The sequence below is a fragment of the Crocuta crocuta genome, unplaced genomic scaffold, assembly GCF_008692635.1.
Source record: "Crocuta crocuta isolate KB4526 unplaced genomic scaffold, BGI_CrCroc_1.0 scaffold619, whole genome shotgun sequence".
NCBI classification, from domain to species: Eukaryota; Metazoa; Chordata; class Mammalia; order Carnivora; family Hyaenidae; genus Crocuta; species Crocuta crocuta.
In genome coordinates, this window is record NW_027533395.1 from 1 (window position 1) to 58,432 (window position 58,432).

General features: G+C 42.8%; 2 protein-coding genes across 3 annotated transcripts; both read right to left on the bottom strand.

Annotated features, from left to right (window-relative positions):
- Nucleotides 1-9: 9 nt before the first annotated feature.
- On the bottom strand, nucleotides 10-4,626 carry BLOC1S2 (biogenesis of lysosomal organelles complex 1 subunit 2). Its single transcript, XM_077748447.1, has 4 exons — nucleotides 4,557-4,626; nucleotides 4,114-4,230; nucleotides 841-960; nucleotides 10-149 (listed from the first exon to the last, which is right to left on the bottom strand). Exons 1-4 carry the CDS (start codon nucleotides 4,615-4,617, stop codon nucleotides 13-15), a joined length of 435 nt encoding a protein of 144 aa, XP_077604573.1. The 5' UTR covers nucleotides 4,618-4,626; the 3' UTR covers nucleotides 10-12.
- Nucleotides 4,627-6,882: 2,256 nt separating this feature from the next.
- On the bottom strand, nucleotides 6,883-35,905 carry PKD2L1 (polycystin 2 like 1, transient receptor potential cation channel). Of its 2 annotated transcripts, none has more exons than XM_077748444.1 (15): nucleotides 35,680-35,905; nucleotides 35,026-35,139; nucleotides 15,121-15,248; nucleotides 14,411-14,664; nucleotides 13,190-13,414; nucleotides 12,797-13,025; nucleotides 11,976-12,146; nucleotides 11,613-11,794; nucleotides 11,176-11,296; nucleotides 10,245-10,343; nucleotides 9,914-10,035; nucleotides 8,533-8,659; nucleotides 7,642-7,760; nucleotides 7,259-7,382; nucleotides 6,883-6,942 (listed from the first exon to the last, which is right to left on the bottom strand). In XM_077748444.1, exons 1-15 carry the CDS (start codon nucleotides 35,903-35,905, stop codon nucleotides 6,883-6,885), a joined length of 2,301 nt encoding a protein of 766 aa, XP_077604570.1. The 2 variants fall into 2 exon arrangements, with proteins under 2 accessions (XP_077604570.1, XP_077604571.1); XM_077748445.1 differs by having other exon boundaries at nucleotides 35,026-35,161; nucleotides 35,680-35,751.
- Between the last annotated feature and the right edge of the window lie 22,527 nt (nucleotides 35,906-58,432).

Consider the following 58,432-nt stretch of genomic DNA (forward strand, 5'->3'; position numbering starts at 1 on the left):
AGAATAAGTTTTTCATCGCTTCTCCAGCTTCTTGTACTTGGCTTCCAGTTTTTTTGAATATGCATCCAACTTGTAGGCTGCCTGCTCAAGAGCTGCTACCTGTTCTTCAATTACATTGATCTGATCCAGGTAAGGCTGCAGTCCAGCATCTTTGAAAACAAAGACAGGCCACAAGTTCATACAGCCTCAACGAGGAGCATAAAAAAGACTGGAAAAGTAAGAATGCTAGTGTCCCTCCAACTCTGCCCAAGACACACTAGGTGGAGTGACACGTTTCTGATCACTCATAGCAGACAGCAGCTAGCTGATCAGGCAGAACTGTGACCTGGACAAAGCAAGTCTCTCTCATCTACTAATTTTCCTCTCTCTTAAATTCCTTGCTCCTCAAGCAATCTTTCTGTAACTGATTCAGTTTCTTGGGTCATCCCATAGCAAGAAAGAATGCCCTAGAGATAGGGAACATACATGTAAGTCAATGGAAAAATATATTCTACCAGTCTCTAAATTATCATTTTCCATTATAGATGTTCTGGTTTTCTGCTTATAAAGTAGTCCTTTATGGATTGCATTGTTAAATAAATTCACTAGAATCTGGCCACTGTTTTTTCTCCCTTCTCCCTTTCAAGGAATAAACTGACCAAATCAAGACTCAGAGGCAGAAATAACCATATTGAAACACGCTAATCTTCAAAATGGAAGAAATTCACCTTAACTTTGTAATTTACTTTTGGAGAATGAGCTCCCTCAGGACAGGGGCCATGTTCCCTCCACTTCTCCGCAACCACAAGCACAAAAGAATATTAACTACAAACATGTTTAATTATAAATATTATTACTTACACTTCTGGTTTAAGTCCTTTAAGTTTCTACTAATGTTTATAGCAATATCTTTCATTTCAAGATACTTCAGGCTGGTTAGTTTATTCATATTTTCCAGGAGCTTATAGTCTTCGCTGGTGGCTTTAAAATAAACAGAAGATGTGATGCCTTTAAGAATTGTCATAGATCACTGCAATGTGGAATTATAGGCCAAATGTTAGTTCAAGGCAGGACCCAGAGAATGTCAAAGGAGCAGCCCACTATCGATTTATGACATTTGTACTCAGCCTGTGTCCTTTGAATGTTTAGGTAGAAACTCAGGTAATAATCGGCAAACTATTAAACCAATTAAGATCCACAGACTTCAGAATCTCGGTTAGAAAGGGAAATACCAAATTCATGCCCTAAGAAAAGAGAAGTGACATAGTCTTCGTATTTCTATGGTATGAAGACATGTAATTTCAGGGACTGCACCATAAATATACATAAAATCAACCAGGACCTCACCACTTCTTAGTAACGCATTGATTACTATTTGATTCTATACTGTATTTTATGCACTGATGTTTCCAAACCATTTGTCTGCTTCTCATATCCTCAGTTCCCTTCCCCATCCCTACTCAAAACAAATGGCTTCTACTCCAATTTTCCTGAAAAGTGGAAAATTCCACTACCATAGCTCCCTCAACCTTTCTGCCTTACTTCAAAACTTTTCTGTACCCTGATATCTTCCCAAGAGGCACGGGGGCTCCTGTTCTTATCAAGACAACTTCTCCTGTGTTCTTGCTTCCAACCCTTCAGGGCTTCTCTTCAATCATATCTTTTCCCTGACATTTCCAAATCTCTCTCTAGCCTGGCAGCTTCCTCTCTAACTAGAAATATATTCAGGTTTCCTCCAGCCCAAAAGCACTTTCTCTTCTGCTACACCTACATCATTCACTCAAAAGCAAAGGAGCTTCACTGTTAATCCTTTTGAAATAGTAACTTATATTCACTGCTTCCTCTTCCTCCACATTCGTTCATGTAAACCCTTACAGCCTGGCCTCTGCCCCCACTATCCAGGGAAATTACATGGTCCAAGGTCATTGGTGCTTTCTTTTTTTTTTTTCATTGGTGCTTTCTTAACCACCAAATCCACAGTGTCTTCTCTGTTATTACACTCCTGAAGCTCTCATAGTACCTGACCCTGTGATCTCCCTCTTTTCACAAAATGCTCATTTCCCTTGTCTGCTATATCATCATCCTGATTTTCTAATCTCTTTCAACCTGCTCTTTGTATTTTTCTATGCCAGATGCTTTCTCATTCATCCTTAACTATCACTTCCCAATTTTTACTCAGCTGTGACACAAGACTGATGTTTACATGGGCAGCACCTTTCTATGGGCATCCCCAGGGTGATGCTAGCTTCCTTCCAAATTCAAAAAAGCATTTGTACAAGTAAGAATGACAATCACAGGAAAAGTACAATCTGTTTAAAATTAATTTTTAAGCAAATCATGTGTAATCCATCTTAGGTACTTTAAGTGCTGTTGTTAGAAAAAATTATTTGCCCTATACAGGCATTCAATGAGACTGTAGTTGAGGCCCTCAGGTACCTCTAAGTGCATCCTTGCCAATCTCATCCTGCAGAGGCTCAACTCACACCCTGGTAGAAGTGACTCCCAAATCTGTTTCTCCTGCTTTGATCACTCTCTGAGCTCAGGACCCATGTGTGCAAGTCACCTGACTATCCTGTAATATCTAAAATCAGCCAAGCCCAAACCAAAAATATTTTTACACTAAACATGGTTCTGCTTTCCCACTTCCCTATTTCAGATGATGGTACCGCCAGTTTAAAATCTCAAAAATGTCTTAAGCTGCTCCCATCCCTCCACAGACACTTCAACAAGTCCTATAAATTCCACTTCTGTGATATTCTTGCACCCAGACTCTCCTTTCTATTCCCTTTACCATTACCCTGTCACTGACCATGATCATTTCTTTTCATCTGAAATCTTTCTCATATGTCTCTGAGCTCTACCCTCCATATTCATACCCTCAGTATGAATTAGTGCTAGCAAATCAGTCTTTCTAAAACAAGGGTCACACAGTCTAATACCTAGAAGCCAGTAAGATCATATAAATGACTGAAGCAAGTCAGATGTTTGCATGTTAAACACATAAGATTATTCACTTCCATAAAGAAATATGTTCTCTCCCACTTCTTGGAACATGGAGTCTTCTTATCTATCATTTACTTTACCAGCTTGGATAGAAACATTGGTACAGAAAATTGTTTCTCTACCGCTACTAAAAAAAACAACACTATAAGAACAGTGATAAATGGCAACTGACCAGGTCTCAGTAAAAGGGAGAAACAGTGTGGTGGGGTCACATTGCATGGCCCTAATCCATTCAGAGGAGACAGCTGCTCGGCTCTAGTCAATCACAGCATCGCAAGGCGGAACTAGTATTGCCAAAATCTTTGCAATTTTTAAAGAGAATCCAAAAATCTAGATTTTGTTACTTGGTTTCTCTTGCTTAGAAATAGCTAAGTAACTAATCAGACTGATAGAGCTTCATAAGCCCTCCCATTCTGCATCAAGCCTTTTCTCATTAATTCTGGTTCCCAAATTTAGCTCACAGCAATTGCCTGGGGAAGTGAAACTATATAAGAAATGCTTATGAGAGGCCACACAGGACCAGACTTCACTTTATGGACGTTTCTTCACACATAGGTCATGTGTTGACCTGGAAATACACAATGAACCACAAAATTAATCATGTCCCAAAGGGTGGATCACCAAATTCTCAGACCAACTTAGCAGGTCCCTAAATCTGCAGATCACTCCCTGTTCCCCAAGTTCATTTTTCTTTGCCCCAGTAAATACAGCTGCTTTAAGCAAACAGACTGTTTGCTTCTACCACCTCACTCATTAATCCTTCCCCACCTTTTGGTCAATCATTCCCTTCACGGTCCTGCTCAAAATGCACCTCCCCCAAGTAAGCACTTCTTGATGAATTCGCTTTATGTCTTCTTACAGTTAGTCTACACTTACGGAGGCTTGCAGAGTTGTATTTTTATGTATTCCCGAAATTAGCTAGTGAATTTCTATAGGGAAGGAACAGACCTTTTTCTTTCCCATTCATGACTTTCCCAAATTTCCAACAGGCATATTTCAGGGCACGAGGAGTGTTGGGGAGGGAAGGACAGACTGATGCTGCTAAAGCACCTCACAGGTCTCCCAGAGCCAAACCACAGCTCCATAGAGTGGTATAGGGCACTACCCGAATCAGCCCACACCCCGCCTTACCCGTCAGTTCCCCAGTCAGGTAAGTTGCCATTTTGGAAAACATGTCCCGGCAGAGCTCAGTGATGTCAGCTTCAGCCGGCTCCTTTGCTTCCTCAGCTGTCTCCACGGCGGCATCGTCTGGATCAAAGCAGAACGAGTAAGTGTCCCACCGTACAATGGGTCCTAATCCAGCGATGACATCTTCTCCCCACACCCCTTCATCTGCCCTCATTCGATCAAGTCGGCTCCATTCTCCATGTGCCATAATTTTAAGTCCCTCACTTTGTCCTTGCCCCACCTGACACCCCAACTCTGCTCCCTAGCACCCGCCCTTGGCTCACACCCGATCCCGTGGCCAAACCGCCTCAGTCGCCCGGTCAGTTGCTCCCCTCCGACCTGCTTGCTCCTGCCAGGCGAGCCCCCGACCTCCTGCTGGACACTTCGTCCCCAACCACCCTGCGTACCTCGAACTGGATCCTCTTTTTGGGTCGCGGGGACACCCTCGGCAGCTGCCGCCGCCGCCATGCCTGGCCCCGCGCTACTTCCGGTTGTGGGATATCTGCGCAGGCGCGCCGGGCGTGTCCCGCCCTCCCCGACCCGGGGTTCACATCCCTGGGATTCTGCAAGTCTCCGCTAAGTCTTGCCGGACGGGTTGAGTAATAGAGTGTAAGCATGAAGCTGACATTGAAGCTAAGATAAGTTATTGTGAGTCCATGCGTTGCCAAGAGTCGCGACGCCTGGAACTGAGAATGCGCGCATCCCTGTCACTAGTAAGACTGACGACCTGTCTGGGGTTGGTTGAGCTCAGGTGACCTGCTGACCAAAGCCACAGAGCCCAGTTACCCTTCCCCAGAGATTCCCCACCCAGGCTGGTATTAGTCGCCAAAGACGGCTCAGGAAATCCTTTTGAAGGTAGTGTCATCCAACCTTTAGGAAATCTTCACTCATTGATTTCTGAACCCAAATACTCGCCCTTCAATGTCTTGGATAAACAACTCATTGCCCCTTTTTCTTTTTTTAAAGTTTATTTATTTATTTTGAGAGAGAGAGAGAGAGAGAGAGGGATAAAGAGAGAGAATGAGCAAGGGAGGGGCAGAGAGATGGAGGGAGAGAGAGAGAGAGAGAGAGAGAATCCCAAGCAGGCTCTGCACTGGCATCGTGGAGCCAGAACTCGCAAACTGAGAGATCACCACCTAAGGGGAAACCAAGAGTCTGACTCTTAACCTACTGAGCCCTCCAGGTGCCTCAGTCTCCTTTTCCTTAGGCACCTACTTCTCTTCAGCTGATACAGCCTTTCTGGAAGAAAGCTTTGTAACTCTTTTATGGCTGAGGATACACTCTGGTTATTTGATTGCATTTAGCTGTTTCACAAGTCTCCTAGGTGTATTAGAATGTATGCGATGGATGGCGAAACAGGCGGGAGAAGGGAATGGATGAGAAAAAGCAACTGGGGAGCATGGTGCAAGATGAGGCCGAGGTAAAGATCACAGGGCAAGGAAAAAGGGATATATAGCAGGTCTTGGGATGCAAACCTATACACCCCCAAATATTGTTGAAGTTTTAGTCTTATCCCCGGTTATCCTGCATCTGCACCCTCTCACCTCCCACACTCTACACCACACACACACACACACACACACACACACACACACACACACCAGCTACCCCTTATGCCAGAGTAAAGGCTACCTTATTCTCTTGATCCTGAGGAACATGTTTCCCTAGGTCACTGTCTCCATTCTCTCTAATAGTACAGTCATAGTGATGGCCATTTCAAATCATTGCTACAAGCTGGAAGTTCGTTTCGGGACTTCTCGGGGAGTCCAGCCCCTTCACATTGTCACTGCTCCCACTCTACACTTCCCAGGAGGGATGAGTGCCCCCAGCCCAAGTATAAGAATGGCTCACAGCTCCAGCCTCTCTTCTCCCTACAATCCCAAAAGCAAATGCAAAATCCTGATTTTCCTAAGGATTTTTATTGATAGCCACCAGAGAAACCCATATGTTCTTTACAAGAATAGAGTAAGAGCCCACCACATTTTAGTCCAAAGATCTCTGAATCCGGGAGTCATTTCTTTGTCTATTTCTCCTTAGGCTCCATCTTTGTTCCGGTTTACAGCCCCCTCAGTTCCCAGTTTTTAGTGGAATGTTGGGAGCAGGCGCCTTCATGGACTTTTCCCTGAGTGGAGGGGTCACTCCAACTCCTCTGTAACATTGTAATCTCTGCACCTAAGAAAGTGTCCTCTCTTCCAAGGCTTCCCTTTCTTTTTCACCTGGAAACTCTATGGGGAAGACGAGAATCCCGTGGGTGCTAGCCTCAGGTCTCTAGATGCACAAAGGATAAGATTCACTGGCAAATACGAAGACATTCAGATAATGCTGCTCTCTTCTACTTTTTTCCCAAATTGTGGCTATCCGGGGGCCAGGTGCTTAGGGACTACCACCCTGCCTTCCTTTATTTGGTTTATTATTGCCTTCTTTTCCCCATCACAGCAGAGCTAGGAGAACAGGAAGTGAGAGGCCCAGTGGGAAATGTTATTTCACAGAGTTACATGGCTGCACAGAGAAACACTGAATCACAAGCCTAGGCATGATGATATTCTACACATAGAAACACTGGTTCAAAAGGCCAGACACAGGGTCGACTCGACAGTAGCAGTGGTGGGAGCTGCTGCCCTAGGAACTGAGGGCATGTCCTGAGGAGGTCTCTGCAGAGGCAGTGAGAGAAGAGCCTGCTGTCTGATGCTTTAGAACCCCTGCCCCACCACTCTCCTGCCCACCCTGGACTCCTCAGAGGGCTGGAGTCACAGCTGGGGCTGGCTGCAGGTGTTCCCAAATGCCTTGATCCCCCTGTTGGAAGAAAAAGGGACAGGTCATTTGAAGGAGGAATTTGTGTCCCACTTTCTTTTATCTAGAAAATCTGGAACTGATTCTTCAACCTCAGACCATCTCCTGGAGGCCAAGGCAGCACTCAGGCCAGAGCTACCAACTTCAGGCCTTCCCTCCACCCCTTACTCCCACTGATATAAGGACTACTATGAACATGTTGCCCCAGGAGCCTGAAAATAGGCTCTTTCCAAAATGTTTTGCCTCTACCCACTGAGTGGAAAAGATGGCAGAGTTCAAATGTGGGGAGCCGAGAAGACCCAGGTGAAGGGCCACTCACCATGCCTGGGGAGGGAGCTAGCTGCCCCTTCCTTTCCAGCGTCTTCAGCTTTGAGCCCACAGCATCCACCTGGGACATGACTCCTTCCAGGACAGTCTCCAACTGCAGAACTCTCCTTGTGAGTCTGTGTAGGATTTGAGAGAGACAGAGGGAGCAGAAATATGTGCCTGGGAGCTAAGTGTCTATGGGGGTGGGGGCAGGGGGACAGAATGGTCTGTGTCTGGATGAGAGCAAAGAAAGTAGTAAGGCCCAGCCTTGTAGGGAGAGTTAAAGCGAGGCAGAAGTTATTCCGGGGTCAGGACAGAGAATTAGAAAGTTGTGGAAAGAAGCTCAGGGTAGAACATTATCAACACACTCAGCTCTGGGACCCTTGCTGCACATACGTGTAGAATTCTTCTCCCGAAACCCAGCCACCTGCTCTGGTAGCCTCTGGACCCGACTCGCCTGGTGGACTACTCACAATGGACCGGCCCAGGTTCTCAATCTCAGCGTTGAGGGCCACCTGATCAGGAAGTCAGAGAGGAGAAGATGACTCTGGGAACCCATCAGCTCCTATTTCATCACCTGCTCTAATGGGACCTCAGGACCAGGCCCTTTGGGCTCCAGTTCATGCTAATCCCCTTCCTCTCAAACTCTAGAGACAACAGGATCAGTGTGGTGGTACTGGACACAAAGCTGGACCAACCTCTGGGAGGGAATCACTTCCCAAAGAAACAAAACATGAGCTCTTGGAAGCCTTGATTAATGAGACCCTCACTAGAATCCAACTGAATTTGGTGAAGGAAGAACAGTACCAGGATTCCTGCCACTTTCTCTCCTGCCCTTGAATTTTTGGTCTACAATGGATGGGGATGAAGCAGGCACAGCTGGGGGAGCTGAGGATCTGAGTTTGAAAATCACAAGGAGAAGGCAAATCCTCAGAAGATTTTTGGGCAGAGGTTCTTGGGCAACTGATCCTTTCCCCCTAAGACTGTCTTGTAGCAGTGGTTCTCAACTTTGGCTGTGCATTGGAATCACCTAGGGAGTCTTTTTAAAGTCCTGATGTCTGGGGCCCCCACTCTCTCAGAGATTCTGTCTAGGATGTATGGCCTGAGTATGAGGATTATTTGACTCCCCACCCCCACCCCACCAGGGTATGCTAATGTGCAGCAGTTTGAGGACCACTATTCTAGAGAGTACTTTCCTGCCCATCTATCAGAAGATTTTCAGTTTGCATTTGTGTTCTGGGTATGTTCTCAGGGAGGGGAAAGTGAACACCAACCAGCTGGGCTCACCCTCTTCTTCTCCAGGTCTTGTTGCATTTGTTCCTGTTCTTTCTTGTCCAGGATGTGATTCCCGTCTTGGTCAAATCTAGTGAAGGCAGCTGTGAGCTCAGTGATCTCATGCTCTGCATGCCCCAGTCTGAGGAGAACAGCATGATAAAATGTCTTCTGACCTTCTGTGGCTGTGATCTCTCAATTATGGACTCCCTACTTTTTTCTAGACTCTATGACTCTTACTCTCTGGGGAAGAAGGGGACCATGTGGGAAAGCCAGGATCTCCAAGGTCTAGCAGTTTTACTCCCAAGAAATTGTTTTAAAATATTTCTTCCTTCTCTGATTCCTGCTGACTAGATTCAGGCCCTCCTCGTGTTCTGTAGGAATTATTGCAAAATCTCTTTGCCTCTAAACAATCTGTCCCTCCACCCCTACCCTGCTGGCTTCTTCTTTACTCCCTACCCCTGAAATCCATCCTGTATAATGCAACTAGAGTAATTAATCTTTCTAAAGTGCAGGTCTAAATGTACCCCTTCCCTGCTTAAGATCTGTCCTGGGCATCCTGTTTTTTGGATAGAATGGTGGTATTCAAGGCCTTTCCCAGGGTGGTCCTGGCTCATTCCCCTGGCTTCATTTACTGCTATGCCATACTTTTATTTGGTACCTTAGGAACTTGTTATCCCTGTATATGTTGTTCAACTTAAAACATCTGTGCCTTTGTACATGCTTTCATCTCTTCTTGGAGTGGACTTCCCCTGCTTGTCTACATGTAAGCTATTCATCCTCTAAAACCCTATTCATATATCACCTCTTCCAGGAGGCCTTCCCTTAAGCTCAAAAATAGAACTGAATACTCTCTTTCTTTGTGCTCCCTCTCTTCTAGTCACTTCTGTTGTTGAACTTGTTCTGTGATTCAGTTTATTCGCTTATATGTGTATGAGCTCCTGGAGGACAAAGACTTTGTCTCATTTAATTGTGTGCCCTACTCAGTACCTAGCCCACAGCTGGTGCTCACAATACATTTGTTCAGTGTTTGTTAATATGTTTAACTGGGAGGCAAGGAGTCTAAAGGAATAGGCCATTGTTTATGGCAGAGCGAAGAAGCAACTGCAGTTTTATGGGAGTGAGAAATGCATGTACCGATTAGGAAATTATATTATTACATTAGTCCTAAGAATTTTTCAACAAGGTCCAGAATGTTACAGAACATGGTCAAAGTAAACCAAGGGCACAATTCTGAAGGTCAGAATCAGAGGCCTATAGGTCAAAGTCAAAGGCCAAAAGTCAAATTCAGAGGCCCCTAGGCCAAGATCAGAGGTTTTTAGGCGAAGGGTATATGGTTGAGGGTCAAGGACTTAATAGACCAACGTCAGAGAAGGTTGAATCTCTGGTTGCTCACTCCCTCAAGGTGTTGGTGAAATCCTCAAATTGGATCTCCTGCTCCCCACCCTGCAGGACCTTCTGTACGTCTGAAACTCGCTCCTTCCTCAAACGCAGCCTCAGCAGGGTCTTGTTGTAGCCCTGGAAGGGAAAAGGGAAGAGGTACAGTTCCTACAGCCTTCTCATCATCCCTTGCCCCCTCCCCCACCCACTAGATGCCGGGCTTCCAGGGATAAGTCAAAGACAAACAAGGGCACAGGGCCCCACACCAGTCAGGAACAGACCAGGACACAGTGCCTTGGACCTGGGCCCTGACATAGATATATCGCTCAAGGAGAATAAGTGGTTACCTGTTTTAGGAGGTCAGAAAGTTGCAGCTCATCCTTCTGTCCAGCTAACTCTTCCTTGACCTCTGAGTATGTATCATTGATGATGGCCAGGAACATGTTCTGGAGATAAAGTGGGGACTTGGGTCCTCACCCCCAGATTCACTAGCAGCATTGAACCCACTAACCCTATTAATGTCCCAGACACATATTCTAAAGGGACCAATGCTTTCAATCTCAACTCTGCAGGCCACTACCCCCTGCATCTCAGGGTTCCAGAGATCCCCATTTAGCACAATCCCGTAAGGGATAGATCAGGCTCCCCTCATCCACCTGCTATCCTCACTCAGTTGCTATAGTAACCTGACTGCAAAGATAGCCCGTCATATGCCAGAGTTCACCTCCATATAAGGGCCTACCAATCACTGAGAGTACAGTTTTGTTGTCTTTACCATCTAACCCCAGTCCAACCCATCTATCCCTAACCATGATCAAATAAAGAAGCTTGCTGGCTTTGTTAATAAAAATTAAACCCAGATCTTTCATAGTTGGCAGAGAGAAAGAGAATATAGAGCAATGGTAATAGAAATAGGCAGAAATTCCTAAAGGAAGGGGTGAATAGATGTAGAAGATTTTAGGTTCAACTACTTCTCTTCATGGGGCACTTTTCTCTCCCTCTCCATTCTTGGAGAATAAGGGTTTGGTTTTACTGAGAGAGCCTGCAGATTACCTTATATTCTGCAAACTGCCTGCCAATGCTGGCCATGCTGAGCACATGAGCCAATTCTCAGGAGATCCAGAAGCTCTCCCACTTCACTCTCCATCCCTGATTTGGGACACCCATCTTAATACTGAGCACAGAATATGGGGGGGGGGTGTCAAAACCTCATCCTGTATGTCCTTTACGTCTCCACCCCTCAGGCTCCCAATTCCCACCTCCCAGAGGGACCCTCACCAAGAGCACGAAGAAGACAAAGAAGACATAGGTGACAAAGTAGGCAGGTCCCAGGATGCGGTTGGCATTGTCAATAGCGTTGTAGTCAAAGTCCCCAAGGATGATCCGGAACTGAGTGAAACTGAGAGACCAGGGTCTGGGCTTCACCTAGAGCCTAACCATAACCCTGACACCTATTCACACCCCCAACCACTTTCCTAATTACCATTTTTCAGTGATTTCAGACAGACCTCTCTCGTATCTCTAACTCAACCTGATAGAGACATAGTGAGGTGCATAGATACTTGAGTATATCCACCAGGGCTTCTGGAGATTCTCACACAGATGCTTTAAGCACAGACACACCTGCACACATACACTCAGCTTCCCCAAGGACACATACACCCACAGCTGGAGGGTGAGGGGCCAGGGAAGAGTGAGGGGGGCAGGACACACACATGCACTTGATGAAAGTGCTGAAGTTTTCCACTTGGGTCCCAAAAAGCAGGTAGCCGAGTTGGGCATAGGCGAAGAAAACAATGAAGAACATGACAGCAAAACCCAGGATGTCCTTGGCACAGCGGGCCAGCGTGGAGGAGAGCTGAGTCATGGTTTTGTTGAAGCTGATGTACTTGAATATCTGGAAAGGCCATTTTGAACCAAACAGTGAAGGAAAAAAAAGAAAAGCTTTGAATAGTGCACTCCAGGGGGCCATGGAAGCCACTGGAGCTGCCAAACCAGGCAAGGAAAATGAGACAAACACTGAACAAGGGGGAATGAGTGCCTTGAGGTGTTGCTGGGGATGAGGAGTCCCAAAGTACCTTGATCCAGGCAAAGAAGAGGTTCACAGCATTCATGTTGTTGTACTGTGTCTGCCAGAAGGCGAGGAACTCGAAGTCAGCATACGTGTTTGGCTGCTGCAGGAGCTTCCCCATCAGTCGGTTCACCTCAAGGGTTCGGAATATGTGGAAGCCCACAGCCACAATAGAGAGCTGTCATCACAGGGGTCAGAGGTGTCAGAGAAGTCAGGTTTTTAAGGGAAGTTCAATGATAAGGTCCTAGGGAAGAGCTGGGGTAGGTAAGTCAGGTGGGGAAAAAATTCTTCTCTTCTGAGCTGTTGATTATCTAAGGTTCAAATGAAATGGAATAGGATAATTGGAGAATATCTTAAATCCCAAGAGAAGGCTTTGGGGCCAGTGGTAAATCGGTAGGTTTTAAAGGACCACAGAGAATTGGAGCAAACTAATTTTATTTCTCCCATCACTTCCTATTATTGGTCAAGAAATTGTGTCCTGTTAACAGGAAGAAGATGAAGATGAAGAGGCAGACTATTTTAATAGAAGAGAAGAGAAAAGGTGGGAGTTTCAAAGGGACAGATCATAAAGGCAAAAGAAAGAAGAGGAACAGAATAGCAAGTGAATCTCTCACAGGCCAGAGTGAGAGGGCATGTGGGAGACAGAGTTTTCCCAGGGGCTGAACCAGGGGAACATGAGCCTCTGGCTTTGGGAGCTGTTACACAGTGATTTGACTGGAGGTCATAAGGAGGACTTGAGACTCCAAAAGGAAGAACTTGGAGCCCCTATCAGGGTAGATCCCCTTCCTCCTCCTAATATATCCCAACTATAAGATATCTGTCCCTCACCAAGATGACCACCAGGTCCAGAATGTTCCAGATGCTGCTGAGGTAATGAAACCGGTGGATGTGGAGCTCCAGGATCTCCTCTACCACATAGTAGAAGATGAAGATGCAGAAGATGATTTCACAGCCAATGATAAAGAAGTCCCAGTTACTGACATAGCGGATCAGCTTAACCGTGCGGATTTGCCAAGATGGGATGGCACCTCCTGTAGCTGGAAACTCCACCACCAGTCTGTAGAGGAAGGCGACATACCTGGTGAGGCCTGGGCTAGGATAGTTCCTCCCATCCCCTCTCCTCCGCACCCCCACCATACAGTACACATTTAAGGAAAGGTATCAAGCAGAGAAGGGAACCAGGAACCACGGATGGAGGGAAGATAGGAAAAGGAGACCCACCTCAGAACACAGAAAAGGTTGATGTTGGCATTGTAGACTGAGAAGTCGATGAAGACCACCCGGGTGCCCCTGTCTAGCCACAGGCCCTCCTGAAGGTCCTGGAGCGCCTCTGCACTAGCCTGTCGGGACCCTGGAAGGTCCAGATAGTAGCCACCTCCTCTGTAGCTTGTCAGCCGGCCCCAGTGAGAGGAGCCCCCCAGCTCATCCTGCGAGTGGTATGTCCACCTGCCACAGAAGAAGCCATCTGAGCAGAGAGGTGTGAGCCAGTCCAAAAGTTGATCTCCCAAGGCAGTGGCAACACTATATGGTTGTCTGAGCTTTACAGTTTCATGTATATATTATATATATATATATAATATCATATATATGATATATATGTCATGTATAATATATATTCCACATATATTATCTTGTTTGATACTAACAACTATTTAAGAATGGAGGGTAAATATTATCCACATTTTGAAGATGAGGAACCTAAGACTCAGAGGTGTCTAAGATAATCCAGTTAGTTAGTGGCTGAACTGAAACTCAAATATAAATCTCCTGATTACTCATGATGTCACCCAAAACTATGGATGACAAATACATGTCCCATTTTTGATCCCAGACTGAGTCCCCTCCCCCCCCCACTAGGGAAACACCTGGCTCTTATAATCCAGAAGAGACCCTTTCTGCTCTTGTGGTTGTGCACTTGGCTGCTTTGCCTCATGATTCTCTGTTCCATCCACAAACTTTCCTCCCTGGGCCCTTACTTCCTTCCCCTTCTTTCATGTTCTAGCCATCCTTTCCCCCTTTCTTTCCTAATTCTTCATCGATCGCCAACCCCTTGCTGCTTCCCCTATCAGTTCCAAGGGTCAGACTCAGCCACTTGTGTGGCAGCATCAGTGCTTCATTCATTCTCCATACCCATAAGAACATCTGGACAAGAAAGGATGCTTTCTCTGCCAGGACTGCCCCCAAGGTAGTGCAAATGTGACTGTGACCTGTGTGTGGAAACAAGTCCAGACGCTATGGTTCTGTTTGCTAATGTATCTTCTCTGTTCCTGAGTGACTCAAACCAAGATCTCCAAATAATCACAGATGGGACTCAGAGAGATGCTCCCCCAACCCCCCAGCTACCTCTAATACTCTTTAAGACTAAGTGGAAATGGTTCCCAACCCTTGGGATGGTGTCAGGCTCAGAGAAGCAAGCCTGGCAACATTGGTGGGGGAACTCACGCTGTGCCATTGAGAGGCCCAAAGGGGAGCTGCTCTTCCTTGTCTGGAGAGTAGACGTCGTAGCAGCTCAAAATGTCCTCGCGGAAGTCCTCATGCACCACACAGGAGTCATTGCGGACCCTCAGCTGCCGTAGCCTTGGAACCCCCAGCAGCAGGTTCTCATAGTAGATGAAGGAGTGGGAGCCATGGCCCAGGCTCTGGTTGTTGTACCATTTGGTCCAATACAAACTGTCCAGTAGTGGGCCCTGGGCAAACTAGATCACGAGCTGGGTTGGGCCTGACCTAGCCTCATCCTGACCTTTACTCTTGGAATGACCTTTGCTTTCACTCCTTGACACCCTGGCTTATTTCTAGTCTTTCTGTTGGATCCCTCAGCTGACCCATGAACTTTGACCAGTTCTTGACCTGGTGTGGCCCTACTGTTTGTTCAAGATGCACTTTGAAGTTTAGCCTTACCTCTGACTCCCAATACTAATCGAACTACTGGCTTGACTCCCTGATCATCATTCCAATTTTTCATCTATCTCTACCTGAACTCTAGTCTGACCCTTTGATTCTTGACTGACCCTTGACTCAGCCTAATCCCAGAATGATCTGGTCCCTGGATATGGCCTGGTCTACTTTCTGACATCCTTGAACCCTGGCCTGTGGCTTCATGCTTCAGGCCATTGAGAAGAAGAAAGGAGAGGTAGAGGGGATCTCATACTCACGTCCCAGAAGTCCGCCATGCTGCTGATGCCCTGGAAGGAGACTCCGCTGTGTGATGGGGTATGTAAGAAGAGCTCAGACATCACTTTGGTGTAATAATAGGCACTGGAGCTTGTCATTCCGTAGGTCACTAGAAACCAACCCAAGAAGTTGTGTCCTGTTCACTGTTTCCATATCCATTCTCCAGAGGAGACAGGAAAGCCCATTGCCATGGGGCCAGAGATGCTATCTAGATGGGATCCCATGGCAATAGTGGCATTGGGGAAACCAGGAAATATATTAGAGAAGAGTTATGGCTATAAGGTCCCTTCCTCTCTTCCCAACTTACCTTAGAAAGAGTGAACTACACTCAGAAATTGTCTCTTGAGATTGTCATTCTGAAAATTCACTTTTTTCTTCCAAACCAGTTTAACCTCCTGGTTCTTATTCTTCTCCCAGAACCAAGATATTTCTACCTTCTGCATCAGGCAGTGCTTCTTTTTCCTTTGCCCTATATTTATGCCCTTGGAAAAGTACCTTTTAATTCTAGAGGGCTCCACCAAACACCTTACAATGGAGATGGGGTATCCTGGATCTTGGAGTCAATGACATGGGAGTAGAAGGTAGACATGGCACCTCTGGCCCCAGGGCATCTTGAGGGGGCAGAGTTGTCTCTTGAGGGAGGGACTCAGAGCATCCCCAGGTCAAAAAAAGACCAGGTGTTTGCCCCAGAACTGAATTTCCCTCAACCACCCTAACCCATACACCCAGTCTAAAGTAGGGTTGTCAAGGGAAGCTATAAGTTTTCTAGCTAAAAGGCAAAATTTGAAGAGTATAAGCCATTTATTTTATAGATTGTCTCTCAGTTTAGATTTGCCTGATGTTTCTTTGTGTTTAAAAATTCAGGTTATACATTGGACAAAGCATAGCAAAGAACAGATGTGTGTCCTTCTCAGAGCTCCCTATCAGGAGGCACATATTTTTTAATTGTATCATTACTGGTGATGTTAACTTTCATCCCTTGTTAAGGCAGTATCTTCTAGCTATCTTCAGTGTAAAATTATTTTTCTCTTTGTAATTAATATGTATTTTGTGGGGAAACAGTTTGAAACTATATAAATATCCTATTTATCATATGTAAATATCAATCTTTCACCTACTAGTTTAAATATCCATTAATGACTTTTGCCTTATTATTACTACTAAGGTTGTCAAGTTCTGATTTTCTCATTCCATCATTTCTTCTGCATTTGTTAGTTAGCATCGCCTTTAAGAACTTTCCTTTATTCCTTGTTTATTCATTTATGTATATCAGCATGAACTCATGGATTCTTATCTTTTCTGTAGTTTTTAATTTGTTAGTATTATGATTTATTGCTACTCAATTTTTTAGCCAAGTCCTGCAAGATAAAGCAAAACTAAAGAACTGTTCCGTATTAAAAGAGGCTAAAGAAACATAAAAACTAAATGTAACGTGCATTTAGCTAGGATTAAATCCTGGACAATAATTTTTTTCTTGTACTATAAAGGCTATTAGTGGAATAATTGGTGAGACTGAAAGAAGGTCTGTTCATTAGGTGATAGTACTGAATCAATGATAATTTTCTTTCATAAGGGAATGTCCTTGTTTTTAGAATTACATATTAAAGTGTTTAGGAGCAACAGGGCATTATGTCTGTGATTTATTCTCAAATTGTGTGTGTGTGGACTTGGAAAATGGGTTGGAAGTGAAGCTTCTGTATGTTGAGAACCCAACCACAGGGTAAGAACGATCAGTAAGCTGAACTTTTAAGGCCATAGGCTGATTAGATTGTTACAACTCTGGATGGCCACTAGGTGGTACTCTTGCTGTGTCTTTTTCTCTCCGCCAATTCTCCAATCCTACTCAGAATCACTACTCAGAATTAACATTGCTCTGAACTGGTTGTCAACCCCATATGGAGGCATAACATCTCTGATTACTACCCAATTTAGGAAAGACTATGTATTTTGAGAAAAATGGTTTTACCTGGTAAAATGCCCACCAATACTCAGAAACAGTATTCTTTGTAACTTTTTAATTGAAGTGCATGCAAACAGAAAAGACCAAGAAGTTATTTACAGACCTCCTGGGGCCACCTGGGTGGTTGAGGATCTGACTCTTGATTTCTGCGCAGGTCATGATCTGCCCATGCTCAGCATGGAGCTTGCTTGGGATTCTCTTTCTCTGCCCCTCTCCTGCTCTCTCTCTCTCTCTCTCACACACACACACAAACACTCAAAATAAATAAATATTTATAAAATAAATAAATAAAATATAAAAACCTTCTAAATTAAGGTTTAAGCGTTTTTTGGTGCCTAATCACTACCTTCTCTCCACCCAAATACCTTCTCTCCCTTGTTAATTCTTACTTCAGCAAATTTTATACTTTGTCTCAAGAGATAAGGGGTGTTTAGCCACCCAACTCTATGAAATTCACCCAACTCTATGAAAGCCCAAATTGATACCTGGGAGAACATATTATCAGTCTACCAACCTGATTATTCTAAAGGCATATTTTGTATTCATTAAACAAATATTACTCAACGTCTAACATGTGTGAAACACCTTTCTAGGTCATGGGTTTCTATCCTTAAAAACTTCTATTGAGAAAGATGTCCCAGAATGAACTTTTTTTTAGTATATCTTTAACATTTAAAATTGAATTATACAGAGGCACCTGGGTGGCTCAGTCTGTTAAGTGTCCGACTTTGGCTCAGGTCACAATCTCGTTGTCTGTGAGTTTCAGCCCCATGTTGGGCTCTGTGCTGACAGCTCGGAGCCTGGAGCCTGCTTTGGATTCTGTTTCTCTCTCTCTCTCTCTCTCCCTCCCTCCCCCCCCACATCCCTGCTCACTGTCTGTCTGTCTGTCTCTCTCAAAAATAAACATTAAAAAATTTTTAATTAAAATTTTATTATACAGAATAGAAACTTTTAATAGTATGCTGACCTACCCTGCTCATATATGCACTCAGAATGAACTTGTAGAATGAGCATGAGCTTTGGAGCCAGATTGACCTAGGTTCAAATCCTAGCTCTGTCACAGTATAGACTTGGGGTAAGAGTCTCAGATTCCTAATCACTTAATGGGGAAATACAACGTCTCTCTTGTAATATTATGAAGGTTAAAGATGATATCTTTATAGTGCATTGAACACAGTGGGTGCTCAACAACTAGTTCTAGTCATCCCACTAAATGCTCCTGAGGGGACAAGGACTATGATTCATTAATTTAGCATAATTCATTAAGTGCCTGGTACTTAATAGTTTTTCAATAAGTGTTTGTTGGGCTGAACCAAAGGTGGGGAAAAATTGCAATGCAGAGTAGAATGAAATAAATTATAATTTGCAAACTAAATATGGTGTTATGACTCCATATTTGACACATAACAGCAACATCATAAAATAGTCGAGGATAATTCCTATTTAATAGGTGTTAGAAAGAGGCTGGAATATTCCTTAGTCCAAAGAGAGCAATAAATTCATGAAATGTTAGGAAAGAGAAACAAAGTCAGTCCTTGGCTGGTGTATGGAGGAAGTAGAGTCAGCCAGCAACCCTTACACAATGTGATGGTAGAAATGTTGGTGGCACAACTCAACCTTCCTAACATGTCAACCATCCAGAACACCAGATGAATATCAGACTTAGAGGTTGCAACAATCTGAACCTAAAAGCAGGGCAGGGGAAGCCCAGGATTGCTAGATGGAGTGATGATTTCAGCTTCTATGTTTTTCCCATCACAATATGATATGGAAACTGCAGCATACATCAGAATTACTTGGAAAGCTTATTGAAACAGATTACTGTAGGTCTATATGGGGCTCAATAATTTTCTTTTTTAATGTTTATTTATTTATTTTGAGAGAGAGTGTGTGTGTGTGTATGTGAGAGAGAGAGAGAGTAGGAAAGGAGAGGAGAGAAAGAGAGAGAATCTGAACCAGGCTTTATGCTAATAACGCAGAGCCTGACACAGGGCTTGATCTCACCAACTGTAAGATCATGACCTGAGCCTAAATCAAGAATCAGATGCTTAACTGACTGAGCCACAAAGGTGCCCTAGGGCTGAATAATTTTCATTTCCAATTCATTCCTACATACTGCTGCTGCTACTGGTTCTGGGACCACACTAGCCAGCTGTAGCTCAGGTCATGATCTCACAGTTCGTGGGTTCAAGCTGACAGCTCAGAGTCTGGAGTCTGCTTCAGGTTCTGTGTGTATGTGTCTCTCTCTCTGTCCCTTCTCTGCTTGTTCTCCCTCTCTCAAAATAAATAAACATTAAAAAAAAAAAAAAAAAGACCAGGAGTGGGGAAGAAGAAACATCTTTCCCAAGGGACTCTCAGAACCTCTCTGGGTAGAAAGCTTTTACAAACTACACAGACCTCTTAGAATAGCCCCTTCTCACCACCAAGGGAAAATCATTGAATCCGTCGCCCTAGGGAGCCACTGTAGTTATAGGGGGAGACCACACCCCCTCCAGCATATTGTAGGAGAAAAAGATTAAAAACAACTTGTTGGATGGTGTTGGGAGAATTGGACAGCAACATGCAGAAGAATGAAACTAGATCATTTTCTCNTTGTTGATCTTTCCTGGTGTCTCCTCTCCCCCCACTTGACCCCATTAATTACCATTCAGGTAAATTATTTAACCTTCCCTTGAAGAACCAGCCTGTCTAAGTGGAACACCTGGTTCAGAGATTTTTGAATCTGACAGGGACTCGGCATATCCATTCTACCACCATCCTTCTTCATATCAGGAGAAATAAAAGACCAGAACAGCCATTCATCACCTCAGAACATCTATTATACGCCCATGCTAAGTGTTTGACATACCTATTCCATTTAATCCTACAATAGCACTATGTGTTAGGTGTTATTATTATTCCCATTTTCTAATCTCAGGTAGCTGAAGTAACTTACTGGCCCATGGAGACAGGATTCAAATGCAAATCTATCTACTGCCACAGTAAACTCATTCTGTTCTGTTCCTAGGACCCATCTATATCCAAGGGGTAGAAGTAACAGGAGGGAAAAATGTAAGCTACATAAAAGACAGAACATCTTAACCACTAGTGCTTTCAAATTATGAAATGGACCATTTCACAAACACCCATTTCATCTATAGGAGTGTCAGCAAAGACTGCCTGCTGAGGAGCGTGCGGTTGGGGCTCCTGCAAGTGACCTTCCCGGTTCCTTCTCCTACGTAAGATCCAGTGAAGGAGTGGATTTGCTCTTTGTTTCAAAAGCAACACTAGAGAAGGGAATGGGTCAGAGCTGGAAGGAATTAGAATTTGAGTAAGTATATTGAATGTCCATATGTCAGTACATTACTACCTTTTTTGATACAGTGAGGGCCTCATTTCAGGACATTCTCAGATACTGGACAATGACTGCTTGAGAATGCTATGAAAAAGATTCAGAGACCAGGTGGTGTCTCACCATCCAGCACAGAGTATCTGATTTTTCTTTTCCTCTTGGACAGAACTAATTTCTCTTGCATCCACTGTATCATGCCTTTTAACCTTGGCCTCAGATCAAATTCACAGTTGCTGAATAATAATAACTGCCATTCCTGATACACGTTATGCACTGGGCTTTGCACACATTATCTCCCATAAGCCTAAAAAAAAAAACCTCAGAAAGTAGGAATTAATCATCTGCATTTTATACTGTTAAATAACTTTTCCAAAGATCATGTAGCAAGTAAGTAGAACTTTGATTCAAACTGAGGTCTGCCTTAGTCCATGAATTTAGCCACCACTCTACATTACACTAATACATGCTCTACCACTCAAATCCTCCTGATTAGGGACTCTAACTCTCCTCCCAAAAATCAAGCCAAATGTTTAGTATTATGCAAGTTTATAAGGTGCCCTTATAAGAAAACTCTATTTAAAGAGCCCAATATTTGAGTTAGGAGGTGAATTGCAAAAAGCTTTTGATAAACTCAAAACATTACCATCTTAAAAGAAGCTCCAAAGTCCTTCATTCTCGTATGAACAATAACAGATAATTGTATATAAATCCATATGAAGAGTCAGTCATACTTTGACATAGATGAGCCCAAAGAAGGAAAAATTCACATGTACAAAAATGTTACCTGGGTTGTTTATAGTATCACAAGATTGTAAACAACCTAAACCTCTCCTACAAAGAGGCAATATTGAAGTAAACAATGTATCATTGAGTCACTTGATGTAGTGTTCAAAGCCATTGAAATGGTAATAAGCATAGAATGCAAAATTATTTCTTTGTCATCATGAGAATTAAATACTTTACAAAAATACTAGGTATATTAAAACTTGAAGGAAAAAGGGACTTTTTAATGAATGAGTAATGTGATGGATTTTCTCTTCATTCCCATGGAGTTCAATTAATGCTATAATAATAATACAATATAAAAATAATAAACATTATTTTTAAACACCTTGCCTCCTATTGTTTCCAAGTTATAGGTTAAAATTTTCAGGTGCTGGCTGCTGTACTAGACTTTGTGACTGCTTCCTTAAGATCTTCTCTTGGTTAATACCATGATTTTATTTGAGATATCACGCCTCTGTAGATCATCTCACATGTGTTGCTCGAAGCTGATTCAACCCTGGCTCTAGGATTTGGGCAGGAAGCTTTGACCTAAACTAATCCATGAATACCCCTTCCTTGGCACCATTACAGGCTCAGGGATGAACATCTATCACATTTTAGATCAAGGAGTCATAAAGAGGGGCACCTAGGTGGCTTGGTTGGTTGAGCAGCCGACTTTNTTTCCAGAGGGGAGCAGCCAACTTTTAATTTCAGCTCAGGTCATGATCTCATGGTTCATGGGATCAAGCCCCACATTGGGCTCTGTGATGACAGCATGCAGCCCACTTGGGATTCTCTCTCTCACCCTCTCTCTTTGTCCTCCCCCACTTGGCTGTCTCTCTCAAACTAAATAAGTAAACTTAAAATAAATAAGTCATAAAGAGAGAGTCCTGGAACCTTTTAGGACCTTCTCTCTTATAATAGATATAAATGAGAAGGTCCCAGAGGATTCAGCCCTAAGATGAAACTGCAGCTGGCAGAATTGAGTAACAGGAATAGATGGGTCTTTGATTATATCACTAAGTCACTGGATGGGTCATCCCTGAACCTTACCCTCCTTTGGACTTTCGTTACCTAGACAGTAAATTCCATATGGTTTAAGCCAGTTTTCACTGCATTTTTTCCCTTGTAACATGGTCCTTACTTACATGGAAACCATGACATTTTCAAAAAGATTGTAGTATTTCCAAGGAAAATGGAGCTATAAAAGCTTCTGCTACTGTTGGAACATCTCCAGAGGGCAGTCAATGACTTTAGCTTATTTGTGCCAAAGTCTACATTAATTAAATACATTATCACCCTATATTAAAGGCTGACTAAACCAACTGATGATGATATTCTAGGAACATACCTACCATTAATTCCTCAAGACTTTCCAAGCTTTATTTTTGGGTAAATCCAGTGCTGGGAGCCGCACTGGCCTCTATGGATGGCAGTCACAGCAAGNCCAGGTCTCTAGAATACAATAAAAATTTACACACACATATATGTTTGTATATTTAAGCATTTATATATGGATAATATGCATATACACATGTATACATATACATATACATATGTACATATGTATGTACAGTATATCTCTACTAAAAATTCCTTAAGAATGAGGATTTAATATGGATTTTAAAGGAGGTAGATATAAAAGACAGTCTAGAGAAAAGTAGCTTCAGTCTTTAACATTGCTTTTATCCATTATGATATTCTATGTCTCTTATATAAAATCCAACAAAGTCAATTCTTCCCAGAACTAGGGGATCCTTATTAACTGGTGTGCTTTTTCTTACCAATGAGAACTGTGAAGCCTATTTATATTTTCTTCTTGCTTTGGCTGCCAAGAACCTCAGGCTTTGTTCTTATTTGTAGTATTTTCGTTCATCTTTTCTGGTACAAGGTATCTTCCTCCCCTATGTTTTCCCATTTCTTTTGCTAAGTCTTTTTATTATAGTTCTAATGTGCTATATTTTATTGTACCTATGCTTTTTAGAAACTATTTATTTATTTATTTTGAGAGTGACAGAGAGAGTGCAAGTGGGGGAGAGGCAGAGAGAAAGGGAGAGAGAGAATCCTAAGCAGGCTCCACACAATCAGCTCAGAGCCCAACAAAGGGCTCAATCCCACAACCATCAGATCATGATTGAGCTGAAATCAAGAGCTGGATGTTTAACTGACTGAGCCACCCAGGTGCTCCTATATCCTGTGATTTTTTAATCTAAGCTGGTTCAGGTACCTTTGAGACATAGGTGGGGCATAATATATTATTATTAAAGAAGCATAACTGTAATAATTATTATTAATCATCATCATGAGCTTGGGTAATAACCTGATGTTATCCATTACAACATTTATAGTAGAGACTGAATATTAAGTCCTCTCTTTTGAACTGCTGGAAGACCTTCCCAGCTCAGAGCAGTAACAAGAAGTCAGCAATTGCTTTGTGTGCCTACTTCGCCAGGTGATTACCATCTAGGCTGTCATACGCTACTGAGCTCTTTCCTTGGTCCTAATTACTATTTAATGGACCTTAGCTGTTATTTTCTAGCAGCCCTCTCCTTGGGCAGGAAAGTGCCAACTAATTGACAAAGAACCTTGAAGAGCTGGGGTACTTCTGCCAGCAACTGTACAATTATAATTCCTTTATATGTCAATACAGCTCCTCTGTTGGAAACTCTGTGCCTTCAAGTTTTTGAAATTCAAAAGACAACTACTCCTTAGCTGGATATCTGTGAGGAAAGCAAGGATGCTTTTCTAGAAATCTGGAGGCCTCTTCCCTCCACCCAAACCCAGCCATGACAGTCATTGTGTGGGTAGAACTTCCACTGTTCCATCAATCTTCCAATTGTTGAAGAGTTGGAAGTTCCTTGGGCTTTACCAATTCTATAAATTTACCCTGTGGTTACTTGGATGGCCTCTTCTTGAGCCCCTTTTATCACCTGGATTGTGGAGAAGCCCTCAAAAACATCTCTACCTATTTCTTGGCACACTGGATCAGTTTGGCTTTGGTCATATAATTTGAGAAGGAGAGAAGTTTTACGGTTACTCCTATAAGGTGATTCTTCTTTCTTGTGAAATACCCTGAAACTGTCACTTACTATGTCTCCACTATAGCCTTTGATAATAGTTTCACAATAGCTTAGGAAAATACTTTAATACCCATTCATGGTGGAAAACTATCAGGTCTCATCTGCTTCCCCAGTGATTTTGTATCAGGGAGGCTATAAATGCCTTGGTTTTTCTGGGTTCTATTAATTGTTGCCACTCCCACATCAAATTATGGACAGGAGTTCTCCCCTTATTTGGCACAGACTACTAGTCATTTCTCAATACTTCTCAATACCTTTCCTCCCCTTCTTACATGATCATGTAACTATCTAGAGGCACATGGCTCCCATCTAAATACCACATTACCCAGCCTTCCTTGCAGCTAGTTATGGTGACTGTTTGAACAAGTTCTGGTCAATGGAATGTGAATGCAGTGGTAGGCTTCCACTTGGAACTTCTGTTTCATGTCCTTAAGAGGATGGAATGTACTTTCCCTTCTAGTTTCTTACTTCCTGACAGCTGTAATATGCACATAAGAGCAGGAACTGGAGCGTCAGGTAGAAGGCATATGTTGAAAATGGCAATACAGTGAGGTAGAAGCAACCTGGGCCCCAAGTGGCTGTGGAGCCCATATTAGTCCAGGCTTCTCATATTTCAGAATGTTATAAGAGAGAGAAATAAACTTCTGTGAATGTTTCATATGAATACATCCATGTCAGATGGGTACTTTGGAAAAGGAATTTTTCTAGAAAATTAGGGAGAAAGAGTTGAAGTCAACAAACTGACAACATGAAATTCCTATGTTAAGAAAAGTCAAATCTAATCACAGATCTCTTGGTTAAAACCATTTACTGAGTATATAAAACCCTGTTCCTTTTCTTAGTAGGAAGGACCCTATTATGAAATCCTCTTAGAAAAAAAGAAAAGGAAAAGAAAAAAGAAATCTTTTTTTTATATATATTTTTTATTTATTTCTAGGAGGGAGAGAGAAAGAGAGAGAGAGTGTGTGAGTAGGGGAGGGTCAGAGAGAGAGGGAGATACAGACTCTGGAATAGGCTCCAGGCTCTGAGCTGGCAGTCAGCACAGAGCCCGACGCGGGGCCCGAACCCACCAACCGCGAGATCATGACCTAAGCGAAAGTCGGACGCTTAACTGACTAAGCCACCCAGGCGCCCCATATAATGAAAAAAGAAATCTTCTTAGGGGGTGCCTGGGTGGCTCAATCAGTTGAGTAGCCTGACTCATGATTTCAGCTCAGGTCATGATCTCATGGTCATGGGACCAAGCCCCATGTAAGGCTCTGCGCTAATAATATGTAGTCTGCTTGGGATTCTCTCTCTCCCTCGTGCTCTGCCCCTCCCTTGCTCATGTACCTCTTTCCCTCTCAAAATAAATAATTAACTTGAAAAAAAAGAAGAAATCCTCTTATTGTTGCTGTTCTTCTTGGGCAATTTCTCCTTCTACTCACACATTCTGATTAATGCTATTAGGTCATTTATATAAAGTTGAATTCCAAACGTCTCATGTTCTTAAAATGGACAGTATGCAGAAGAAAGTTGCGACCTAGAAATGAGGGAAGGGTTAAATCCTCAGAGGATTCTATAAAACCAGTGCATTTCAGTAACATTCAAATATAAGTGCCCGGAAAATGGCTGAAATGATATACACCAAACTATTAACAGTGTTTAATAATAGTGGCCTTTAACATTTTCCGGATCATTTGACTTTTTTTTAAACAAAGAACTATGTCTTAGTTAAACTTTTAATAAAGATATTCCCAGGGTTCTGGGGGGCAAGGGGTAGAATTCTTTTGTAATGGCATGAGGAAAAGCACTGTTTTATATTTTCCTTTCATTGCCCTACCAGACTCTGACTCTGGCAAAGCTCTTGCATATTCATAGCCTGAGGCCTCAGTTGGCTCTTCCTCCCACCCCTGCCTACTCCAGGCTGAGAGCCAGTAATGTTAAAACAAAACAACAGCAACACACACACACACACACACACACACACACACACACACACACACACACAAATGGCAATGACTTTGGGTTTCCTCAGACTTGAATAGTTGCTTGCTTCTGAAACCTGTGAGAGTTCCCAGGTCTCTCTGAACATTTTGTCNCACACATACACACACACACAAATGGCAATGACTTTGGGTTTCCTCAGACTTGAATAGTTGCTTGCTTCTGAAACCTGTGAGAGTTCCCAGGTCTCTCTGAACATTTTGTCCACTTTGCCATCACCCTGGAGTACCTCTCCCCATCCCTGTGTCATTATTGGTTTATGCGTTGGCTTCCTTTGCTCCCTGAAGGCAGAGGGTATATCTCATGTATTTCAAAGCCTTGCGGATGCAATAGGACTTCGTAAATGTTTGAATGAATGAATGTGTGAATAGCCAGGATCTTGTCCTTAGTTTGAACGTTTTGCTAATAAGCTCTCAATATTTCATCTGTTGAGCACTCCATGCTGTGAAATATGATTGTCTAGCTCAGACTCATTCTCTAAACCAGTGGTTGTCAAACATTTTGTTCTCAGGACCTCTTTGTGACTCCTAAAAATTATTAGGAACTCAAAAAAGTTTTAATTTGTGTTATATCTAAAATAATTACCTTATAGAAATTAAAACTGAGGAAAAATGTCAACACTTATCATAATGATTCATTTTTAAATAATGATAACAAACCCGATATACATAAACAACATATTTTTATGAAAAACAATGATTTTCTAAAGCAAAACAAATAAATTCAGTGAGAAAAATTGGATTCTTTAAACTTTTTGCAAGCCTGTTTAATGTCCGTCTTAAAAGAACATTGCTGGATTCTCACATCTGCTTTAGAATTCAACCTGTTGTTGTATGTTGTTTTGGTTGAAATATATTTGAAGAAAATGACCTCTCATAAATACGTAATTTGGTAAGGGAAGACCTCACAAACCCCCTGAAAGGGTCTTCAGGAAGCCCCAGGGGTCCTTGAAGCACACCTTTGACAATATTGCACAGTTCATGGGTTTGAGCCCTGAGTCAGGCTCTGTGCTGGCAGTTTGGAGCGGGGAGCCTGTTTCAGTTTCTGTGTCTGCCTCTCGCCTGCTCACATTCTGTCTCTCTCTGTCTCACTCTCAAAAATAAATAAAGATTAGAAAAATACTTTTTTAAAAATCATAGACATTTTGCTGCAACCACTGGATAGCATAAAGAGATTATTATCAATATCATTATAATCCCTTACCTGTGTACCATGTTTCATTTTTTTCAAAGCATGTCCCCATGCAATGCCTCCCAACAGCTTGTCAGACATGATCTGACTAGTCCACCTTGCCCATGAGCAGTTTTCTTATTGTTAAATGTCAAATTTCAGTCAAGTAAATTTTAAAGACCTAATTGGCCTTATTAATTGATCTGTGAATCAGGCAGCATCCCATCTAGCAAGTAGAGGGGAGCTCCAAAGGGCCCTGCAGAAAAGGAAAGGTTTTTATTTATTTTTTATTTTTTTTAAAGATTTTTATTTATTTCTAGGAAAGAGAGAGAGAGACAGCGTGAGCAGGGGAGAGTCAGAGAGAGAGGGAGTCACAGACTGAAACAGGCTCCAGGCTCCGAGCTGGCAGTCAGCACAGAGCCCGACTTGGGGCTCGAACCCACGAACCGCGAGATCATGACCTGAGCGAAAGTCGGACACTTAACCAACTAAGCCACCCAGGCACCCCAAGGAAAGGTTTTTAAAGAGGGAGTGGAAAAAAGGAAATTATTAGCAAAGAAGCCATTGTTTTAGGCAAAGTTGCCCTTCTAAGGGGAACAGAAGAGGCCCATCGGTAAATTTCCTAGTGTTGGCCAGGAAATTCCCATGTCAACTGGTTAAAGGTTACATTTTTGGGAGATTGGAACTGCAGTTGGGTTAGGTAATAAGTCTTGATTTACTAATGTGGGGCCTTAACCTAAGTGACACCATATGGGTCCTGTGATTTTTTTTTTAACACTCTGAATCATGAAATTCAAATTTATACTGGTCTGCTCAGGGTCATTCAATTGGCAAGAGGCAGAGTCAATACTGAGACTCATGATTTATGAATGAGAGCTACATGTTCTTTCTCTGGTTACTTATACCAGCAGTGCCTCAGACTGAGCTCATCTACAAAAATCTAGAATATATACATTTTATCAGCTACTGCTGACTGCTCTTCTATACTTGATTAAAGCCTGGTTAAAGGTAAAAATCTTTCCCTGATTCTAAGAACTGAAAATTAAGTGTGCTACCGTATTCCTAGAGACCAATGACAGCCCCACATGGGGGAAAACTAAATGACAGGTTGTCATCTAACATTGGACAACAAGATATGTCCAGGCTCACCAGTCTTGTAACAGTGATCCAGGTCTCAGAATTCTGGGGCACCAGGGAATTCTACTATGGTAAATACAGGCCAAAGCCTGCTTGTGGGGCCTAAATTCCCATTATTTAACTAGAGCTGGTTCAGATTACTTCACCCTAGTACTAAGAGGACTTTGTAACTTTCTGTGTCTGGATGGGCCATGGGTAACTTAGAATGCTAGGAAAAGCATGAAATCACACTTTTCATGATTTCATGCTTTTCCTAGACATGGCTAGACGTGATCCCTGGCAACTGTTTCTAGAGGGCCTGGTCTTTCTGATCCTTCATAAGCATTATCCTGATGCCCTCTTAGGCTTTTCTCAGATCTCAGGCTTCCAGTGGGTTAAAGCTTACATTTCGATTATTTTCTGAATTTATAAACTCAATAAACTATTTATTGAAAACCCACTATATTCCAGGCACTGTTCTATTTGTACTTGTTTTCCACCAATCTCCACCAATCTTATGATGGTGGTCATTACCATCATCTGAGATGTAAGGAAATCAAAGCTTCCAGAGATTTATGTATCTTGAACTCTCTTGCTAAAGGCAATGGCTAATAAGTGGTTGCACTGTCATTTGAACCATGTTGTCTTATTCCAGGTCCATGCTCTCCCCATCACCATTGTACCTTCATTAACATCAGAGTTCTATGTGACCAATTATCTTCTGCCATCTTTACAGTCACATAAGGTATAGGAACTCACCCACAGACATTTCCTGAACCTCCAATATGGAGGTTCCTTTCTTTGTCAATTTAAGGAACGCTCAGTCAAGAAAGACATTTTCTATGGATGTTCCTCAAAAAATTTAAAAAACTAGAACTACCATATGATCCAGCAACTCCACTTCTGGGTATTTATCTGAAGAAAATGATATCACTATCTCAAACAGATACCTGCACCCCTATGTTCACTGCAGCATTATTTATAATAGCCAAGACATAGAAACAAGCTAAGTGTCCATTGATAGATGAATGGATAAAGAAAATGTGGTACATATGTACAACGGAATATTATTCAGCCACCAAAAAAGGAAATCCTGCTATTTGCAACATAATGGATGGACATTAAGGACATTATACTAAGTGAAATAAGTCAGACAGGGAAAAACAAATGCTGTATTATGTCACATGTGGAGTCTAACACAAAAATAGAAACAAAACTCAACAAACTCATAGATACCTAAAATAGATTGGTGGTTGTCAGATATGGGAAGGGGGGGAGGTGAGGTGAGAGGGGAAGTGGAATCAGTGAAAGTGGTCAAAAGGTGCAAACTTCCAATTATGAGACAAGTAAGTCCAGCATGATGATGTAGTGCACAGCATGATAACTATAGTTAACAATACTGTATTGTATATTTGAAGGTTGCTAAGAGATTAAATCTTAAAAATTCTCATTATAAGAATTGTGGTGATGAATGTTAACTAAACTAATTGTGGTGATAATTCCCAATATATACATATATGAAATCATATGTTTTACCTAAAATGAATACAATATTGTATGTTAATTATATCTCAATAAAGAAAGAAGAAAACATCTTCCTAGTCTCCAAAATTACTTCAACTTCTCCTGTTAATGTAGGATTCTACCAATCTATGAACAGATCCTTGAGATCCACTCAAAAGAGCCAGAGTGAACAGAGGTAGGCAATTCCTTACGAATACTGAGGAATAAAGAACATCCAGTTGACATTAGTTGCTGTAGAGACACAAGTCGCCAAAGACTGAGGGTCTCTGCACTCCTCCCCAACTTCACAGTGACCAGATCCAGGCTTGTCCTGTCTCAGAGCCACTCCTAACAGGGCCAGTCCCAGGTGCACCTTTGAGATAACAATACTGTCTCCTAAAACAAACAGCCATTGTTTTCACACAAAGACCTTCAATGTTTCCTCCAACAACAAAAGGCTACAGCCATCCTGCCAAGAAGACAAAGTGCTGGAAGCCCTTTCATAAATATCCGGATGGTGGGAGGGGGCAAGTGGAGGCACGAAGATCATTCTCCAGCATTTTTTCTATGTAGAGGAATAGGACCAAATCCACCCATCAGAGACTGTCCTAAATTATTGATTGTTCCTGAACTATTCATAATGACAATAATAACGGGTTCCTAATCTGTGAAATGGAAATAATATCTATCCCTTACAGGATTGCTGTCAGGGCCAAATGAGACAATAGGTGTAAAAGCTTTTTGTAAGACTTAAACAGCTGCCCAACTGATAGGGTTATTGTGGAAAGACTGATGTTTTACTGCATCGCCTGCATAAAAAAGATAGCTCCATTTTAGCTGATGAAACTCCAAATAGCTCTGGTATCTAGCACACACAGATCCTAGCATAAAGCATAGGGGAGAAGAAATGTGGTCAGTATGGCTGACCACCATAATTTATGAGGGCCTGTCCCAGGCCAAAGTTAGGCTATTTTTCCTAGCCCCAGGAATCCAAATCCTGGAAATGAGCCCCCTGGTGGTTGGACTCTCACCTAGGGTCTAATGCTCTGAACTTCACCCCCCCACCCCATCTCTTGTCCTTCTTAAAACATACCTTCCTCAAACAATTTACACAAAACTAGATACCCATAATAAATTAAAGCTTGAGAAACCTGTCCATCCTCACTGGTAATCAAAGACAAATTAAGGCAAATGGTACCATGTTATGCCTACTTAATAACAAAAATGATAATATCCAATGGTGGTGAGATTGTGACAAAATTGTTCTGATCTCAGAGTACTGGTGGCATAATACATTTGTATGATTCCTTACAAAGGCAAAATAACAACACATAACAAGTACTAAGAAGGTATTCTTATCTTTTGGCCTAGTAATCTTCCTCCCTGGAAATTCCAAAGGAAATAATTTAACAAAAATGGCAAAAAGTGTCAAGTATAGAGATATATTTACCTATAGTTGGCAAATACTGAGATAACAAGAGAAATACCTTAACTAATTATGATGTGACTGTAGTCATTAAAATGAAAATTTAAAAACTGCTTACAAACATGAAAAAGTATTTAAGATATAATTGTAAGTGAAGGGAACTATATGATACAACTAGGTAAAATATGTAAGTAGGCGGATAAAGACTGGTGATGAGTGACAATATCTATGGGGTTGTGGTAAATTATAGGTGAGTTATATTTCAAAATGTTCTTTAATGTTTTTATATCATTTTTAAAATACAGCAATTAAAAGAAAGAAAAGTAATCAGCTGGTACAATTCCCTCAAAATTATTCTTCTACTAAGGTAGGACAGGTACTTATCCTTGCTAAGATGTTGATGGGTGTTAATAAATTAATGTGTAACACACTGCCATGCAGAGATGCTGTAGTAGATTCTAGTTAAAACCCTCAATGGAATCAGGACAACAGTCACTGAATTGGATGCCTGCTTCTACTATTTACTTACCCCGTGGCCTTGGGCAAGCTATTTCACATATCTAAAACTTTCTGGGTTTATAAAATGGGAGTGATGACGGAACCAATATCCTAAATCATTGTGAGTAGTCAATAAGATAATGTACACAGAGTAGTGCTTTCATTCAGTAAAAGGTTTGTGTGTGTGATGTTAATGACAACAAGGATGGTGGTGATTGTAGTGATAAACTGAGGTCTTCTGGAGAAAATGCCTTAACTTAAATGGTGCTGTTCAAATGATATTAGCCCTACATGCCTATCTGCAAAGCCAACATCAAACCAAATAGACCTCACTTTTTAGACCAACTTTAGGTTCAAAGCAAAACTGAGTGGAAGATATAGAGATTTCCCATATAGCCTTGCCTCTACATACGGACAGCCTCCCTCATTATCAAAATCCTCCATCAGAGTGGTACATTTATTACAACTGATGACGCTACATTGACACATCATTATTCAAAGTCCATACTTCACATTAGGGTTCACTCTAGGTGTTGTACATTATTATATGGGTGTGGACAAATGTATAATGACATTTATCTATCATAATATCATCATATAGAGTAGTTTCTTTCACTGCTTTAAAAATTCTCTGTGCACCGCCAACTCATTTCCCTCTCCTCTCAGATCCCTGGCAACCACAGATCCTTTTACTATCTCCATAGCTTTACCTTTCTTAGAACATCATACAGTTAGAATCATATAATATGTAGCCCTTTCAGATTTGCTTCTTTTTTGAAAGCTATGTTTTATAACCACTCTAGAGGACCAAGTGAGTATATTGAAATTCCACTGGATGACACAAATATAATTACTATAAGTGATTGGGTTAGACTATTCATATATGTTATCTCCATAAGATAAATATTATTATCTTTTTTCTACCAACAAAGAAGTGCCCAAAGTCATAAAACCAGTAAGTGGTAGAGCTGGTATTTGAATCCAGTTTGTCTGACCTTCATATCTTTCCATTATGCCACAGTGTTGACCCTAATACCAAATATGGGTACTGGAGCATCTGAATCCAGTCATAGAAACTGACAGAGAAAAGCACACTGATAAACACATGTCATTGAAGCTCTTGGAAGACAGTGTCCTGATAGAACAACACAATAGCCACCCTGAAATAGACCTGCCTAGCTGTAATGGGTTGTCCCATGAAACAGTGAAATCCCCGTGGATACTTTCCAGGATGGGGCTGGTTGGTCACCTGACAGAGCACCACAGGAGGAATCATAGAGAAGGAATTTCTGTGTCCTTGAACTGGACAACCTCTAACGTTCCTGCGTTTATTGGACTCAGTTTATGACTCAGACTTTGGCAAGTCACAGACCATCTAGCATTCACCAGTGCCTTGAGATGCCCCTAAATGTTCTCAATGGGGTTCCAGAAACCCAACTTCAAACCCCTTCAGTTCCATACACAGGAGCCAGAAATGGTTCACTATAACTCTGGGGAGCTAGGAACCTCCCAATCTTGCTCAAAAGGCTAATCTGGAAATAGAGACATTTATAAAGGAAGGCTCTCTCTGTGGATTTCAGCTGCTGTCATGGGATCTTAAAAAGGAGAGGACACTCCTTCCTAGCAGATGGTTAAGACAAAAAATCAATATGTCAACAAATGAATTTCTGATGGTCACTTGCTGAAACGGATCAAATGGCCCCCACAGAATGTACACTAGGTTGACTGTTGTTCCCCTCACACACTGTCTCCTTTCAGTCCATGCTGATGACCCATGGTAAACACTCAGAACTGCCCCTTCTATTCCCACAGAGTGAGTCCCAACAGAATACAGCCAGAGAAAGTGCTTTTTACTCAGCTTTTCTACAGAGCTCACATAAATGTGGTTGACTCACAAAGATGATGGCATTTTCCATCTACACTTATGTTTTCAGACCTTCAAATTCCACTTTCAAAAGATTCATGCACCCTGAAAAGAACAGAGCTTTCTGTGGGCGTACACAGTCATATTATAATGGAGGCACTTGTGTTGTATGGTCCAAACCTCAGTTTAATTAACATACATGTACACACACAAGTCTATGAAACCAACCAAAATTCACTTGAGCACGTTTTGAAGAAGTAACTGACTATGTACAAAGCCTCCTATCTATAGGCATTATAACATCTGTTTTGTCCACCTTTGTGATTATCTATAATTCTTTGACTCTATCCTTCAACAGCTCCATGTTTTGTCCTTTCACTGGGTTCTCTCAACTTAGATACCAAACCTTCCCAGTTTGCGTGTGTAACTAGAACTTCAGATAAGCTCGCCTCAAGGCCTGTGGCATGGTGGTCTCTCACATGGGAGAATCTTAGCTGTATTGACCCCCACCACACCACTTGCATCTTTAACCCTTTTATCAGGAATCTGAGCTCTAAGGCCTACTGAATCTTTTCTTTCTGCCTCTAAAGAAATGGATTAGACATAGCATATTAACCATGTGAAACCCACCAAGCTATTTTTGTTCCAAATAAAAAAGAACTGTTTTCCACTTTTTACAGAAGGGTAAAAACTTCCACTTTCCAACAGAACATGGTGGCTGCTGAGTTGGTATCAGGGACCTGAATTTCAAAACTGTATTCCCCTCGTAACTCTTGACAAAGCAACTTAAATGGCTTTCTAACAATCTGCCTTCTTCTCCTGAACTAAGTGACAAAAATTTCTTTTAAGTTTTAGTTTTATTTATTTTTAGAGAGAGAAGAGCATGAGTGGGAGAGGAACAGAGAGAGAGGGAGAGAGAATCCCAACCAGGCTCTGCGCTGTCAGTGCAGAGCTCATGAACCATGAGATTATGACCTGAGCCAGAGTCAGACGCTTAACTGAGTGAGCCACCCAGGTGCCCTGACAAATTCTTTTTAGTAAAAAGATCTTAAACTGAAAAGGTAATCAATCCCAGGAGATGTCTGTTCACACATAGATGCTGTATCCACAGGTGTTCCTCCAGAGGTGTGTACACAGATGTATGGATAGATGCTTCTCACAGAGGCACAGAGACAGATGTTACTCACAAAGACAGATGTCCACCAGGAACACGATGTATACTAAAAGCTCCCGCAGGGTGGTCTTGACATACAGCTCCCGGTTTTCAGCTGTGTTCTCAGTCAGGGTTGTTCCCCAAAGTCCTAATGGACATATGAGAGATGTCTAGGATCCCCAACAACAGGATTCTTCCCAGTTGCCTGGCCCATTGGTCCCTGGACTTTACTCCTGTTTCTACCCTGGTCCTTTCCTCACCTGTCACCTTATTATCTTGGCTGAACCTGGCTACTCTAGCCACACTCAAGCCTGCCTTTCTTCATCAAACACCCTGAGATGGATAGTGGAAAAGACACTGGGTAGTAGAGAATGAAGACCTGGAAAGGAGGTCCTTGTTTCAGGGAGGGCTGTCTAGGGTATCATCACAAACATGTCCTCCCTCAACCTAACTCCCACATACCTTTCTGGGCCCCCAGAGATGGAGATGACTGCACCAGGCACTATCTCTGAGAGACCGTAAGACTGGCGTCTGTGTTCTGGGGACATTGGCTCTAAGAGATAATTCATAAAGCCCAAAGAGATACTGAGATCCCACCTCTTCTTCGGATCACATCTCCCCCCAAAAGCTTTTGGGACCCCTCTTCTGACTCCCAGTATCCTGAAAGAACCCTCCTCCCATCAGGTACCTCTGATGCCACGACAGATCTGGAAGCAGCAGTTGGACACCCGGGTCCTGTATGCCTTCTTCTGGGGTCCATCTTCAGGCTTTTTAGGCTGGGACTCGGGGGGCATCACACTGGAGATGGTGCAGATCCTCAGTGTCCCATGTGGGGAGGGGGGGCCACTGTAGGCAGGGTTGTCCCAGGCTCCACTCCTCATATTTTGGAGCTCTTGCCCCTTGGGACTTCCCATAGTGTTCCTGGGAAATGAGGTAGGGGACCTGGCACGTCAGGTACCCACTGTCACCTGAAGGAAGAGGGAGCAAAGACACAGTTCAGTCTAGCCAGCAGAAGGCAAAGGAAAAGGAGGGTGAGAACAGCTGATCTCGGAAAGCCTCTGCATCCTGCCTTTTGTAGGGGGAATCTGTACCAGCTGTGGGGAGGGAGCAGACAGGAGGGGGTGGAGAATGGCCACCAATCCTGTCTGGGGCTCTCTCTCTTCCTCTACCTTTGAGAAAGGGGGGTGGGAGGGAGCTAGAAGGCAGGGGTTTGGCAGGAGAAAGAGAAGACTGGGAGGGAGGGGTGGAGAAGGGGTGGAAGGAAGGAGGGGTGAGAGAGGTGTGCTGGGGAGAGAGGAGGGCTGCTTATAGATGGGCCTGGTGGCTGATGGAGAGGGGGAGGGTCCCAGTCGGAAAGAAGAGGGGATGAAAGAGCAGTGGGAGGAGTTGGCAGAAAAGGATGCCTGGCAGACTCCATTGTGGGTCTGGGCTAATTTCCACTAAAAGCTCCTGAAAGGGCCGACATGGATTGGGCTAGGGACCAAGGCCAGGGACAGGAGACTGGAAAGTGCTGTCCCCCCTTCCAGGCTCATTCAATGGTGTCTGAGGCCCCTTTCGTGCCTCACCTTGAGCTGTCCCCTGGTGAGATGGAGAAGGCAGATTCCTCTCTCTCACTCTAGCCCTATAGCTAGGGGAAAGGACAGAGGCAGGAGGAGTCTCTGTTTTAGACACTTAAGGGGCAGGGCCCTGACCACTGATGAGGTCACGATGGTGGGGGGCACTCTTGAGGTTGAAACTGTCTCTATCCTTTCTTTGAGGTCTGCCCTCCTATGGCTTATGAGAGCACTACACCAGCAGAAAGGTGTTCCTTAAGGGTGTGAGGCTCAGTTTCGGGAAGAGTCTAAGCCCTGATTGGGAGAATGCTTTGGAGAGCAAAGGGCAAGGACAGTGTGATTTGGGACTCCCAAAGAAGAGTGGATATCCGGACTCAGCTCAGCTGACAACTTTATTTTATGGCTCTGCTAGGTACTCAACCAAGGACTGTAAACATGAGCACATAATAAAACTATGAGAATTATCAGAACTTGTCTGCTTTAAAAATTTTTTTTAATGTTTATTAATTTTTGAGAGAGAGAGAGAGAAACAGAGCATGAATGGGGGAGGGGCAGAGAGAGCAAGGGAGACACAGAATCCCAACCAGACTCCAGGCTCTGAGCTATCAGCACAGAGCCCAATGCAGGGCTTGAACTCAAGAGCTATGAGATCATGACCTGAGCTAAAGTCAGATGCTTAATCAATTGAGCCATCCAGCTGCTCCAGAACTGGTCTACTCTCTTTCCAATCTCAGGGTCTGAACTAAAACCCTGGCACGTGCCCTTAGGTACATCTCTGCCTCTGCCCTGCTCCAACCTCTGATCACTTACCCAGAGCTCACCTACAAGCATGTCCTGTGGCCCAGAATGGCACTGGTCCAACAAGTGCAAGGGTTACATCCTCCTTGATGGCTGGAATGGGGGCTACCCTCTCTCCAACTGCTGGTTCCCCATCTGGGCCACTCTATTGCTCACTCAACTGAAGTCCACCTTACTGCTCAGGAAAACACCAATCTAGTGGAAGTCACCAGTCTTAAATGTCTCCATAAAGAGATCCTAATCCCAGACAACCCAAGGCTGGCCTCAGGTCCTTGAGAAGTAAGTGTACTCCAACAACCGAGAAAGGGTTGGAAAAACAGCAGCTATCTTACCCTTGGGTCTGCAGCATGGGTCTCTTGCCCCAGGCCCAGATACTTTTAGGGAATTAACTCTATCTGGGCTGGAGTTATGGCTTCTCTGTGAGCTTCCCTAGATAGAAGAGTTTCATCTCTACATTTTATTTATTAGCTAATGAGACATATTCTAAGGTGCTTGTTTTCTTTGGGAGGACAAAAGACAAGGAAGTGTGCCAGTTTTGACCAATTTGTGTGAAATCTGCTGATACTGAAGGAACAGGAACTGATGCCTCTCACCCACAAGCTTTTCAAACAATTGCAAAAAGACCCCTGGCTTGCAAAACTGAACATTAGCACAGAGGTGATAAGTAGAAAGATAACAGTGTAGTTCAAAGAAATAATGAGAGGAATAGGAGATGATTTCTGATTCTTTGGGGGGTAATTTTGTATTCTGAGAGAGGCCTGTGATCAAGGGTTTGGATGAACCATGCACTCAAGGAAGTTCATTATGTGATGGATCCCACACCTGTGTGACTTTAAGGCCAGAGCTGAACTGCTTTATTCATGGTCACCCAACCTAGGAAACACTGCTTTTCCCTGCTCAGTCTTCAGCTCTCCCTACATGCATATAGATCAACCCATAATATCCCCTCTCAGAGTACAGGTTATGCAACACAGCTTGAGAAATGTTTTTAAAAGGTGTTGTGCATTCTTAGGGTGTTTAGTCTTGCTCAAGAAGTCATAAATATATGAATCAAGAGGGATCTCCTGATACTTTCGTGGCCAGCAGTTCTTCCTGTCCTCAAGCTACTATGGCACTTGGCTTTTCATGAGTGGCCAGATCCAGTTAATAAGAGTAACCAATATCAGAGTCCTGTAGCTCAGACTGCCCCTTAGCAGTTTAGCAAAACCCAAGAGATCTGACCTTGAAACCCAACTGCCAGGTTGAATTCTTGGCTCAGCAACTTACTAAGTGTGTGGTTCTGGGAAAGTCCCTTTTGAGATTTAGTTTATATATCTGCAAAGTGTTCATACTAAAGCCTGCCCTGCTGACCTTAAGGACTGTTTTAGGATTAAAATAGTAGATACAGAAATGTTTATGATCTGTGTGCTATAAGGCACAAAACAAATTTAGTTATCTTGCCATAGCATCCATCCTTGTGCCCAGCATAAGCAATTCATGTTTAAAGAAGATACGTTCAGTCAGGACTCTGTTGTCATTATCTCTGAGAGACAAGGGTCCCAGAACTCTCTGTATGCACACCCATTCCATTCTGGCTGACACCAACAGAGAGGAATGATGGCATTTCACCCAGAGAGTGTTATGACAGTAGTCTGGAATGAAAGCAGCTCTTAGCAGAGCTTTTTGACCACATGGTAAGCCTGGTTGTCCATCAGAACCCAAAGTACCTTGTGATGCCTCTTAGCCTACTTGGTGAATTGATCCCGTTGCCTCACTGGAATACATTTTGTGGTTGCACACTACCCTATTGCATACACCAGCAAAAGGATTACTCCATTTCTGCCACCAGTACACTCTTTTTTCATGCCATGCCCATCCTAGTCAGGCTGTCAGTGCCACTCAGATCCACTAGGTCCTGACAAAAAGCCCAGAGACAGCAAAGGCCATAGGAAGGAAACCTGTGGCCCATCTTCTTCTAAGTTCTTCATGTAAATTCCCCCAGGATAAGTCACCTTTCATATTTTAGAGAAGGAACTCTGGCATGACTCACAGCCCAGATTCTACAGGGAGAAGAAAGTTTCAAACCACCTTTTGTGTGTTACATTGTTACTCTCAACCTTTCCAACCCCAATGAACATTAATAATAGAACTCCATAAGCAACAGTGGCTCCCTGTGGCAATGATTCTCAATGGAAAACACTGAAGATCACTTATCTATAAGAGAACCTTGCATTTAAGAGCTTACCCTTCACCAATATGCCACTAGTCATCTGCATGGCAAAAATATTGAAATTTGAGTAGCTGAAGTTTTCAGCAATAAACACAGTGGACCAAGCAAACAGACATGAGTAGTCTAATCCTGAGGGAGTCCTCCTCTCCCAGTTTTTGTACAATAAATACCACTGCATTGCACCACAAGCCACCACTTTTGAATACCTTAGAACAGACAAGCCAGATCCATTGGAAGGTTCAGGTGTATGAAGTCCTGTTGCAGCTGTTCCAGCCCAGAAAGCCAAGAAAAAAAAAAAAGGCATTTGGTTGTATTTCATCAGGGACCTCACAGACAGGCTGGAGGAGACCCGTCTCCTGTCATCACAAAGACCCACTTCAGTCTCTTACTTTCTTCTCATTACCTCCTAGATTTAACAAGTACTGCTGGAATACATTTTGCATTTTCCATATCTCCAAAGAGAACTTTTTTGAATGAGCCCTTCAACTTTCCATCCATATCTAGAGAACCCTCTTGGACATCTATCCCCATTTGTCCATGCCTTCTATAGAAGATTGGACAGGTAGAGGGAACCAACTAAACCCAGGTGGTGGGGGAAGATGATGCCATCAACAAAAATAAGAAAGTCAGTCTTCAGTTGTCTGGAAACTTGGGTCTGAGGCCATGATCATGCTCCTTTGCATGAGTGTAGTCCAGACACGGAGCGCTCACATGGTCCTAAAGTGATCCATCAGCATTATCCCTTCTAGGCAGAGCTCCAGCTGTGGCAGGCGGCGTTCTGTGTAGGATGGTGAATGTTATCCAGGCCTCCTGCAGGAGAGGATGGAGTGGGGGAGGAAAGAGGTCCATGTGAGCTGGAGACACTAGGCTAGAAAGAAAGGCACGAGAGGAAGCTGATTATGGGGAAGAGGACCCGAGAGGACCCAGTTCTCTCCTTCAGAGCTACTCACTACATTTCACAGGAGGCCTGGTTGAATAAATGTCCCAAGCTTGTGAAGAGGGGAGACTGGGAACCAGGGCAGATCTCCCGGGTGGTCACTCTACCAGCATCATTTCAGGGTCTCAGGGCAATCACCCAACACACTTCCTTGCCCCAGCCTCTGAGGGCTCCATCACAGGAGACACACATTTGCCCATCCTGCGTCCTCATTCCAGTCATAATTCATTCCACAAGTATTTACTGAGTGCCGACTCTATCGTAGGGACTCTGTGGTAGGCAGCAAATAAGATCATCAGGGCCCTTGCCTCATAGAACTTACATTCTGGGGAAAAAAAAAAAAAAAAGATAGGCATCAAGAAAATACACAGATAATTTATGATTTGTAATCACAAAAAGTGCCACAAGGAAGAAGTACAGTGTGCTGGGAGGAAATATGGCAGGAGACCCAAATTTCTAAGGCAAATGAGGAATAGAATCAGGATTTCTACCTCTCTTCCCCCTTCTTGGCCCTGCAGCAAAGAGGGTTTTCTGAGATTCAGAAATGTTTTCCTGCCAATATATACAAGGAAACAGACTGAGTTAAATGACCAAACAAGGAGAAAGTTATAACAGTGTAAAAAAGGTTATGACATGCAGTAATCTTTAATCCTCATGGCCACCAGTACATGAGTTGAACTAAACTTGCATTGGATTCCTTCTGAATACATGGAATCCAATCACTCTTTCATTCCTGAAATTGAGGATCACCTCAACACCTGGAAAAGAGGCAGAAATTAATAAAAGAGTTAGAGTAGCTGACAAAACTACAAATTGATTAAAAATTTCCTCAGGTGGTGGTTTTACAGGTGTATACTTATCTCCAAGCTCATCAAGTTGTATACATGAAATATGTACAGCTTTTTGTATGACAATCATATCTCAATAACAGTCAATACTTCAAAAGATATTTTTTAAATTTCTTGAACAGGAATTTGGAGCCAAGAGCTTAATTTTTCTTTTATTCTGTTCACCCTGTAACCACAACTCTAGAAATCTACCCTGATGTTCCCATCAGCATAATTGATATCAGTCTTTTGAAAGTTGAAAAAGAGGAAGCTCAAATATCCAACAATAGAAAAAAAATTAAATAAGGATAGAAAGTTGAAAGCTACCTGTGGGTTAAGGATGTAGTTCCTTTTTTTCAAAAAGGAAGGCAGGCCTCATAAGAAGGACAGAGTAATGTGTTCATTGTTTGTTAGTCCTTCTTTCTTTGGGGGCTAGAACTTGATCCTTATGCCCCGCCCTATCTCCTGCAAAGAGGGAACATATAGATTTGGATTCCTCCCAAGAAGCTTAGGATCCGTCCAGCTTTCTCTTCCCTCAACTTGAGGTGAACATTGGATGACACAGAAAGAAGCAGTTTTAGTACTAGAAAAGGTTCACTGGAAAATTCACCTTGAACCCACCCAGAATTGCATGTGATATGGTACTGCCATTCATTAAAACTGACTGGAAATTAAAAAAAAAAAAAAAAAGGATACATACACATGATGTGTTGTGCAGAAATCAACATTTTGAATAGTATTTAACGTCATGAGAAAATGCTCATCACAAGTTATGTGAAAAATTCTGACATATATGTCTACAGAATCCAAATTTTATGTGTAATTTATGTATTAATCAGATGCATAGAAAAAAATGATTAATGTCAAAGAATTTAAAAATTTGGTAATGATGTCTCTGGATAGTATGTTAATGGATGCTTTTTATTTTGTTAATTTTTTCTGCAGTGATGATGAGTGCTTTCATATTCAGAAAAAATATTTTTAAAAAGCCAGTAGTCAGTAGTTATGTTCATAAAGATTTGAGGTGAATTTTCATTTTATACTCACAGAATCTCTTGGGTGGCTGCCATCACCACACTAGCTCTACATACCAGCCAGAAGACATGAAATTTCCACGCAATAGATTTGCTTATCAATCTCTTGCTCCTAGACTCTGTATTAATCACTACTTCCTTGGAGATTACAGTTGAGGAAGAATATAGGTGTAATGTGTGACAATTATGAGAATAGCTACAATGAGAAGTAATGTAATGAGAAATACAACATCTAACAGCAGTTCTGAGGAAGAAAGGTAATTGGGTTTGATAGTGGAAAGGTCAAGAAATGAATTTTGAAATGAATGGCATTGAGATGGACTTTGAAGGATGGAAAATATTTTAAGGAACAAAAATAAAGCATAGCTACCATTTATTAACCATCCATATGGCAGACACTTGACAGTGCATTATCTCAGTTAACTCTCACACAATCCAATGGGGTAGGTTTTTATTACCTGTGTTTTACAGGTGAAGAAATTGAGGATCCAAGAGATAACTTATGGTGGAATCCGTCTTCTGAGTTAGGTCTGTCTGACCACAGTGCGAATCCTTCCTGTGTGTCATCCACACAGGGACAACGGTGTGCGCAAAGGCAGGCAGGTGGGAACACTGCTTGCTCTTGGGGAAGAACAGTCCCACTCTTCTCACTAGGGAGTAGGAAATAAGCCTGGAAAGAGGGTCAAGAGTGAATATGGAAGGCCTCAAATGCCAAACATTTCATTCATTCAGGCAATAGAAATTTAATTCTATTCAGGCAATAGAAATACAAAGAAAGCTTCCAAACAGTAATGAAATCAAAGGTATATTTTATGAAAAAATAATCAGACAATAAGATGGGTTGATTTGAGGGGAGATTGGAAGCAAGGAAATCAGTCAGAAAGTTGCAAGGCTAGTTTCAGGACAGGGCATGAAAGCCTGAATGATGGTTATAAGAATATAACCTTTCTATATAAGAATAGACAGGAATGGAAAGATATGTGTGGCACCTCATAGGCAGAAGCTGCAGGGATTAGCCCTTAACTGGATGTAGGGTACAAGGGAGAGTGAAATCAACGGTGACTCCAAGGTCTGAAGTCCCCACAGCTGGAAGGATAGTGATGCTGTAATGGGATGGGGTGGAGGGCGGGGAGAAGGGCCAAATGGAGCAGGTTACAGCAGGAAATTCAGCTTTAGGTATGTTTGAGTGTGAAGTGTTAATGGGACACTCAGATGATGAAATATGAGAGGTCAGTAGACAATTTGGGTTAGAGTTTGAGACAGTAATAAGCCCTGGTGGGAAGGATGTGGGGATCATGTAGCTAGACATGTTTATTGGAGCCACAGGAATAGCTGAAATTGCCAAAGGATTGCGTGAAGGGAGAAAGGAGTCAAGGGGAAAGGGGAGGAACCAGAAAGGGAGAGAGAGTCTTAAGAGAGACAGGAGGGCAACCAAGAGTTTTAGAGACACAAAAGTCAGAGGAGGAGTATTTTAAGAAAGGAGTGATTAATGACCGTATCAAACAGTGCTAAAAGGTCAAGGATTCTGATAAATTAAAAGCCTTTCAGATGTTTAGACTAGAATCTCTCAGGCAACCTTGGAGAGTGAGAAGGCTATGGAGGCCTGATTTGGAGAAGTGGGGATGTAGAGGTTAAAGATAAACAAAGTGGCTCCATTTAATTACACAAGTAATTTATCAAGTATTTATTAAATACCTACGGTGTGAACGTCTTGCGTATCTGGGGATATCCTAAGAAACTGAAACCGACCATCCTCATCTCATCTTCATGTTCTAAAAGGCTCACTTTATTCCAACTCCTCTTATGATGCTGATTTTTAAAAACAGCTTTATTGAGGTATAATTCACATACCGTACTATTCACCCATTTAAAGTGTATAATTCAATAGTTTTCCATAAATTCACAGATGTGAATTGTAGTACTAATTTTAAAGGTAGAACATTTGGGACTATGGTTTGGAAGTCAATACCTACAATTAATGCTGTAAGTGAGGGAGAAAGTGGACTCCAAACACCACCACAACAAATTCTTCACTGAAGCCCTCTTGAGCGGAGTCAACAGAACAGTGGGAAGATACACAGGTGCTTTGCCTCTAATGGCCACCAGGTGACAGCAGAACCCTTGCCCTATCTCAGTCCCTGAAAGACAAACCAGTTGGGAGAGATTTGCATTCAAAGGGTCCGGAGACCTTTTCTCTCTCCAACTCTTTCCTGTTACTTACTCTTTTCTTCTAGGTAACACTGAGGCTCACGACAGGCCCTGCTAACAAGTCCTAACCCACAGGGATTTATCATTCTGGAGACTTAGTAGATCTCTTGTGTTGATCTGGGTCCTCTGAGCAGACACCAAGACTGGATGAGGGTCCTGAGGTTTTTAGTAGGGGAAACACCTGTGAGAGAAAATAGGGAGCAAGCCCAGGAAGGCTAGGAGAGCTGTCAGACCATGAGGGAAGTCTGCCTTTGAGTCAAGGAGAGAGGGTAGGAAGGTTCTGTGGATTTCTGCAGCATAGTTAGCAGTTAGCATAAGAAAGATTTGCCAAGACATTCAGGGAGAGGGAATTCTGGGTCTCCTAGGAAGGGGCCTACCTTAATATCTTTGCTAAGCTCAATTATTGGCAGGGCAGTTCCTAGCTACCCCCACCAGAGAATAAGCTCCTCCCACCCGCTGCATACGACTCTTGTTCCTGCTCTTCTGGATGAATCCAGCTACAAACATCCTCCCAAGCAAGCCTATCTTTTCCATGCTTCTGTCTTTGGTTCCTTCTTGCTTATAAACAGGGCAACTTGAAGGTAGTGATGGGATGAGCTGTGTGTTGACTTTAGCCCTGACCCACAGACCCAGGTGCCAGCCTGGCCTGGCAGGAAGCTGGTGGGCCAGCACAAGGCTCCATCCCTTTTCCTGGGGTCCCCACTGTCTCAGGTGACCCTCCCCAGGCATCTAGATGGTTGACAGTGTGGTTCTGGCCTCAGCCAAGACCTAGTACATGATAGGGCAGGCGTAGCTTTGCAGGTGGTCCAGAGGGCCGGCTAGCTCTTAGGGGTCAGGATAAAGAAGCTGGCATTTGTCTAGGGAAAGCTGAGGTTTGGTAAGGAGGGTGATAGGGAAAAGGATATTGGCCATCCAGCATGACAGCCAACGACTGTGTCAGTGGCCCCTGTAGGCCTACCTGAAGGCTCTTGGGGCTGAGGGACCCACTATATATGGGGTTCTGGGTTTGGCTCATCTCTCCCCATGGCTGAGTCTCAGCTGCAACACAGGCTTGGGAGGGATAGGATGAATATAGTTGGCTCTCTAGGCTGCTGCTTGAAAGGAAGGCCTGGGGAAACCAACAATTCTGCAAGCATGTTGTCTGGGCCAGATGACATTGCAAATCCAAAATTCTCAAGGTATATAACAGGCAATAACTCCAGGCTGTAAAAGGGAATCCAGCCAAATCTTGATGTGGGAACAGCAGAGAAATAGCCTGGAAATCCACCATGATTACGTTATTTTACACCTTCTATGTCAAAGGCAAAACTGATGGCAAGCATGAAATTTTCCATTTTCCCTCTTGGACAGGGAGCATCGGTGAAGAAAAGTGGAAGGGAGATGCCTCTGGGTGACCCGTGGGCCTTCCAGACTGTAATTTGCCCAGGGCCAGGGCCCCAGGTTCCAGGTTCCAGGTTTTATGCAGCCTGGATGGGACAATGGGTGCAGTGGTGGGTGGTAGGAGGGCATAAGAGGGATGGAACCCATCAAGTCTCCTGTCTACTCTCTGCTTAGCATGTTTGTTCTGTGCTTGGAAAGACTGCTTGCTAGATGATCTGTGAAGTACCTACCACCCACATAGCAGGTGTACTATTTCTAGCACATCACCCTCCACCTCAAAACCCCGAGCTGGCACAACTTTTCTGAGCCTTGCAAAATAAGATTAATTAAAAGGGTAAAATAATTTTTTAATGTTTACTTATTTATTTTGAGAGAGAGGGAGAGAGAGAGAAAATCCCACTCTGCCACTGCAGAGCCTGGTGTGGGGCTCAATCCCATGAGCCATGAGATCAGGACCCTAGCCAAAATCAAGACTCAGATGCTTGACCTACTCAGCCACCCAGGTGCCCCCAAAATAGAAATAAATATTAATAGATTGTTAAAGCAATTAGCACAGTAAACATAAGTAGACACTTAAAAAATGCTAAATGAATCTGTTTCAAGCCCACCCTGTTCCCCTAATCAATTCTAGGGTATCTATATTAGGAAGGGTCCTTCTCCATTTCCTGAACCTGTACCCACTTAATATGTTTGCACTCTGCCATTAACAGATACTATCTTGCCCAATTGGCTATTGTGCTTTGTCCTGTTTCTCTTAGAAATCTGTGAGTTCCCCAGGGACAGGACCGGAACTCTGGCTCCCTTCTCCCCAATGCAGAGCAGAGCTCTGGCTTTCTGTTGGGCACATGGGAGGATCAGTCAACACTAAATCCCCAGGTGGACACACTGGCTCAGAGAAATAGAATGGGAGAGCAGCAGACTCTTGGCTGAAAAAGGCTGGTGGGAGGGATACAGAGGGAAGCTTGGCTCGGGACACAGCCAGCTGCCCTCTGGACCTTGCAGTCCTGCTGTGCCTGGCTCAAATGCTGTGTCAGTGCAAAGCAGAGGTGACATCAGCTGTGGAAGAGGTTACTATCAGGCAAAGGAAGGCCAAGGGAGAGAAAACTGTCTCTGCTCCCTGGCAGAGGACCTAGCCAGATCTAGCCTGGCATGGGGCTAGATCGAATGGGGTAAGGTTGTAGCACTGGGGAGCAGTTCTTAGTTCTGGTAGGGGCCTGGCAGGGAGCTACAGAAAGGGAGAAAAAGGGGAGGAGAGAAAAAAGAGTAGGGGCAGAGAAGGGCTAAGAATGGCTTGGGTCCCCTAACCTTTGACCCTGGGAGGGAGGCACTGGTTTGGAATTCCGGAACATTGGTTGTGATGCTCTCAGAGCACTCTTAGCAACTTAGGGAAACAAATGGGGTTATACTTCTCTCTGACCACAGAAGTAAGGCTGAGGCAGTCCCTCCCCTCATCCCACTTTGGCTCAACAGAACCAGGGCAAGAAGGACTTTCCTTCGGCTCATTTGCTGTGCCTGTATCTGTTGGTCGTCTGTGCTGTCTATCCTATATGGAATACTGAGATATGGGGTTGCCTTTCTGGAATGGGGAAAGATGCCCTGAGGCAGGTCAGGCCACCAGAGAAATCTCTATCCTGATTCTGGTCCTGTGATCTCATCCCTGGGTCTCACACACCCAGGCAGTCAGTCCCTAGGTCACATACTATGCCCCAAGACATTAACTGTTCCCAATCATGCTATGTCATCTGGAGACATACCCCAAAGTCCCGGAGATAGACTGAATGGCCTGATAGAGGCCCCTCCCCTGGTATGCACACCCAAACGTGTAAGCACAAGTCCAAAGGACATGTTGCAGGGACCTAGTCAGTGGGGTGTCAGATTAGAGTCTCTGTGCTTTTTCCTGGGCACCTAAATTCATCAGCTGCCTACATACATTTTCAGCTCTACAGGCCAAATGGGATTTAGCAGCATTATCTCCTCCAGAAAGTCTTCCCTGATGCTCCCAAACTGGTCTGGTGTGTGCCTCTTTTCACCCTGTATTAAGCTCCATGCTAGCTTACTCATAAGGATCTCTTCCACTATGGTGACTGCCCAGGGTCAGGAACTCGTTATGACCTCAGCACTTGCCACTGTGCCTGGGACCATGCGGTCTTCCATAAACGTTCCCTGAGTGAGTGAACCAGTATAGTCATATGGGGGCCCCAGCCCTTATTTCACTCAAGCATCTCCAGAAGTCTTTGGTGCCAGTACAGGATCAGAAGGGCAGACCAGCCTGATCCCCTCTCCTCTGGGAAGGAAGAGGGGAGTCCACTCACACTGGCTCTCCTGGTTGCCTGCTGCCTGTGAGTCAGCTTGGGCCAAAGGACAGAGAGGATTCCAAAGCCCAAGGGGTCCTTCCTCCATCTCTCAACACAGAGAAGTAGGTAGGGCACAGGTATGCTGGGCCAGATGCAGGAGCTGGCTTCCGTCCATTCTCCATATTGACTAAGTCCCATGGGAAAGCCCGAGGTCAGAGTTGTGAGGACACTGTGTACAGTGCTGGCCGCCCGCCCTGCTGCATGATGCCATGGGAGTGTGGATGGACAAATACGTGGGGCTGGTTGGATCGCAACTTGTCACAGTGTGCTTGCTTATTTGAGCAAGCTGACATGATATTCTCAGGACCAAGAGAGGCTGAAGCCACAGCAGCTGGGAGGAGGCTTGGGTCCAGTACCTGTGAGTCATGGGGGAAGAGATGGGCTTAGTGTTTGTGACTGTGGAGTAGAGACTTGGGTAAGGGAATGTGTTGTCTTTACTTATGTACACCCAGAGTTGGCTTAGATCTGTGTTTGAAAGTGTCAAAGGGTGAGGAAGGAGAAGGCAAGAAGGCCAGAGCTAGAGGGCAGCTAGGCCAGGAGACAGGCATGGGTTTCCAGAGTGCCTCTGTGGTGCCCAGCCAGTCCTTCAATGGGCCTCGCCTCCCCAGGCTCAGAGCCTTATGCATGTTGCTGGCCTCTTCTTGCAGAAAGCCCAGAAGGGCAAAAGGAAGGGGATGTCAAGTGCACTGTCCAGCTTGCATGAAGATCTGCAAGCATACCTCTCCTCAACCCACCACCCCCATTTGACATCTGGCTAGGGACAGTCACAGACTCACAAAGTAGGTGTTCCACAAAGACTAGACCCAATCACAAAGCTGCAACTCCAACTTTCTCTTTCTTTCTGCAGCTTGATGCGCCATAACTTCCCCTTCTAGGAACATCATGGCTTCCCAGCGAAGTCTGCCCCACCATCACTGGGCTCCTCGCACTGGGAAACCCAAAGCCATGACTGGAGCCATGAGGTCATTAAAGAGAGGCTGATGCCTCTCTGAGGAGTGCCTGCCCACCCAAGAGGCATGGAGGTCTCTCTCCTCTCCTCTGACAGTGACCTGCTTGGGGTCATGTCCTTTCTTTGTGGGGCAGAGGAATTTTACAGGACAATCAACCTCTTTGCCCTCTCAACAGTGGGAAGAGGCAGCAGGGTACTCTGACTGCCCACCCTTCTATCGGGTTTTCTTGAGAGACAGACATCAAATAAATGCAACAGGGCAAGTGCTGGAGAGGGTTCAGCTGCCAGGCCCCTGGTGGGAAGAAAATCAAATAAGAGCTAGGGCACAGAATTCCTCAGAAAGATCCTTATTCCTGCCAGAGGTCAGGAAGTCTGAGAGGTCAGGTGGAGACACTCAGGTGCTCTGGTGAGCTGTGCCCTCAGGCTGTCCCCTTGCAAGTTTGTGCAATCCAGAAACCAACATCTCCTGATGGAGGTTCTGCCTACTCTGGGCTCAGCCCTGAGAACACTCACGAGGGTGAGTCTTGATTACAATATTTTTTGGGTCCCACATGGAAGCCAGGAAAATCTTGGCTGGTGGGAACTCAGCTAGGAAATTTGTAAGGCTCAAACACTGAATCACCAGGCTTATAGGGCAAGAGGACAGTAATTAGAAGGTAGGGAGGGAGGAAGGGGGTGATGGGGGTAGGGAGGAGTGGGAGTAGGGAGGGAGGGAGGGGGGGAGGAAGGAAGGCAGGCAGGCAGGCAGGAAGGAAGGAAGGAAGGAAAGGCGGGCAGAGGGAGGGAGAAAAGAGGGGCTTTGGGTGCCTGTTGAGCAAAGATGATGCCCATAATCTGCAAAATTTCTGCAGTTAGTAGAACAATTTAGTTTTAAATTCTTTTATCCTTTTTTATGCACCTGACCTTTTAATCTGTTTATTTTGTTGTCTCTCCCAGCAGAATATAAGCTCCATAAGGGGAAGAACATGGAGCTAATTCACCAGTGATATCAGGTTTCTAGAACAGTGCCTACTCTATAGCAGGATCACAATAAATACATAAAGTATATTGAGTATATGGAAGACACAAGCAAATTTTAGGACTCTCTTTCCTGGGCTCATATTCGGGTGCCCAAACCTTCCTAGCTCAGTTGAGGGAAAAGTATCACACCTTGAAGTGTGCACCTCATGAATGTTCAGTCGATGATCTTGACAATTGTTTGTACCCAGACAACCATCACCCCAAATAGGACATAGAACATTTCAGTGACCAAAGTCTTCCGTTGGCCCATTTCCAAATCAAATCCTCCTATCTTGGGCAAAAGCATTCTGCATTTTCTCACTGGGGATTATTCTTTCCTGTTCCCAGATTCCTATGAAGGAAATTCACCATCATGTCCTTTCAGTGGCTAACCTTGTTGAGCTTGTTTTTGAGAATCATCCATGTTGCTGCATGTATTTGTGGTTCCTTCCTTTCGATTCTGACCTGTGGGATGAATGGGCCATACATTGTTTATCTGGTCCAACTGGCGAACTTTTGGGATGTTTCCCATTTGAGGCAACAATGAGTGAAGCTGCAGCGGATGTTCTTGTGGACATGGCTTCTCATTTCACTCGAGGACATTCCTAGGAGTGGAATTACTGGATCTTAAGATAGATGAACGTTTACCTTTATAAAAAACTGCCCAACGGTTTTGTGAAGTAGTTGTACCGTTTCACATTTCCACCAGCAATGCATGAGAGCTCTAGCTTCCCATGTGCTCACCAACATCTACTGTTCTCAGTCTTTTAAATGTGGTCATTCTAGTAAGGATGTAGTGTTATCTCACTGCAGCTTTTTGAAAAATAGTTTCACTGAGACATGATTTACAGTCCATACCGTTTACTCATGTAAGTTGTGCATTTGGTGCACATTTTATGATATTCACAACATTGTGCATCCATCAGCAAAATCAATTGTAGAACATTTTCATTACCCCATAAGGCAAAATGCACTCCTTAGCCATCACCCCCTTCTTCAGTCTCCCTCATTACCCTCTCCAAGCCTTAGACAACCATTAACCTACTCCATTTTTATAGATTTCCTCATTCTGGACATTTCATGTATTTTGGATAATATGAGGTGGTCTTTTGTGACTGGTTTCTCAGTTAACATTACATATTTGATGCTCATTTAGGTTGTCATGTACCAGCACTTCATTATTATTATTATTATTGATAAATAATGCAGGCATTCTTCATTTTGTTATGCTTCACTTTTTAAATGTTTATTTATTCGGGGGCAGAGAGAGAGGGTGATAGAGATTCCTAAGCAGACTCAGCACTGTCAGTGCAAAGCCCAATGTGGGACTCAAACCCACAAACATGTGACCTGAGCTGAAATCAAGAGTCAGACACTGAACTGAGGAGCCACCCAGGTGCCCCATGCTTCACTTTATTGTACCTCACAGATACTGCATTGTTTACAAACTGAAGGTTCGTGGCAATTTTGTAGAACAAGTATATTGGTGCCATTTTTTCCCCAACAGCATCTGCTCACTTCTTGTGTCTATGTCACATTTTGGATATTCTCATAAGATTTCAAAGTTTTCCGTTGCTATTCTATTGGTTATAGTGATCTGTGATCAGTGATCTTTGATGTTACTATTGTAATTGTTTTGGGGTGCCACAAACTACATGATTTTAATTGATAAACAATATGCATTCTGCTTGCTCCACTGGCCATTTCCCCTCCCCCTTCTCAGGCTTCCCTATTCCCTGACACACAACAATTTTGAAATTAGGGCAGTTAACACCTAAACAATAGCCTCTATGTGTTCAAGCGCAAGGAAATGTCACATGTCTTTCACTTGAAATCAAAAGGTAGAAATGATAAAGCATAGTGTGGAAGGCATGTTGAAAGCCAAGATAGGCTGAAGTCGAGTCCTTCATTCCTATTGAATGAAATAGCCAAGTTGTGAGCGCAGAAGAAAAGGTCTGGAAGGAAAACCTAAGTGCTGCCTGTGAACACACAAGTGACAAAAAGTGAAACAGACTCATTATTATTGATAGGGAGAAAGTTTTACTTGTCCAAACAGAAGATCAAACCAGCCACACATTCTTTTAAAACAAAGCCTAATCCAGAGCAAGACTCTTGACTCTTTTCAATCTATGAAGGCTGAGAGTGGTGAGGAAGCTACAGAAGAAATGTTTAAAGCTAACAAAGGATGGTTCATGAGGTTTGATGAAAGAAATCATCTCGACAACATAAAAGTACAAGGTGAAGCAGTAAGTGCTGACGTAGAAGCTGTAGCAAGTTCTCCAGAATATCTAACTAAGATAATTTACAACGGTGGGCACACTAAACAACAGACTTTCTATGTAGGCAAACTGCCTTATATTGGAATAAGATGCCATTTAGAATTTTCATAACTAGAGAGAAGCTAATGCCTGGCTACAAAGCTCCAAAGGACAAGCTAACTCTCTTGTCAGGGTGCTAATGCAGCTGGTGACTTTAAGTTGAAGCCAATGCTCATGGACCATTCTGAAAATCCTAGGGCCTTTGAAAATTACACTAAATATATTCTGTCTTGCTCTAGAAATGGAACAACAAAGCCTGGATAAAAGCACATATGTTTAAAACATGGTTTACAGAATACTGTATGCCCACCATTGAGACTTACTGCTCAGAAAAAAAGATTTCCTTCAAAATATTACTGCTCATTGATAAGGCACTTGGTCACTCAAGGGCTCTGATGGAGATATACAACAAGATTAATGCTGTTTTCAGGCCTGCTAACACAACCTCCTTTCTGCAGCCCATGGATCAAGGAATTATTTCAACTTTCAAGTCTTATTATTTAAGAAATACATTTCATAAGGTTATAGCTACCAAAGGTAGTGATTCTTCTAATGGATCTAGGCGAAGTCAGTTGAAAGCCCTCTGGAAAGGATTCACTATTCTAGATGTCATTAAGAACACTCATGAATCATGGAAGAGGTTAAAATTTCAACATTAAATTTGTTAGCAGTTGATGCCAGTCCTCCTGGATGCCTTTGAAGGGCTCAAGACTTCAGCAGGGGAAGTAACTACAGATGTGATGGAAATAGCAAGGGAACCAGAATTAGAAGTAGAGCCTGAAGATGGGGCTAAGTTGCTATAATCTTGTGATAAAATTTTAACTTATGAAAAACTGCTTCTTATTGATTGTGATAAAATTTTAACTTATGAAAAACTGCTTCTTATTGATTGTGATAAAATTTTAACTTATGAAAAACTGCTTCTTATTGATTGTGATAAAATTTTAACTTATGAAAAACTGCTTCTTATTGATGAGTAAAGAAAGTAGAGGTGGACACTACTCCTGGTGAAAATGGGAAAGACTGTTGAAATGGCAACAAAGTGGGGATGCCTGGGTGGCTCAGTCAGTTAGGCATCCAACTTCAACTTAAGCCATGATCTCAAGACTCATGAATTAAAACCTCGCATCAGGCTCTCTGCTTTCAGTGGGGATCCCACTTCAGATCCTCTGTCTCTCTCTCTCTGCCCCTCCCCTGCTCACATACACACTCTCTCTCTTTCTTAAAAATAAATAAACCTTAAAAAAAGAGAGCAAGATGGGGCGCCTGGGTGGCTCAGTCAGTTAAGTGTCCGACTTCGGCTCAGGACATGATCTCATGGTTCTGGGTTTGAGCCCCGTGTTGGGTTCTGTGCTGACAGCCAGCTCAGAGCCTGAAGCCTGTTTCAGGTTCTGTGTCACACTCTCTCTCTGACCCTCCCCAACTCATATTCTCTCTCTCTCTCTCTCAGAAATAAATAAAACATTAAAAATTTTAAAAAAGAGAGAGAGAGAGAAATGACAATAAAGGATTTAGAATATTACATAAATTCAGTTGATGAAGCGGTGGCAGGGTTTGAGAGGATTGACTCCAATTTTGAAAGAAGCTCTCCTGTGGGTAAAATGCTATCAAACAGCACCATATGCTACAGAGAAAACATTCATGAAGGGAAGAGTCAGTTGATACAGCAAACTTCATTATTGTCTTATTTTAAGGAATTGCCACAGCCACTCCAGCCTCCAGCACTCACCACCCTGGTCAGTTAGCAGCCACCAACGTGGAGGCGGAACCCTCCACTAGCAAAAAGATTACGAGTTGCTGAAAGCTCAGGTGACAGCACTTTTTAGCAATAAGATATTCTTTAATGAAGGTATGTACATTTCTTAGACATAATGCTATCACATACTTAATAGACTGCAACATAGTGTAAACAAAACTTTTACAGGCACTGGTAAATCAAAAAAATTTTCTGACTTGCTTTACTGCAATATCTGCCTAATTGGATAGGTCTGGAATTCAACCTACAACATCTATGCCTGTACTCCTTAGTAAAAATATACCACATCTTATTTATCCATTAGTCATTTGATGGACATTTGGGTTGTTTCCACTTTTTTTACTATGAATAATGCTGCTATGAATATTTGTGTACAAGTTTTTGTGAGGACATGTTTTCATTTGTCTTGAGTATATACCTGAGTGGAATCACCAGATTAGATGGTGGCTCCAGGTTTGACTTTGAGGAACTGCCAAAATGTTTTCCAAAGTGACTACACCATTTTACATTCCCACCAGCAGGGTATGAGGGTTCCAGTTTCCCCACATCTTCATCAACACTTCTTATTATGTCTTTTTAAAAAAGCCATCCTAATGGGTATAAAAACACTCAGTGTGGTTTTGACTTGCATTTCCCTGATGGCTACTGATACTGAGCATCTTTTCTTGTGCTTATAGGCCATTTGTGAATCTTCACTGGAGAAATGTCTATTCATTTTTTAATTGGGTCACTTTTCTTTTTATTACAGAGTTGTAAGGGTTCTTTGCATATCCTAGATGTAAGTCCCTTATTAGATATGTGATATGCAAACATTTTCTCCCAGTCTGTGGGCTGTCTTTTTGCTTGCTTGATAATATCCTTTAAAGCATAAAAGTTTTTGATCTTGACAAAGACCAAATTATCTATTTTTTCATTTGTTGTTTATGCCTTAGGTGTAATATCTAAGATTTTGAGCAATTTTGATGTACTTATCTGTCATTTTTATGTCTTCTTTTGTGAGATGCCTATTCAAATCTTTTGCCATTTTTCTTATTGACTTGTTTATCTTTTTTTTAATGTTTTATTTATTTCTCTGAGAGAGAGAGAGAGAGACTGAGAGAGAGAGAGCGTGAGCAGGGGAGGATCAGAGAGAGAGGGAGATAGAGAATCTGAAACAGGCTCCAGGCTCTGAGCTGGTTGTCAGCACAGAGCCTGACACGGGGCTCAAGCCCACAAACCATGAGATCATGACCTGAGCCAAAGTCAGACGCTTAACCGACTGAGCCACCCAGGCACCCCTGACTTGTTTATCTTTTTAAGTGCTATGATAGATGTACCCATCCTCTGGCTTGTCTATTTGTTTTCTTAAAATTTTCTTGATACCAGAAAACTTTAACTTTCATGAAGTCTAATTTATCCATTTTTTCTTATGATTATTGCTTTTTGTGTCCTATCTAAAACATATTTTCCTAATTCAGGGTCACTAAGATATTTTCCTATGGTTTTATATACATGCTTTAATGCTGTGGGTTTTGCATTTAGCTCTGACCCTTCTCAAATTAATTTTTGTGTATGGAGTGAGCTGTAGGGTGAGGTGCATTTATTCTATACCCAGTTGTTGACACAATATTTGTTAAAGAGACTTTCCCTTCCACATTGTATTGACCTGGGAGCTTTGTGAAAAATCAGTTAACCATATATGTGTTGGCGTATTTCTGAAGTTTCTAGTTCATTTGATTGATCTAAATAGATATTGATCTAAGTAGTTTCTAGTTTTGCTAATACCACAGTATCTTGACTACTCTAGCTTTACAGTAAGCCTGTACTATTTTATTGAAATAAATAGCTTAATTATTTCAACTTTATTCTTTTTCAAGACTGTTTTAGCTATTCTATAAATCCTTTATATTTTTGCTTACTTTTATAATCAGCTTATCTATTTCCTCAAAGAAACCTGCTGGATTTTTATAGGGAATAAATTAATCTATAGAAAAACATTGAGTGTTCCCATCCATGAACATTGTATATATTCTTTTTTTTTCTCCAATTCTTTAAAAATTTTAAAATTTTTCTCATAAGTGTTTTGTAATTTTCAGTGTAGAGATTCTGCAAATATTTTGTTAGATATATTCTTTTGTACATGATATTTTTGGTGCTATTTCAAGAATATATTTTAAATTTTATTCTCCAATTGTTTTTTTAAGTTTATTTTTTTTTAATTTTGAGAGAGAGAGAGCGTGGAGGAGGGGCAGAGAGAGGGAGAGTGAGAATCCAAAACAGGCTCTGCATTGTCAGCATAGAGCCCAATGTAGGGTTTGAACTCACAAAGCATGAGATCATAACCTGAGCCGAAGACAGATGCTTAACCTTCCGAGCCACCCAAGTGCCCTTCTCAAATTGTTTTTAATAGTGTATACGATAGAATTTTTTTTTATATTGAGTTTGTACCCTTGACCTTTCTGAATTATCTTACCAATTTCTTTTTTGCCTATTGTATTAGCTAGGATTTTAAGCACAATGTTGAATAGAAGTGGTGAGAGCAGACATGTTTGCCTGTTCCCCTATCTTATAGAAAAGGGATTTAATATTTCCCCATTCAGTATAATGTTAGCTGTAGTCCTTTTATGGACCTTCTTTATCAGATTTGGGAGGCTTCCTTCTATCGAGTTTTCCAAAAGATTTTTATTTTGGAGCTGAGAGATTTATCCCTCCCATCCCCCTGCCCCCACATCCAGGCTTTAACAACAGTTTTGAGCCCTCTTAGTACTTCCTTCTGACACAACAGTATGACCCCAATGCACAGTTAACTCCCTTACTCTTAACAATCAGCTCAGTGCTTAAGGTTTCCTATTCATAACTCCCTTATTCTTAACAACCAGCTCAGTGCTTAAGGTTTCCTACTCATTTCCCTCCTACTGGGCTCAATGAAAGAATGCAGCAAAAGCCTTGTCTCAAGAGCTTAGACTTTGATAAGAGAGATAAGTTATATGTAGGTAATTGTTCTTAAGTCTGTGGAAAGAGTGCCAAAAATGATGGTGCTCTCTCTGGACGCCCCAGGTGAGAGAGAAAGAGAGAGCATATCCTGCAATGGTGAAGATCAGGGGAGACTTTAAGAAAGGGATGGCACTTCAATTTGCCTTGAGAAATGACTAACATTAGGACAGGAAAAGCAGAGAGGAAGAAAAAGCTGGGAAGATGAAGCATGTTTAGAAATCAGCAAGTGTAGTTTGAGGGAGGTGTAAGATATACCAAACAGGTGTGGGAATTAAGGCTGGAATGGGAAGTTCATGGTCAAACCATGGAACACTTTGAATAGTAAAAGTATGGAGTCTAAGCATAAATGAAATAATAATTGCAACTATTTATGTGTCCAATAGAGTATTTTTTATGTTTATTTATTTTTGAGAGATAGAGTGTGAGTGGGGGAGGGGCAGAGAGCAAGGGAGACGCAGAATCCAAAGGAGGGTCCAGGCTCTGAGCTGTCAGCACTGAGCCTGATGTGGGGCCCGAACCCATGAATCAAGAGATCATGACCTGAACCGAAGTCAGACACTCAATCGACTGAGCCACCCAGGTGTCCCTCCAACAGAGTATTAATCACCTTAATATGTTATTTAATATTCACAATTTTGCAAAACAAAAATTATCCCTCTTTTACAAGTAAGGAAATTGAAGTTCATAGAACAAAGTAAATTGACCAAGGTTGCCAGGTGTCTCAGTAAATTTCAACACCAGGATCTCAGCCTAACACTTTTTCCTCCTTTCTAAAATAGTATTTTACATAGTTGAGATCTCATAAATATATTAAATGTTGTCCTCCCTCATTAACATTATAGCATGAACATTTTTTTCCATGTCAATAGAAATGCTTCTTACACAGTATTCTTATCGGTATTGACTACATAAAGCTTCAGCATCACTGGCAGTTTCTGCAATATTATAACATTATTTTTAATATTATAAATTATAAACAATAATACTGGGGCGCCTGGGTGGCTCAGTCAGTTAAGCGTCCAACCTCGGCTCAGGTCATGATCTCACAGTTCACCAGCACCAGCCCTGCATTGGGTTCTCTGCTGTCAGCACAGAACTCACTTGGGATCATCTGTCCCCATCCCTCCCACCCCTCCCCTGCTCTCT

Excerpts from the sequence above, each read along its gene's own strand:
- PKD2L1 (XM_077748444.1), bottom strand. The coding sequence starts at position 35,905 with ATGGGAAGTCCCAAGGGGCAAGAGCTCCAAAATATGAGGAGTGGAGCC. Across the intron at positions 35,140-35,679 it reads GATCTGTCGTGGCATCAGAG|GACTTTGGGGAACAACCCTG; the intron begins GTACCTGATGGG and ends TATGTCCATTAG. Across the intron at positions 11,297-11,612 it reads AGCACTTTCATCAAGTGCAT|TTTCACTCAGTTCCGGATCA; the intron begins GTGTGTGTCCTG and ends CTGGTCTCTCAG.
- BLOC1S2 (XM_077748447.1), bottom strand. The coding sequence starts at position 4,617 with ATGGCGGCGGCGGCAGCTGCCGAGGGTGTCCCCGCGACCCAAAAAGAG. Across the intron at positions 4,231-4,556 it reads AAAAGAGGATCCAGTTCGAG|ACGATGCCGCCGTGGAGACA; the intron begins GTACGCAGGGTG and ends GCTTTGATCCAG. Across the intron at positions 961-4,113 it reads CCTGACTGGGGAACTGACGG|CCACCAGCGAAGACTATAAG; the intron begins GTAAGGCGGGGT and ends TTTATTTTAAAG.